The 71582-nt window shown below is 42.4% G+C and overlaps 4 protein-coding genes, 1 non-coding gene and 2 pseudogenes across 7 annotated transcripts; 5 read left to right on the plus strand and 2 right to left on the minus strand.

The window, feature by feature from the left end:
- Positions 1 to 14938: 14938 nt before the first annotated feature.
- LOC133893027 (glycerophosphodiester phosphodiesterase GDPD6-like) lies at positions 14939 to 22181 on the plus strand (annotated as a pseudogene).
- A 1588-nt stretch (positions 22182 to 23769) lies between these two features.
- LOC133892764 (LRR receptor-like serine/threonine-protein kinase RPK2) lies at positions 23770 to 27563 on the minus strand. Its single transcript, XM_062333712.1, has one exon. The coding sequence runs from the start codon at positions 27435 to 27437 to the stop codon at positions 24003 to 24005; it is 3435 nt and encodes a 1144-aa protein (XP_062189696.1). The 5' UTR covers positions 27438 to 27563; the 3' UTR covers positions 23770 to 24002.
- Positions 27564 to 31416: 3853 nt separating this feature from the next.
- LOC133892047 (glycine-rich cell wall structural protein 1.0-like) lies at positions 31417 to 34502 on the plus strand. Of its 3 annotated transcripts, none has more exons than XM_062332788.1 (5): positions 31417 to 31536; positions 32013 to 32160; positions 32270 to 32338; positions 32426 to 32532; positions 33434 to 34502. In XM_062332788.1, exons 2-5 carry the CDS (start codon positions 32049 to 32051, stop codon positions 34277 to 34279), a joined length of 1134 nt encoding a protein of 377 aa, XP_062188772.1. In that variant the 5' UTR covers positions 31417 to 31536; positions 32013 to 32048; the 3' UTR covers positions 34280 to 34502. The 3 variants fall into 3 exon arrangements, with proteins under 3 accessions (XP_062188772.1, XP_062188773.1, XP_062188770.1); XM_062332789.1 differs by having other exon boundaries at positions 31482 to 31628; XM_062332786.1 differs by lacking the exon at positions 31417 to 31536 and adding an exon at positions 31643 to 31801.
- A 525-nt stretch (positions 34503 to 35027) lies between these two features.
- Positions 35028 to 35101, plus strand: TRNAN-GUU (transfer RNA asparagine (anticodon GUU)). Its single transcript has one exon. It is a non-coding gene; the product is annotated as a tRNA-Asn (tRNA).
- A 243-nt stretch (positions 35102 to 35344) lies between these two features.
- Positions 35345 to 42774, minus strand: LOC133892046 (histone deacetylase 5-like). The gene is made up of 13 exons (XM_062332785.1): positions 42474 to 42774; positions 41657 to 41858; positions 41396 to 41542; positions 41126 to 41238; positions 39593 to 39804; positions 39170 to 39234; positions 38638 to 38808; positions 38456 to 38545; positions 37388 to 37750; positions 36962 to 37155; positions 36692 to 36848; positions 36019 to 36083; positions 35345 to 35872 (listed from the first exon to the last, which is right to left on the minus strand). Exons 1-13 carry the CDS (start codon positions 42641 to 42643, stop codon positions 35707 to 35709), a joined length of 2115 nt encoding a protein of 704 aa, XP_062188769.1. The 5' UTR covers positions 42644 to 42774; the 3' UTR covers positions 35345 to 35706.
- A 5458-nt stretch (positions 42775 to 48232) lies between these two features.
- Positions 48233 to 52496, plus strand: LOC133893470 (alpha/beta hydrolase domain-containing protein VTE7-like). The gene is made up of 11 exons (XM_062334497.1): positions 48233 to 48565; positions 48710 to 48807; positions 48971 to 49068; positions 49173 to 49222; positions 49635 to 49730; positions 49932 to 50021; positions 50349 to 50441; positions 50861 to 50956; positions 51652 to 51717; positions 51919 to 52091; positions 52181 to 52496. Exons 1-11 carry the CDS (start codon positions 48320 to 48322, stop codon positions 52188 to 52190), a joined length of 1116 nt encoding a protein of 371 aa, XP_062190481.1. The 5' UTR covers positions 48233 to 48319; the 3' UTR covers positions 52191 to 52496.
- A 323-nt stretch (positions 52497 to 52819) lies between these two features.
- On the plus strand, positions 52820 to 58420 carry LOC133893028 (NADPH HC-toxin reductase 1-like; annotated as a pseudogene).
- Positions 58421 to 71582: the final 13162 nt, after the last annotated feature.

A 71582-nucleotide genomic window follows, 5' to 3' on the forward strand; every position in this document is an offset into this window, starting at 1 on the left:
TGCATTTCAAACTTGTAGACATGCACACAGCTATATATGCATATCACATATGTACGCATGCGTGCTAGTACACCACTATACATGCATTTCACACTTGTACACATGCTCACCGCTATATATGCATATCACACTTATACGTATGCTCGCTAGAACACTGCTATCACATTTGGACACATGCACACCGCTATACATGCATATCACACTTCTACACATGCACCACTACCGTGCATTTAGACATTGTACAACTAAAAAAACTCATGTGCATGCATGTAAAATAAGTTGAGCCTAAATGATCCTAATCCAGTCAACCTCCATGAGAGTATGATGGAGGACATGATGTTAGTCTCCTCCAAGGTGGATGACCCTAATGGCCACAAGATCGACGGCTTCTTGTACGAGTACCACAATGGCAAGGAGGTGCGCACGCATCGTGTGCGTCTAACATGGCAACTTCATGATGGTGGCAGTTACGCTCCTAACCTGCTTAGTCACAACGTGTGTCATCGAGCTCACTTCGTCGGTGTTCTTGTAGTCATGGAGGCTGGAGTGTACCTAGGGGGAGTGATATATAGAGAAACTTAAACCTTTTTTTGTTTTCTATTGAGTTCATGATTAGCTATTATGTTAACTATTCCCTGCATGTCTAGTGTAGTGTTGGTTACTGTAAGAGAAAGGAGTGAACATATATGAGAGGATCATGAGGTTAACAATGGTCCAAAGTGGATGTAGGTTTGGTTAAAAGATGCAGTCAACTTCAAGTAAGTTTAACATTGGAAATGCGTAGTGTTTCTACTGGTCCCAAAAGGTTTCTTGCAATTGTAATATGTAGCGGATGCAATTTCATGCCCCAAATGGTGCTTAATCTCATCGTCGTAGTACAACAGAAGTGGTAGTGGTCATTGTTTGGAACATGAGAATTTTCTAGGCATCAAACCTAATTTGGACCTAGAATTTTCCACGTCAAAATAGTTGTAGGACTTGAACTTCGCAGGATTCCCTTGAAACTCTTGCATTTCAACAAATGTGGAGCTTTTCTTCGAAATAGAGGGTGTGACCCATTCCATTTAAGAAACAAAGTAGCATCCAGGTTCATTATATTGCAAAGCTCACAGTAGGCGCACTAATATTGCCCATCTTACCACTATCGAACTAACCAACGCAAGTCCAGATACTATAGCTCAAAATGAGAATTCTTACATACAATGTAGCAATACCACTAGCACAGAGCTTTTCTAGTCAGTAACCTCATTTAGAACATTAGAATTTTTTAACTCCTGCATGAATTAAACAATTCTCATGAAATTCCTTTGGAACTTATTTTTTTTAAGAGGAGTGTAACTTCACCGAGACTAACGCAAGCCATGGCCTCTTCTACAACTGCGCAATCAATCCTGCTAAGAACCTTGCAGTGCGTGGGATATTTCATTTTCATTATCAAGTTTCTAAATAGTCACGTCTAAAATGTCTAGTTTTTATGACCCATTAGGTGTAGTCTCAGTCCCATACATCTAAGGTGATAGCATCCAACCGTTTATTTCTTGAGCACACCATCATCATCTCAGCTCCAGTGGCGATATTTTCGGCCGAGCTGACATGAAGGTCGAACGCGTGTTTCATCCAGGCATGCTCCTTCTTTCATATGTGCATCCATGTTGGATTGCTGGCGCAGTGGTGTTGTGTGCTCTAACGGCATCGATGGAGTACAGGTGCATAGCTACCATGCTCATCGCCTAAGTAGATTACATGAATGAGTTATGAGGTGTTACATAGCAACTACAGTGTGCCGAGTACATGTCGAATATATTATGTATGAGTTTGGTTAAGTTAGTATTTGAAGTTGTATTAGCAGTAGGGTAGAGTTTGTGTCAAATACTTGTATTACCGCTTGCTCATAAATATGAGAGGGTCACTGTTGTAACCATTATGATGACATAACAATATTCTCATAGGGAGTGTCAGCGGTTTTGTCAGGACCCAGGCAGCCGATGTTGCAAATGTGGGTAGGATCGCCCGTAGTTATAACTCTGATGTTGTCTGTGATCTTGCATATTCGTCTCGGTAGATTTATGTCATTATGTGTGCTGACTTTTTAAAACACGGCCTCAATTTTTGTCATCCATTTGGGCTGTTAGTACTATTGATTTTACAAACGCACAAGCTAGCACACCGCTATACATATATTCACACTTGTATGCATGCATGCTGGCACACCTTTATACATGCATTTCACAATTGTACACATGCACACCGCTATATATATATATATACATATCAAACTTGTAAAAATGCAAGCTAGCACACCGCTATATATGCATTTCACACTTGTACACATGCACACTGCTACATTGCTCGCTTGCACAATGCGATACATGCATATCACACTTCTACACATGCACACCACCACCGTACATTTAGACATTGTACACCTAAAAATACTCATGTGCATGCATGTAAAATAAGTTGAGCCCAAATGACCCTAGTCCAGTCAACCTCCACAAGAGTATGATAGAGGATAAGCCGTTGGTCTCCTCGAAGGTGGACGGCCCCAACGGTCGAAAGATTGATGGCTTCCTATACAGGTACCACAATGGTGAGGAGGTGTGAATTGTGTGTGTCTGCCATGACAACTTCTTGCTGGTGGCAGCGACATCCCCAACCTACTCTATCACATCGTCGTCCATCCCGCTTCGCCAGTGTTGTTGTAATCATGGACGTTGGAGTGTACCTAGGGGGAGAGACAAAGAGAAGCTTAAACCTGTTTTGTTTTATCTTGATTTTATGATTAGCTATTATGTTAGATATGTCCACATGTTCACTACAGTGCAGGTTACTCTAAGTTAAGCGTTTGAACAAATATGTGGGGTTCGTGAGGTTAACAATGGTCAAAAGTGGATGTAAGTTCAGTTAAAAGATGTAGTCGACTTCAAGTTTAGCATTGGAAATGTGTAGTGTTTCTACCGGTCCCAAAAGATTTTTTGCGATTGTAATTTATAGCTGGTGCAATTTTTTGCCCCAAATGGTGCTCAATGTCATCATCATAGTACAACAGCAGTGACAGTGGCCTCGTTTGGAACTTGAGAATTTTCTAGGCATCAAACCAAGTTCGGAACTAGAATTTTCAACATCAAAACAATTGTAGGACTTGAACTTTGTAGGATTCCCTTGATACTCTTGCGTTTCAACAAGCATGGAGCTTTTCTTCAAAACAGAGGGTGTGATCCATTCCATTCTAGAAATGAAGTAGCATCCAGGTTCATTACAAAGCAAAGCTCACCGCAAGGCGCACTAACACTGCCCATCATACCATTACGAACTGACCAACGCGACTCCAGATACTATATACACATCACAGCTCAAAATATGTAAAAGAGTACGTCCCATGCTTCACTAGAATTCTTACATACAATGCAAGAATACCACTAGTGCGTAGCTTTTGTAGTCATCAACATCATTTGGAACATTAGAATCTTTCAACCCCTACATGAGTTAAACAATTTTCGTGAAATTCATTTGGAACTGAATTTTTTCAAGAGGAGTGTAACTTCACTGAGACTACCACAAGCAATGGCCTCTTCTACAACTATGCAATTGATCCTATTGAGAATCTTGCTGTGCTCAGGATATTTCATTTTTATTATCAAGTTTCAAAATAGTCACATCTAAAATGTCTAGTTTTTATGACTAATCAAGTGGATTCCTGGTCCTAGACAGCTGAGGTGATAGCATACAACCCTTGATTTCTTGAGCACACCATCATCATCTGAGCTCCAGTGACAATATTTTTGGCCAAGCTGACGCGAAGGTCGGACAAGTATTTTAGCAAGGCCTGCTCCGTCCTTCATATAGGCTGGACTACTGGTGTAGTGGTATTGTGTGCTCTGACGGCATTGGTGGAGGACAGGTGATAGCTGTCATGCTCATTGCCTAAGAAGATTACACGAATGAGTTAGGAGGTGTTATATACCAACCACAACGTACGGAGTAGTGTCGAATATTATGTACTAGTCCAGTTAAGTTAATATTTGAAGTTGTTTTAGCTGTAGTGTAGAGTTTGTGTTGGATTTTCGTAATCGGTCTTGCTCATAAATATAAGAGGATCGCTGTTGTAACCATTATGAGATCCCAGGTGACTGGTGTTGCAAATGTGGGAAGGAGCATCTATATTCATGCCTTTGATGTCATCTATGATCTTGTATGTTCATCTCGTTAGTTGTATGTTGCTGCACGTGCTGATTTTCTAAAACACCACCTCAATTTTTGTCTTCTATTTTTACTGTTAGTATTACTGATTACAAAGATGCATACGTTGGTACACATGCACACGATAATATATGCATATCACACTTGTACACATGCATGCTAGCACACCGCTATACATTCATTTCACACTTTTACACATGCACACCGCTATATATGAATATCACACGTGTATGCATGCTCACTAGAACATGGCTATTACACTTGGACACATACACACCGTGATACATGCATATCACACTTCAACACATGCACCACCACCGTGCATTTAGGCATTGTACAACCGAAAATAATCATGTGCATGCATGTAAAATAAGTTGAGCCTAAATGACTCTAGTGCAGTCGACCTCCACAAGAGTATGATGGAGGACATGCCGCTTGTCTCCTCCAAGGTGGACGGCCCCAATGGTCACAAGATCAATGGCTTCTTGTACAATGGCAAGGAGGTGCACATCGTTTGTGTGTGCTATAGCAACTTCACGACTGTGGCAATGACGTCCCTAAACCTCTCACTCGCAACATCATCCAGCCCACTTCACTGGTGTTCTTGTAATCATGGGGGTTGTAGTGTACGTAGGGGAGAGACAGAGAAACTTAAACTTTTTTGTTTTCTATTGAGTTCATGATTAGCTATTATGTTAGCTATTCCTTGCATGTCCAGTGTAGTGCTAGTTATTGTAGGTTAAGGGAGTGAACATATATGAGGGGTTTGTGAGGTTAATAATGGTCCAAAGTGGATGTAGATTCGGTTAAAAGATGTAGTCGACTTTGAGTAAGGTTAACATTGGAAATGTGTAGTGTTTCTACTGGTCCCAAAAGGCTTCTTGCAATTGTAATATGTGGCTGGTGCAATTTTGTGCCCCAAATGGTGCTCAATCTCATTATCGTAGTACAACAGCAGTGATAGTGGTCCCTGTTTGGAATTGAGAATATTCTAGGCGTCAAACCAAGTTCTGACCTACAATAATTTTCCACGTCAAAACACTTGTTGGACTTGAACTTTGTAGGATTCCCTTGAAATTCTTGCATTTCAACAAGCGTGGAGCTTTTCTTCAAAACAGAGGGTGTGACTCATTACTTTTAAGAAAAAAAGTAGCATCCAGGTTCATTACAACGCAAAGCTCACAGCAGGCGCACTAACGTACACTACCCATTATACCACTACCGAACTCACCAACGCAAGTTCAGATATTATATACACATCACAGCTCAAAATGCGCAAAAGAGTTTGTCCCAGGATTCACTAGAATTCTTACATACAATGTAGGAATACAACTAGTGCAGAGCTTTTCTAGTCAGCAACCTCGTTTGAAACTTTAGAATTTTCAACTCCTGCAGAAATTAAACAATTTTCGTGAAATTCCTTTGAAACTGAATTCTTACATAGCAACCACAGCGTGCGGAGTACTTGTCCAATATTACTTACAAGTCTAGTTAAGTTAGTATTTTAGTGTAGAGTTTTTATCAGAATCTTGTCATCCATTTTTACCATAAATATGAGGGGATCATTGTTGTAACCATTATGATAACACAACGACAAGCTCGTAGGGAGTGTTTGCGGGTCTACCAGGATCCTAGGCGACCGGTGTTGCAACTGTAGGAGGAGCATCCGTAGTCATGACTTCGGTGTTATTTGTGATCTTGCATGTTCATCTCGGTAGATCTATGTCGTTGCGCAAGTTGTTTTTATAAAACATTGTCTCAATTTTTGACTTCCACTTCTACTGTTAGTATTATTGATTATAAAGATGCACACGCCGACACACCGCTATACATGCATTTCACACTTGTATACATTCACACCACTATATATGCATATTAAACTTGTACGCATGAATGATAGCACACCACTACACATGCATTTCACACTGTACACATGCACATCATTGTATATGTATATCACACTTGTACGCATGCTCGCTAGGACACCGCTATCACACTTGGACACATGCATACTGCTATACATGCATATCACACTTCTACACATGCACCACCACCATGCATTTAGACACTATACAATTAAAAATACTCATGTGCATGCATGCAAAATAGTTGAATTTAAATGACCCTAGTTAAGTTGACCTCTACAAGAGTATGATGAAGGACATGCCATTGGTCTCATCCAAGGTGGACAGCCCCAATGGCCACAAGACTGATGGCTTCCTATACAAGTACCACAATGGCGAGGAGGTGTGCATCGTGTGTGTCTACCATGGAAACTTCACGAAGGTGGCATCGATGTCCCTAACCTGCTTAGTCACAATGTCGTCGAACCCACTTCGCTGGTGTTCTTGTAATCATGGAGGTCGGAGTGTACCTAGGGGGAGAGATTGAGAAACTTAAACCTTTTTTGTTTTCTATTAAGTTAATAATTAGCTACCATGTTAGCTATTCCTTGCATGTCCAGTGCAGTGTTGGTTACTATAAGATATAAGGGAGTGAGCACATATGAGGGGTTCGTGTGGTTAACAATGGTCCAAAGTGGAAGTAGGTTCGGTTGAAAGATGAAGTTGACTTCGAGTAAGTTTAACATTGGAAATGTGTAGTGTTTCTACCTGTCCCAAAAGGTTTCTTGCAATTGTAAAATGTATCTAGTGCAATTTCGTGCCCCAAAAGGTGCTCGATCTCATCATCGTAGTATAACAACAGTGACAGTGGTCCTCGTTTGAAACTTGAGAATTTTCTAGGTGTTGTAGCGAAAATGATCCTATTAGATCATGATTGTGATTTTGGTGATTAATGACAACATAGTCATTAGGACTAATATGTTTGTCAAGAATATATGTTAGTAGGTCTCATGGATGCAATACATGAAGAAGCCACCGAAGTCGGGACAAAGTCTGAGGAGAAATGACTGATGTGAAACTCTCTCCCATGTGCTCTAATATTTTTCCCTTTAAGTTCAACATGTGCATATAGTCCTTTTCGGGATATTGTTGATAAAAGGGGACAAGTTTGATGACCAAAGGAAGGAATGCAAGATGAACAATATGGGGAGATTGTAGCAAGTGCAAGATACATGAAGATTAACAAATGGGAAGAAGCTCTTGCTTAGGTAAGATCAAGAGAGATAGTGGCAATAGAAAAAGGGAGGCCACAATAAAGGGAAACTAAGTGATAAGAACATACATCCAAGCAATGTGGTAAGACTTTGAGCTCATTTATGATCTTTACATTTGGAATCATTTGTTATTTGCCACTTGCTTTGGTTGTGTTGTCATCCATCACCAAAAAGGAAGAGATTGTAGCGAAAATGGCCCTATTAGATCATGATTGTGATTTTGGTGATTAATGATAATATGGTCATTGGGACTAACATGGTTGTCAAGGATATATGTTAGTAGGTCTCATGGATGCAATACATGAAGAAGCCACCGAAACCGGAACAAAGTTTGATTGAATTGAAAAAAGTCCCAGGAAAAATGACTACACCGGATGGTTTGATGCTCTAATGTTTGCATACACACCGTAGTATTATGTCCAGTAGGGAAGAGAAAGCTGAAGACCTCACTGGATGGTCCGGTGATCGGCACTGAGTAACACCAGAGTTTTTATTTGGGACACGTGTCCAGAAAAAGTTGAAGTGTTACATCGGATAGTCCAGCGCTCGGAGTGTATACACCGGATGCTTACACCGGATCATTTCTTCCAGAGAGAGTTGAAGTTATTGAAGATTGTAGATCAACTCACCGAATATTCTGGTGTTGAAGGTGTACACACCGGATAGTTTCACCGGAGCATTTTACACAAAGAAGCCGAGACAAAGAGAGGAATGAATTGAACTTGTTCCATGAATTTTGATGTGATCAAATGGGATAGATTCTGTATAATCTTGTAGAGCTCTTCACAATCTTTTCATAGAGCTCAAGATCATCAAAATCGGAGATCGGAGCGAAAAGTTATGCCCAAAATACATAACGTTGTTCTGCTAAAATTTGCCTGACCGGATAATCTGGTGCTCACATCAAAATTAGTCCAGTGTTACACCGGATAATCCGGTGAGAACAATAAAAAACAGTCCGGTGTTCACAGAAAGTTTCAAGCGGAGTCTTTTGCCTCACCGGATGATCCAGAGAGCTCCAAAATGAGCATATGCACATAGGATAATCTGGTGCATTTGTCCGGTGCTCAGTGAGTCATCACAGGATACTTCGATGTTCACGGAGGCTTGAGTGGGGTTTTAATGGCTAGTTTATGAGAGTGTACTCACCGGATGATCCGGTGTTAGTACTACTGTTCTCACCGGATCATCCGGTGTTAACAGCTTTTTAGAGTCGTTGGGTTAATGGCTAGTGCACGAGTTTGAGGCTATAAATACCCCTCCACTGGGTCATTTGGGTGTGCTGGAGTCTAGAGAAGTTCATATACACCTGAGAAGACATCCAAGCCACCAAAATACTTCAAGTGATCATCCAAGACGATTAAGCACAAGATTAGTTAGTGATTAGTTATTATATGACTAGAGAGTGAGTTGCTAGGTGATTGTTGCCTAGAGAGTGGATCAAAGAGTGATCCAATAGTGTACCTCTTATTACGCCGGTATTTTGGAGTCTTGGTGACTCGCCGGCAAGCTTGTTGACCCTTCGACTTGATGTGGAGCGGCGGCAAAGTGATTGTGTGGGGACGCGAAGACCCTTGCCTTTGTGGCTCAAGCTCCGAAGTGATCACGGCAATGAGCAACCGAAAAAGAGGCTAGTGGTAAGACCTTGCTTTGGTAACTTGATGGCTCATCTGGGTAGAGGCCTTATCTTTGTGGCTCGGTGGCTCAAAGATCATGACCGGATGCCGACCGGGAGCATATCCTTTGTGGAGCTCTAACGTGGACGAAAAGTGGCATTCATGCCATCGATACCACGGAAAAAAAAATCATATACCAAGTTTGCTCTCTCTACTTTATTTACGTTTCCGTATTTACTTACTTACAATTTACTTTCTTAGATTTATTGCAAACGTTTTGATCAGTAGAATAGACACACTAGATAAATATATAGCATATTTAGATAGAAACTAATATAGATTTATCTTATGTTATTTTTAAAACCAAAATAATTTTAAGTATCCTAATTCATCTCTTTTAAAACATCATCGATCTCTACAACATCAAACCAAGTTAGGACGTACAATTTTCCACGTCAAAACAGCTATACGACTTGAACTTCGAGGATTTTCTTGAAATCCTTGCATTTCATGCGTGGAGCTTTTCTCTGAAACAGAGAGCGTGGCCCATTCCATTTAAGAAAACAAGTAGCATCTAGGTTCATTAAAATCCAAAACTAACAGTAGGCGCACTAACACTGCCCATCATACTACTACCAAACCAACGTAACTCAGATACTATATACACATCACAGCTCAAAATGCAAAAAAAAAAAGTTCATCCCAGGATTCACTAGAATTCTTACATACAATTCAGAATACCACTAGCGTGGAGCTTTTCTAGTCAACAACCTCGTTTGGAACATTAGCATTTTTAACTCCTGCATGAATTAAATAATTTTCATGAAATTCCTTTGGAACTGAATTTTTTCAAGAGAAATGTAACTTCACTAAGACTAAAGTAAGACATGGCCTCTTCTACAACTGTACAATAAATCCTGTTGAGAACCTCGTAGTGCTCGAGATATTTTATGTTTATTATCATGTTTCTAAACAGTCACGTCTAAAATGTCTAGTTTTTAGATACTTCAATACTTCAGTTTGGCTCTATTCTAGCATTTCAAACCGGCCTTTATTGCGTCCTCGATCATTTTTGGTGGAAACGTGTGCCTGACTCGTCATTTGCAGTCCCGCACCCAGACAGCTGAGGTGACAGCATCCAACCTTTGATTTCTTGAGCACACCATCGTCATCTCAGTTCCAGTGATAGATAATTTCGACCGAGTTGACACGAAAGTCAGATGCGTGTTTCAGCTAGGCATGCTCCATCCTTCATATAGGAGCCCGTCTTGGACTGCTGGTGTAGTGGTGTTGTGTGCTCTGATGGTATCGGCGGAGGATAGGTGCATAGCTATCACACTCATCGCCTAAGAAGATTAGGCGAATGAGTTACGAGGTGTTGCATAGCAATCACAGTGTGTCGAGTACATGTCGAATATTATGTATGAGTTCGGTTAAGATAGTATTTGAAGTTGTTTTAGCGGTAAGATAGGGTTTGTGTCGAATTCTTGTAATCTGATGTGCTTATAAATACGAGAGACTGCTATTGTAACCGTTATAACAACACAACAATAGGATCGTAGGAAGTGCCAGCGGTTCTAACAGGATCTATCCAAATGGCCGGTATTGAAAATATGAGAAGGAGTATTTGTAGTCATGACTCAGGTGTTATCTATAATCTTGTATGTTCGTCTCGGTAGTTCTATGTTGTTGCGCGGACTGATTTTTTAAAACACAGTCTCAATTTTTGTCTTTCATTTCTGCTGTTAGTATTACTTATTACAAAGATGCACACGCTGGCACACCGATATATATACGTATCACACTTGTGCACGTGCACGGTGGCAGGGGCGGACCCATAGGGTAGTCCAGATAGGCCCAGGACTACTCTGTTCAGCCCTGGTCCAGTCTAAATTTTAGCAAGTCCAGTTGTAAAAAAATCGAAAAAGCTCATATGATTTCGGTCTCCTCAGTCCTGACGCGTCACGCTGGCTCAGACTCCTCACGCCGTGTCGCCACGCAACTCAACTCCTCGGCTCCTCGCCTCCTCGGTCCCTGTTCCTCACGCCGCTTCCCTCCTGGGCTCCTGGCCTCCTTGATAATGTCGTGCAGCAGCCGTTCGCCCGTTTGAGGCGGTGGTGGCGGCTACGTGGCATATGAATCATCTTGTAGTTTGTACAGCACAAGGAGCTTTGCATGCACAGTGTGCACAGCCACTCAGACGACAGAATAATGAAATTTGTTGCATGCACTGCTAGTTCGTCCGACACCCAAGAGAATCCCTGTACCAAATTCAGATTGAAGCAGATTTTCAAATCTCAGAGCACAAGGCAACTAATGCCCAAGTCCCATCGCACAACAGAAAGGATAATCTAGACTAAACGCAATGCAACAACCGATTCAGAAGCCACATGCACAGATCGATGGCCCGAGGGATCTCAGTATTAATTCATCTGCGAAACAACTTCAAAACAAGAACGAAAGAAACCTGACAGTCAAAATTTGTATTTTCTTCTTTCTAAAAGCACCATCACCTTGTAGAATAGGTGATGAGTTGTTGAATGATTATTTAGTCACATATATCAAGCGGGATATCTTCATCAAGGTAAGTAAGGATGATATAATCAAATATTTCATGGCTATGAAAAAACGCAAAGTGAAGAATCTAGAATAGTATCGTAATGATGTAATCTTCCACTTATGTAAGACTTTATGTCATATTTAGACTATTTATATTGTGGTTTTATAAATTTAAGATTTATTGTTGAATTTACGATATTATACCGAATTACCGAATTTGTATTATCTTTTGTCAAGTTTTATACTATTTTACCGAATTTATAGTCTTAAAAATTTAGATGCCTACCCCAACAAAATTCTGGTCCGCCACTGCACGGTGGTGCACCGCTATACATGCGTATAAAAATTGTGCACGTGAACGCCGGCGCACCGCTATACGTGCATATGACACCTGTACGCATGTCGCATGCATGCATCACCACCGTGCATTTATACATTGTACCATTAAAAACGTCATGCATGTAAAATAAGTTGAGCCCAAACGAAATGAACTGGACCTACTCCAGTCGCCAAAGCCCACAGCTCTACGTGCGACGGCTCCAGGCCCAACCCATCGATGTGACTTACATCAGCACGCAAGCCCAAACATGTTTCTACCTTCTCCTGCTGATTGCAATTCTGATGACATGCATCAGATAAGGTCACTAGCTTTTCGTGTTGCCTTCCCCTGTTTGAAAGAAGCCCTTTTATTGTTGGCGTTCGTGTAAGAAACATGTCAGAATTTCTCTCATTTTCAGCTAATGCATGTCATCTCACATCCTCAGTCAACAACACTGGTAAGAACAGTTTTCTTCCACACTAATCACCTCATTCAATAATAAAACTAGCATGTTTATTTGAGCTTCTATTTAACTTCTACTCTCTCTGGTTGCAAATGTAGATTGTTTTAGTCTCCTCAACTATTCTTTAAATATAAGTCATTCTCGAACTTTTATACATTTTTTTCTATTTTGTTCCAACCTTACCTTTGTTTAATAAATATTACTAATCTCATAAATAAATAAGTTATCTTTTCTAATACAGAATAAATGAAGGATAATAAGATCATTTAATCTACTTTCTTAATCCTCGACGTATATTTATAACCGGAAGGAGTATTTAACCTCTAATGCAATGGGAGCCAACGAGCCTCCAATCGCATTAAAAACCGAGACTGCACAAACCCCAAGTAGCCCAAACAAAGAGGGCATCACCACCATATTTGATTTTTGCTATTAGTATTTCAATGTACACGCGCTAGCATACCGTTATGCATGCATGTCACACTTGTACACATGCCTGGCATCACCACCATATTTCATTAATTCACGTAGTGTATTACGCGTTATACCGCTGAAAATATACTCGTGTGCGTGCTAAATTAGTTGAGCCCAAACCAAATTAAATTGGCCGTATTCCAGTCGCCCCAGCCCACAACTGTATGGGCGGCTCCTCCTGGCCCAACCCATATGTGTGGCATACACCGGCAGTCCGGCACACAAGCCCAACATATCTCTCTACTTTCTTCCGCTGATTTTGTGTGTTAGTTTGCAGTCAAATCTCGCGTGTTAATCTCTTCGAAGACACTGTAATCTCCAACAAACACCACACCGGATTAACCAGAATCTATTATATTATTATTTAAGTATTAAAAAAAATCACCATGTTCACTTTTAAAGTTACAAAATTACCGTGTTAATTGATAAAAAAAAGTTCTAAATCACTCATTATTATAAATATCTAATGATCTAGATTAAATAAAAGAGTTCATATTAAATACGATTAATAAGTAGCTAAATTCGGAATGAAAAATTATAGATATTTAGTAATTCGACCTTTATACAGTTTAGGAAGAAAATATCTAAATAAAGAATCCAAATAAAATAAAATTAATAATAATTAAAATTGAAATTAGAATAGAAAAAAGAAGGATCCGTATTAAATATAGTCTTAAAAAAATCAAATTATTATAATCAAATACCTAAATAAAGGGTTCGTGCAAAATACAATTAATCAATAGATAAAATTCATAATGAAAAATTTCAAAATTCTTACTAATATAATATAGATTAAGAAACACCATATAGCTCAAGATTGTCGCATCAAGCAGGTAAGGCAGATGTATTCTAATTTTGGTTAGGATAACTACACCTGATACACAATTTTGACAGTTCATCAAAACATATACAAATCAAACTAATACATTTATACAATTCGAGGACAAGTTTAAAGCATAAATATTTTTTTCTTCCGCTAACATATTTTCTATCTCTTCTTCTAATTTTATGCGTTTTATAAATAAATAACATTAACCTCATAAAAAAAGCTAAAGAGACTAATTTTTAATCAAACTTTATCGTGATAAAATATTACAGCGATGCTAGCAACGCTATTAACGTGAGCCATCTTGCTAAGTTAACCTATATTCCTTTGGAATAATGCAATGCCTCCATATATAAATCAAACTCTCCGTCACCGTCGTCCAGTCCACCAGTGACGGGCCTAGCATTTTTAACTTAGGTGTATATACACGTCGCGCTCGTGCCCACCCGCGCAGCCGTGTGCGCCCCACCTCACTCATGCTCATGCCGCCGCCACACCCCGCCTAGCTCGAGCCCACGCCACCGCAACCCCAGCCTCGCTTTCGCCCGTGCCGCCGCTGCCCTTTATTTCAGGAACACGGTAGTTACGTAGTCACACACACAATCTTGGTCTCTCAGGATTCGACGCACTCATGCACGCATTCGTCATTCGTGCCTCGAGGGCATCTGGGCCGCTATGCGTGGCCGTGTGGGTAGTGGGCCGTGAGCTGTGGCCGCATCAACACTAGTCAGGTCGTGGCGATATGGGCTCGAGCCATTGTGGACCACAGTCGCTAGGCAGATATACAGAACATGACACTAACTAAGTGTTTGTGCTTTGCAACGAAAATATAAACATTGGACACGGTAATATTAAACATAAATTTAAGGTATGGAGATGTAGATGCATCATGAGAGCGCCAATGAATGAATATGTCGTGAGCAAAGCTGTAGTGGATTTTAGATGTGATCAAAAAAGGAATAAGAGATTATCTGCTATTTTTTTTTAATTTCTTCAGATATTTTTATTAGTAAAATGGATCATATATCCGTACTCAATAACGAGATAGAAAAGCTAGAGTACAAGAGTAGATAGTAAAAATGGATAAATTGTTTAAATTTTAGAGGTTTTTATTAGAATAGGAGAAAAGTAGAGGAAAGAGATGATACGACAATCAACTCGTGTATTATATGTCAACAGAAATTTTTTGCACAAAATTACACCCTTGTCCCGTAGGCTTGCCAATGCAGTCCACTACCTCCCCCGAAGCCAGCAGTCGCAGCGGCCACCACACTGGCGGAAATGGCCTCCATTTGTACGTGCACGTGCACTCCGACGACATATCTTGATGTGGCATGCCTTTGACTGCGTCGCTGGATGATATCGTTGCATTCTTGCTTGCGCGCAGGGACGATCGCGGGGAGCGCACGCGGCGGCGCGGCGTGACCGCTGGTCGGGGGAAGCGGGTCATGGGAGAGGAGAACAGGGAGACGCTGCAGATGTCGCGCCCATTCAACATCGCGCACCGGGGCTCCAACGACGAGCTGCCCGAGGAGGCAGCGGCGGCGTACGCGCGCGCCATCGACGAGGGCGCCGACTTCATCGACGCGACCAAGGACGGCCATCTTGTCTGCTTCCATGACACCACGCTCGACGACGCCGTCGCTGACCACCCAGCATCCGGAGTTCGCCGACCGGCGCCGCACGCTCGAGGTGCAGTAGGTGTCAGGAGTTCTTCTCATTTTAATTACTGTTAAACTCTTGTAAGGATGATTAAAATGACAGAGTCATTGGAATGGGGGGAGGGAGAGAATCATTTCCAGCTTAGCTTCCAGATAGTTCTAGTCCTTAGGGTTCTTCTTGCTCGTATGTGCCGTCAATGACAGAATTTATCTGATTTTTTTGCATTTTTTTCCGATCCTTCGATCTGGTTGATCATTGTCAGATTCCTGTACCGTGGAATCTTGACAATAGGTATTAGAGCTGTGCACATCCTTGGATAGTAGAGAGGGTTCGTTTCTGGCACAGATTTGAGTGGCCGCTCACAGTTCGCTCTATGAAATCCCGATGTTAGAGGCGAGAAATCCAGACTGGTGGCGACGAAGGGAAGTCGGATTCAGACTTAGGTTGCATGGCAAGTTCATGCGTAAAATCCCTCGATCGATCTCCGATTTCAAACAGCGGAAGCGTTCCTGAGGCTATATGCAAGGATCCCTATCCGAGCTGTCCTCAAGAATTATGAATGGTAAACACTCATGCTCGAAAGGAATAGATCAGAATAGGTTTGAGTGAAGAAGAGCTTATGAAGCAGGAGATTCTGCAGATTAAGGGAGATGTCGTGGAGCTTAAGACTCTGAAGGGAGAGATGCAGTCAATGAAAGAGGAGCTATCTGAAATCAAGAGGATTCTTCTATCATTGGGATCTGGATCTGCAACCAGTATCCATCCTTATCGAGGAGGAGTTAGTTAGGCTAATCTGACTGCTAATCAGAAAGCTATAGCAGCAGAAACAAGTAACTAGATGCCTATTATTCTTGTTGTTTCATCAACTACAGTACCTAATACTTTTGGTCATAGTATACCTGTTGGAGATATGTGCATGGGTATGACTCAAGTTGATGTGAGAGATAGGCCTGTCATGGTGACCAGTGATTTTAATCCTAGTTATGCACACCCTGTTAACCCTACTATTCTAAACATTTTTGGTATGATAAATAGGTATGAAGGTCAGGAAAGAGATGGTAGTTTGCCAAACTTTGATCCTTATGGATTAATTAATGGAGGTCTATTAGCGAATACTAACACTCACCAAGGAACTGAATTGGGTACAAATATTGTTCAGGCAATACCACACACTATGGATCAGAATCTCCATTTACATGCTGATAGGAACCCCCAACCTTATGCTGAGGCTATAATTAGAGGGCCAAAGCTAGAGTTGCAATTGTTCAGTGGAGAGCAACCAATAAGTTGGCTGAGAAACTGTGAGAAATTTTATGAGATTTCTGGCACTCCTTATACCCAGTGGGTGAATCTTGCTACTGCACATTTCATAGGAAGAGCTGAGGTGTGGTTCTGTGGGCTTGGAGTTCCCTGGCATCAGATTAATTGGACACAATTTTATAGAATGGTCATGGATAGGTTTGCTGAAATGGGGTCATGAAGCAGTGTCCAAGTTTCAAAACTTACAACAAGTTGGATATGTGAACAACTATATTGACAGGTTTGAAGAGTGCATGGCATACTTAAAAAGGGACCATCCTTATTTGCAAGAGGCATTCTTTTTAAGCTATTACATTGGAGGGCTAAAAACATATATCAAACATCAAGTGACCTGTTATCAACCTAGAAGTTTATTGGAGGCTTATTGGTATTCTATGCATCTTGAGCAGTCTATGTTAGCTAGAAAATTTGCTCTATCAAATTAGCCTGGTAATTTGGAGAAAGGAGGTAACAAAACTATTATATCCAAAGAAAGGGGTAATAGTTCAGTACCAAGGGCTAAGAAAAATTGCTGGTTTTACCAAGAATCATGGACGCCACAACACAACTGTAAGGTGAGAAAAAAAATGATGCCAATAGCTTTGGATGAGGGAGATGATAACTCTGTAAGAGAGAAATTACTGACCATTGCATTGGAGAGTGAAGGGGATATTGAAAGAGGAAAGGGAGAGATTGGCGAAGTAATACCCAAAGGAGAATTTACTAATGCTCCTGGTAGTCCTCTGAAGCAGGAAACAATTGAAAATGCTGAACAGATTATGCTGATATCCCTAAATGCAGTGAATGGAACAGTGGATTATATGACCTTCTCATTGGTTGTGAAAATTGGAGATAAGAAGGTTGTGGCATTAGTTGATAGTGGCGGTACGAATTCATTTATGGATTATTAATTTGCCTTGAGAAATGATTTAAGTTGGACTATGTATCTGCCAAGAAGGTCACAGTAGCAGGTGGAGGTGAACTAGTGACAGATGCAATGGTTCAAGACTTAGAATATTCTATTAATGAAGAAAATTTCTGCAACTCGTTCAGATTACTCAAGCTCAAGAGTTATGATATGATACTTGGAGGGGACTAGATATATGAATATAGTCCAATTGGGCTAGATTTGCAAAGGAAATTACTAACAATCATCAAAAATGAAAAACAGCTGGTTCTTCCTGATCATACTAACCCTGGGAGCAACTATCTTATCAGTGCAAAAAGGCTTCATAACATGTGCAAAAAGGGAGTGCTGGGCTGCATATTTCAGATCAAAATGGTCTTGGACACTAAAGAAGAAGAAAGATCAAAACCTCCCAGGGAAATAGAAGAGATATTGAAGCAATTTGCTGATATTTTTAAAGAACCAAAAGGGCTACCACCTAGAAGGAATTGTGATCATGCCATCCACTTGAAACCAGGAGCTATACCACTTAACTTGATGCCTTATAAGGTACCCATCAGCAGAGGCAAATTATGGAGGAGATTATTAAGCAATTGCTCTCAAATGATGAGATCAGACCAAGCATAAGTTCCTATTCATCACCAGCTATTATGGCAAGAAAAAAAAAGATGGTTCCTATAGGATGTGTGTAGATTATAAGCAACTCAACTCAATTACCATTAAAAACAAATTTTCTATGCCAATAATTGATGACATTCTCAATGAGCTTCATGGTGCAATTATATTTTTCAAGATTGATTTGAGGTCAGGTTTTCATCAAATCAGAATAGTGGATGAAGACATTCAAAAGACTGCTTTCAGAACATATTTGGGGCACTATGAGTATCATGTTATGCCATTTGGTCTTACTAATGCGCCTGCCACTTTTCAATCATTAATGAACCAAGTTTTTATTGAATACATTAGCGAGTTTGTTTTAGTGTTTTTCGATGACATCTTGGTATACAACAAAAATTTGGAAGAACACCTTTCTCATTTGAAGGTTGTCTTGGAGATATTGAGAAAAGAAAGGTTATTTGCTAAGGTCAGTAAGTGTACCTTTGCTCAACCTCAAGTTGAATATCTTGGCCATATCATTAATAAGGAAGGGGTATCAACGGATCCTAAGAAAATCTGTGATATTCTTAATTGGCCAAAACCTGAAAGTATAACTCAGCTTAAAGGCTTTCTTTGACTAACTGGGTATTATAGAAGATTTGTGAAAGATTATGAGAAGATTTGCAGGCACTTATTTGACCTCCTTAAGAGATATGCATTCAAATGGCAAGAACTACATACTGAGACATTTGAACAACTGAAGAAGGTCATGACAACATGTCCTATCCTTGCTCTACCTGATTTCTCTCAGCCTTTTATACTTGAAACCGATGCTAGTGGGTCAGGATTGGGTGCTATGCTGATGCAAACAAGCAGGCCAATTGCTTATTTTAGCAAAATTCTAAGCAATAGAGCCATGGCTCAATCTGTTTATGAAAAGGAGGCAATGGCTGTTATAGAAGCACTCAAAAGGTGGAGGCACTATCTGCTAAGCAACCCTATTATAATCAAGACAGATCAAGAAAGCCTGAAGTACATTTCTACTTAGAAGTTAACTAAAAGTATACAACACAAATTGCTATTTAAATTTTGAATACAGAAGGGGCAAAGAGAATTTGGCAGCAGATGCATTGTCTAAGGTATGAAGGAGTCAATGATAAAAATGCTTAGTCATTACCTCAGTGCTGCCAGAATGGGTACAATCCATGAAGGAGAGTTACATAGGAGATGCCCACTATCAGTTCATAGTAGAGAAGCTGAATGACCAACCTCATCCCTTGGGAAATTATTCCATGGTGACTAGATTATTGAGGTATAAAAGAAGACTATATGTTGGTCAAAGGGAGGGAAATGAGGCGGAATATTCTGGACTCTTTTCATTCTTCAGCCATAGGAGGACATTCAGGAAAAAGAGCAACTTATCAAAGAATTAAGAAGCTATTCTATTGGCCACGTTTAAAGGCAAAAGTTGACAAATTGGTTAAGAAATACCCAGTTTGTCAAGTGACAAAGTTTACATATTCCTAGACTTCTTAATTCACTAGAGATACCTGAGATGGCATGGACACATATAAGCATGGATTTCATTGAAGGATTGCCTAAAGGGAAAGGGAAATATGTGATTTTGATAGTTGTGGATAGACTGACCAAATATGCACATTTCTTAGCATTATCACATCCATATAGTGTCCAGCAAGTTGTTCAAGTCTTCATTGATCAGATTTTCAGATTACATGGATTTCCATTGGTGATTGTAACTGACAGGGACAGAATATTCACAAGCCAACTCTTTCAAGAAATCTTCAAGGCAGTAGGAGTTAAGCTCAGATTTAGTACCGCATATCATACTCAAACCGATGGACAAACTGAGAGAGTAAATCAATGTCTAGAGCACTACTTGCGGTGTATGGTGTTTATGGAACCAACACATTGGCTTAAGTGGTTAACCATGGCTGAATAATGGTGGTATAACACCATATATCACACCTCGCTTAAGATAACTCCATTTCAAGCTCTCTACGGGTACCCACCTCCACAGATTGGTGAAATGTCTATACCATGTAACATTTCTTAGGAAGCAAGAGTCACAATAGAAGAGAAGGAAAAGATGCTAAAAGAATTGAAAGTAAATCTCTCTCAAACCCAAGAAAGGATCAAACATTTTGCAGACAAGAAAAGGACTGAGAGAAATTTTGAGGAAGGAGATATGGTATATATAAAGATGCAACCATATAGAATGAATGACTTTGGCCTGAGAGGTTCAATTAAACTAAGATCCAAGTATTATGGGCCATTTAGAACCTTGCAGAAGATAGGGAAGATGGCATATAAGCTACTGCTACTAGAAGGGATTAACATACAGCCAGTGTTCCATGTCAGCCAGCTCAAGGGACATTTGAGGCCAAATGTGGTACCATTGCCTAATTTGCCACTGATTACAGCAGATGGAAAAATTAAGACTGAGCCTCTGAAGGTATTGGAGAGAAGGATTATACCGAGGAACAATGTGGTGATTGCACAATGGCTTATTCACTGGGAAAATCCGACATCTGAAGAAGCAACGTGGGAAGATGCCAGGTTCATCCAGAGCACATTTCCCAATTTTAATCCTTGGAGACAAGGATAGTTCCAGGATGGGGAAATTGTCAGGAGTTCTTTCTTCAGTTTCATTAGATAGCTGAGCTCTTCAGTTCTGAACGAATCGGTATGTGTTGAAAGACAGGAGAGGGGATCTGTGTTCGTTCCATATCAGACGGCTGACTCTTAGGTGGGAAGCACAGGCGGTGGAAAAAATTACTGTCACCGTCATTTTTGTTTTCGTTTACCGTTTACTTCTCGTTTTAACTACTGTTAAACTCTTGTAAGGATGATTAAAAGGATAGAGTCATTGGAATTTTTTTGGGGGGGAGGGGGAGATTCATTTCCAGCTTAGCTTCTAGATAGTTCTAGTTCTTAGGGTTCTTCAATGCCGAAATTTATCTGATTTTCTGCATTTTTCTTTCCATTCCTTCGATCTGGTTGATTATTGTCAGATTCCTGTATCGTGGAATCTTGACAGTAGACCAACGTCACCGGATTCCTCATTAGTACGTGCACCCGACTCCCGTGCATGCATGCATTCGCGCACACGATCGATCGAGTGGTTGATGATCTGGAGCTTCTTTTTCTTGGTTTGCTAATCTCTCACGCACAGCTGATTTCACGTTGGCGGAGCTGAAGACGCTGAGGGCGAAGCAGCGATGGGACTTCCGTGACAAGTCACACAACGGTGCGTTCCGCTTGGTGATCCAGTCACCACTTTGATGAACCGGTTGCTCTGAAATCTACGAACAATGCTTACAGATCATCTGGTTGAAATCTTTTTTTTTACGCAGGCGTTTCGCCGATCATCACGTTCAACGAGTTCATGGACATCGCACTGAACGCCAAGAGAGTGGTCGGCATCTACCCGGAGATGAAGAACCCCGTGTTCATGAACAAGCACGTAGGCCACTTTAATTTATTCGTAAAAATATGTTAGTTAATCGTTAATTACCTTGTGCTAATTTTTACTGTTAATTACCGGCTTGCATTCGGCATGCAGGTGAAGTGGGCGGACAGGAAGAAGTACGAGGACAAGTTCATCGCGACGCTGAAGAAGTACGGGTACGGCGGCAAGTACATGTCCCCGGCGTGGCACGCCAGGCCGGTCTTCATCCCCAGTCCTTCTCGGCGACGTCGCTGATCCGCTCCGCGGACCTCACCGACTCGCCGCTCGTCTTCCTGGTCGACGACGTGACCGTCCGGACCGAGGACACCAACCAATCGTACGACGAGATCGCCTCCGGTGAGTACCTGGACTACATGAAGAAGTACGTGGTCGGGATCGGGCCCTGGAAGAACACGGTGGTGCCGCCGACCAAGGACAACCGGCTGGCGACGCCGACGGACCTGGTCGCCATGGCGCACGTACGCGCGCGGGCTGCAGGTGCACCCCTACACGTACCGCAACGAGAACAAGTTCCTGCACTTCAACTTCCGGCAGGGCCCCTACGCCGAGTACGACTACTGGCTCAACAACGTCGGCGTTGACGGGCTCTTCACCGACTTCCCGGCCAGCCTCCGCCGGTTCCAGGAGTGGACCGCCAAGAAGAGGGACTGATCATGATCGATGATCGATGATCGATGTGGTAGGATAGATTAGTTGTCAGCATAGTTCAGTTACAGTTCGGTAACTGGGTTCTTTGGTTGAGTTAGATTATATCTGTATTTCTGGGTTATTCATGATTGGTAGGCACCAGAATGTAGTTCTGGAATTGTTTTCATGGGAGACACAATCAGACAAATCCTTAGATTTTGCATTGGCTATATATGGTTTCATTGAATTAGTTCCTCTGATTCGTTTTGTGCTGTTAGGATCCTGATAACAACCAGTAAGTGAACCAGATAAAATGTTAGTGCTGCAAGTCTGCAACTGATAGGGGTTACAAGTACAACAAGGCTCTAAATTTCCAGAGTAACAAATTGCTGTTATGTGATGACCTGTAATCTTGGGATAGAATTCATCTTGTTTGACATGATTGACATGAAGAATCCTCTGACCTTCAGCCTATTGTGCTAAGCCATAAGAACTGTATAGGAGTGGTCAATACTTACAGGCATTCATACAACCTGACAAACTAAAACGAGTGTACTCCCTCCTATCATAAATACATGTTGCTTTAGATAAGACAATCTTCAATATATAGCTTTGACAACTATTTTATATTATATTTACAAATTTCATTAAATTTGTGATATTATGAAAGATTTTTAAAGACAAATCTACATATATGATTTTAAAGCTTCCAAACTAAATATTTTGAAAATTATTGTTAGTCAAAGTTTCAAAAGTTTGACTAAACCTTTTTTTAAAACTAACATGTATTTATGACAAGAGAGTACATGGTACTCCATTAAAGCGCTAAACAACACTCCTCTGTAAGTAGGCACTGAACAGTCCTATGTACTTCGACATTTTCAAGAGTTAGTACAAACTGAAAGCCAGAATCAACATAGGTATGCGTCAGGGGTCAGGTCACTAGATGGTGAAAGCCTGAGTGCATCGTTAGCACAGACCGAAACAAGGGCAGTGCATACCAAATTACCAACGCTGAAATTCATAAGTGGATGAAGATAACCCTTCGTCTTCCTTGCTTGCACTTACTGTGAGTTAATTATGCAGGTCATGAATTCGAATTCCTTTACTTTTGAGAGATGCCATGTTGTATTTCTTTTAATACTTCAGCAGATTCAGGATGATAACTATTACTACTTTGCCAGATGGCATATAAACCAGTAGCAGTAAGGCTCGGCAATTCCAAAAACCAAAAACAATGAGGTGGTGTCATCATTTACCCAAAATGCAGAAATTTTGAGAAAGAGCACATGCATCCACAAGGATGTTGTTGACGGTCTTAAAAAATGATTGGATCACATCCTATTCAATGTTTGATTTCCTGTTTGGCTATATGCATCCAGTCTATTTGCTACATTAATTGGCCAAAAGAAAACTATGGTCTTCATATACAAATTCAAAACAGACCTATTGAGGAGTATTATAGAAATATGATAGCATGTAAAAGGACAGCAACTTTTTTAAGGCAAATTCAAATATGCTACTCCCGTGCTGGTACTTGATACTACTTACATATGGGTCGTATACACACTAATACACTGGATACACTCTAAAGAAAATAATAGAACACATATCAGAAAATCTTAAATGGAATAATTGGCATTAAGATTGTTAATTTACATCTGCTCGTCTTGTCTGCAGATACATTAGTGAGAGATTCAGTGGAAAACTATATCATACAAAGCTTACATCTACAAGATAAAATCTAGTCAAACAGATGATTAGAAGAAAAAAAAATCATCAAGGGCACAGGTCACGCCTATCTTTACCTTCTTCTACATGTTGAATATGTAAATTATGCTTCTTTTATCGGTGTTCACGAATTGGAGGCTGTAGTTGCTTCAACCGCTGAACGACCTGCTTCATAGTTGGTCGTATAGAGAGCGAATCAACAGTGCACATCACTGCTAAATGCAATGTCTCTACCAAGTCATCGTGTGGGCCAATATCCCACAGACCATCAATAAAGAATTCACGAGCCCTGCCTTGACGAATCAGCATGCAAGCCCAAGCAACTATGTTGAACCCATTACCATAAGGAGAAAATGATGGATCCAAGGCTTTCTTGTCTGAGATTAACTCCATCAGGACAACACCATAGCTATACGCATCAGCCTTATCTGAAACACGGCAAGTCATAGCATATTCTGGAGCAACATATCCAAAAGTTCCAGCTACACCAGTGGTTGCATGGGTTTCTGAATTTCCCAAGAGCCTTGCCAGTCCAAAGTCTGAGAGATAAGCATTATAGTTTGTGTCCAACAAAATATTGCTCGGCTTCACATCCCTGTGAAGGATCCGAGGAACACAAGTATCATGCAGATAAGCAAGTGCTTTTGCAATGTCCAATGCAATCTTGTGCAGCATTTTCCAGTCTACTGGTCTCTTCGATCTCTCCTGTATAAACCTCTCAAGGTTTCCTCCAGGCAAGTAGTTATATATGAGAAACATTTCAGACTCACCAAGATGGTAGCCAACCAAGGTAACAAGATTGGGATGCCTTAATCTCCCAAGGGTTTTTATCTCAGCATCAAACTGTTGGGCTCCCTGAAATCTCCCAACCGAGAGCCTCTTAATAGCTACCAACACTCCAGGTGAAATTTCAGCCTTGTAAGTCGCTCCAAAGCCTCCACTTCCAATGCAATTGCTCGCGTTGAAACTTCCAGTTGCTCGAACGACAGTCTCGTAAGTGATCGGCACACCGATATCCTGGAAGATTATAACTTCTCTTCTTCGAGAAGACCGAGCTGACATTCGGGAAGCGCACTTCCTTGTGTATATGAAGAGCACGATCAGTGCAAGGAGCACAGAAACGATGGCTGTTGCAGAAGTTATGGAAGCAATTTCAATTGCATTGAATGGATTGTTCCCTCCTTCATTTTGTTGATCTGAAGGTGTTGTACCATTGTAGTCATTCGAATTCAAACCACGACCCTGCTGAGCATCTGAGGGCACTGCCAGAGTGTACACGTGACAAGATTGAAGTAAAGGATTCCCAATAACGCTGTCACATCTAACCGAGTTGCCATTTGTTGGCACTGGACCAGACAAATTGTTGAATGACACATTAAACATGGTAAGAGATGCTGAGTTAGCAAATCCTGTAGGAATCTTCCCAGTAAATTTATTATTATCAAGGAGGAGTGCAGTGAGATTTGTCAAGTCAGCAAGCACACCAGGGATCACCCCTGTGAGGAGATTTGATGACAGGTCCAAAACTTTCAGAGCGTGCAACTGATTAATATCTGCTGGAATGGTGCCATTCAAAAGATTATGGGCCAAAGAGAGGTGCTCTAAATGTGGCAAATTCTTCATAGAAGTAGGAATTTCGCCACCAAGGCGGTTTCTGCTCAAATCCAAGCTGATAAGATAAGTCAACTGTCCGATACTTGTTGGCATCATACCTGAAAGCTGATTACCAGAAATACCAAGAACAACAAGAGAACTGCACAATGAGCCAATCTCTGCAGGAATTTCTCCAGTTATCAAGTTGTTGCTGACTTCCACGACGAATCCCCTTGAGCTGTTGCACTTGTCGAAGAGGCCATGCTGCAGCTGACCGCCAAGATAATTCCCATCAGCCAGGAAAGCATAGGCCCCCTGCATCCCCAACTTCTCGGCAGCAAGCGGCAAGGATGTAATTGTGCCAGTAAAATTGTTCCGGGCAAAACTATGGTAGCTGGTCAAATCAGTACCCAACGTTAATGAGGATGACATGAAGCCAGCAAGTGCTTGAAATGTGAAGAAGGAAGAATACTCCGACACTAAGTCATCAAATGGAGGCTGTAACGAAAGACAGTTCTTTGAGATAAATACTGGAATTGAGCCAGACAACTGGTTTCCACTGACATCAAACACGTCCATACAAGGCACTGGCAGAGATGGATCAACTGAACCTGTAAACTTGTTCGAGCTCAAATTCAAGAACTTCAAATTCCCACATTCCACCAGCCCCTTAGGAATCCCACCAGAGAACAAATTCTCCCCCAAATTCATCATCTCCAAGCTCTGGCAAGAACTCCAATTACCCGGTAACTCTCCCTCCAATGTAGCTCTTGGAGCCCACAGCACCCTAAGCTTCGGCAACGCAGCGACAGCGCCTGGAATCCCTCCTTGGAAGTAATTGAAGTCATCGACTTCCCCGTAATCGGACAAATTCGAACCACTAGGCGTCACATAAGGATTGGACAGCACAAGCACTGACAGCTGAACACAACCACCAAGCTCCGCTGGCACAGGCCCACTCAAACTGTTCCTCGACACATCCAAAGCCCGCAATTTCCTAAGCCGACCAATCTCCGGCGGGATGACGTCATCCAACAGGTTGGAGGACAGCAATAGCGCCTCCAGCTCGCTGCAGTTTCCTAGGCTCCGGGGGATGCCACCGACGAGCAGGTTCCTGGAGAGGTCGAGGAACTGCAGGCTGCGGCACCCGGCGCCGCCCAGTTCGTCAGGGATAGCTCCGCCGAGGCGGTTGGAGGCAAGCGACAGGCGCCGCAGCCCCGGGAGAGCGCCAAGCGCGGTGGACACGGAGCCGTTGAGCTGGTTGTAGGCGAGGTCCAGCGTCTGGAGCGCGAAGCAGGCGAGCGCCGCGGGAATCTCCCCCTGGAGGCGGTTGCCGGAGAGGTCGAGCACGAGGAGGCGGCGCAGCGACCAGATCGCGGGCGGGAGCGGGCCTGAGAGGGAGTGGGAGGGGAGCGCGAGCACGCGGAGGCCCCGCAGCGCCGCGACGGCCGGGGACAGCGCGCCCGCGAGCGCGCGCCCGGGCGTGGAGGAGATATTCAGCGCCACCACCTCGTCGCCCGCGCCGCACGACACGCCCGGCCAGCAGCAGTGGTCCGCGGAGTCCGGGGTCCAGTCACGCAGCAGCCCGCCCGGGTCGGCAGTGACCGCCGCCTTGAACCTCAGCAGGGCATCGCGCTCGCCGCCGCCGCCGCCGGAAACCGAGGTAACGTCTCCGAGCAGCAGCAGCAGCGGCAGCAGCTTCAGTAGGGTTTGAGCCGCGGGGGTGGCCATGGGCGGCGGCGGCGGGGGCCGCCGTCGCATTGAGGCGGGGCAGTGGGGGAGGCCCGCCTGAGTCCTAGGCCTTCCGCCCGCGGTGGAGTGCAGTAGGCGGCGGCGGCCGGAGGCGAGAAGGGCACGCGTGGATCTTTTGCGGCGGGGACCTCGGGGCGGGCGGAGTTTTGCGTTTTGCGCCCTCGGGTGGAGGTGGGGGTGGCGTGGTTTGGAAGCTTGGAGCATGTGAGCGAGCTGCTGGGTTGCACTGCCCACAGTGTGGTGTGGTTCGCGGGGAAGGACTCCGGCTACTCGCAAATTGCATTACAGAGCGATGCTGTAATAGTTTTGGGATGCTCTTCATCCATCTGTTGCTGCTACTATAATTGCATTACGGAGAAAGTCTTATTAGAAAAGTGAATGGCATCCGAAACAAATCACCGATTATAGCATCCCAATTCATCACATCAAAGAGAAAACATGTCAATTCTTAGTCTTATCGGAAGTAAAATATTTTTTTAATGGTACAAAGAACACATACTATGCATACACACCACACACTCTTCATATGCTCCATATGTGTACCATATCCTAGCTTAACTCGAGCATGAATGAGCACATACGTCAAATGGAGCTCAAATGTTGGCGGGCATCATCGCACACCAGCCGACTTGCCAAACAAGCTAAGACTCGCTCTCTCGGAAGTGAAAGATTGAAAGCAATTGCGTTTAAATGATAGAATCTAGACATTTATGAAGTTAACTTGAAAACTTATTATGCGCAGTGATGACATTATCAGCTAAATAGCTAAAGACTTGGCATATGACAACATATGCTCTAGTTTTTTCATTGTCTCTATGCATGACAATAGATACCGGAATGCAAGGTGGACCTTATAAACGAAATAAGAATCGTAATATGGTGTCTTGTTGATCGTATGTGACATGGTGTTTAACTTTTAGTTCACTTCGTTATCAACAGGTAGCACATTTAGGATGGGAATGTAGGCGTCGACCAAGGAGGGAAAGGGTGCAATGTGATGAAGAGATGTGACATTGAAGTGCGGAAGGAGGTTGGGTGGGAGGGTGATGCTGGTTTTAGAGGTGTAAAAGAGGGAATATAATTGTGCGAGTAATTGAATATGATCGCACGAAAAAGTAGAGACATGATATTTTAGAGTCAACAATGAAGACACGAATCCAAAATGAGTGATAGGTATGAGAACTAAGCCACTTGTAATGAAAAACATAAAGTCTTTAGAAATAGTTTTTTTTACATGGATTGACATCTTTTGACACACCATAAAGCCAATGCATTCTATTCATTTTAAGAAAAATAAGAAGATTATATTAGTTACCAATCAACTCGAGACGATATTTGGTTTGAGCTATTAAGTAGAAGATAAAAAAGATGCCCCTGTTTGATATTGTGATTATGGCAACATTCGCATGTTAAACTCACGAACATTCAGATGGATACAATATGGCCCGATCAACCATATTTTTGATCTTGTGATGGTCACCACATTCCAAAAAAAGTGAGAAAACATTCAAATGGATGCTACAGGGCTCAATCGCTCAGGTAGTTGTAACTTTCAAACCAGCATACCCCTCTGATTGCAAATATAGATCGTTTTAGCTTCATCAACTATTCTCTAAATATAAATCATTCTCGAATTTCTATGTATTTTTTTCTTATTTATTCCCTTCTTACCATTGTTTAATAAATGCTACACTCTCACAAATAAATACGTTATCTTTTCCAATACAGAATAAATAAAGGGCAACAAGATCATTTGATCTACTTTTTTAATCTCTGTGCACAAGTCTAAAACGATCTACATTTATAATCGGATGGAGTATTTTGCTTCTATGTAACACAAGCCATTCTACACCTAGGGACACTTTTTATTCAAAATCAGGAGAGCGAAATGGAGCTATTCCTTCCTTTTTGCAACACGAGCGTCCTTTTCAAGGCTTCTTCTGAAAATACAAGCAACGCAACGTACCCAGCCGGAAAACGCACCGGAGCAGGAGCGCGCGTGGCCGAGTGCAATTTGGCGAAAAGGCGGCCTCTTTCTTCTTTCCGCCGTGGCGCCTTTCGCACCGGCCCAAACGCACCCGACTGGTCCTACCCCGCGCTCTCCATCCTCCCCGCTCCACTCCCATCGGACAGTGGATCCTCGCGCGCTCGGAGGCGGGTACGTCTCTCGGTGCGCCCCCTCCCACCCGTCGCTTTCCGCGGTGGGGGTTCGGAATTCCGAAAGCGACGCTACCCATCCCGCCCGCGCTGCGGCCCCGGGACCAGCGTCAGTGACCGGTACTGGTGCTCGTCCCCGCTCGGGGCGATTTGCTCGAAAGAAAGCTGGAACAATATCAAATTTTAATTAAAAACAACTGTTTAGTTTGTGATCAAATTAACATTTTGTAACACGGCTAAAATGCGAGCGGGCAAATCAGCCGTCCAAAATTTGTCATCGTTGTTAGTTGATTGTAGACGGGTACGGTCAAAAAAATTTAGACGTAACTAAATTTTAACTTCAAACCAAACGCTAACAAAATTAGATAAACATGACCAAAATTTAATCTAGCTTCCCAGTGTCGCAAACCAAACAGGCCGTTTTGGCTCGCCGTCGAATGTGGATGGACGGAGTCGGCTGAAGAAAAAGGAGGGGGCTTCGCTCCCTCCGCACCACCATCTCTCCACTTCGCGTCGCGTGTTAGGTCGTCGTGCGTTGCTGAGGAAATGGCGCGTCCCCGTTCCACGTGCGCGAAAACAACTGGAGATTAGCGTCCTGTATTTCTGCACAGGACTGCTCGTGCACGCTTGTTCGTTTCTTGAATGGAACGGGGGCACACCCCTCCACTCCGAAAAGCAGGACTTCTCTTGCAGCCGCAACTGAAAAGAAGCCCAGTTCTCGTCGCGTTTGAAAACGTGCCAATTCGAATCGCATGTTGCGATCTCGTGTGTGCCGTAGCTTTTGCGGACCAAATCCGGAAGCCGATGGAACGGCTCCGCGCACGCGCCACGCATCGACTAGGATGGACTGCATCTGCCAAGTTAGAATCCTGCGCCCCCGATGGAAAATTCGTAGTAAGATGATCTTCAATTGATTTTTGTTAGGATCTAGAATTTTTTTCTAGAGGAATTTTGTTTTTTTTAGCGTTTTAACGGGTTTTTTTACGATTTCCGTTACGAAAGAATTATTAAAGCCATTTCTTTTAGTACATGATTCTCTCATTTACTTTCACGAATCCTTTTGAAGTAAAATTATTGGAGATAAAAGACAATAAAAAATAAGAACGGAGAAAAAAATTGAAAAGTTAACAAAACGAAGGAAATATATTTAGAAGGTCTTATGAGATCAGTGGATGGGTTTGGAGTTAGGTAGCTCGTTTTGTCGCTGGTGACAGGCAGATAAGATCGCCCCGATTGCTCGTGACATACGAGCATTTGGGAAAATCTTAGCCGAATTGCCTATCCTCTTTTTGAAATAAACAAGATCGAAGTGGTGGTGAGCAGCCACGAACGGAGGGAGGCGAAAAGGCGCCTTTCCGGAAGCATATCCAATTGAGCAGTACAGTTTTATTTCTCGCCTAATATTTCTTTTGATGCACGTAATTACATCTGCCTAATCGCTATTAACGTGATTATAAAAAAAATGTTCTTAACCTGATCTCGAAAAGGGCCAAAAGAAGAGAAATAAAGCGTTGTTTACTCGATGACTCGTTCTGCGCCGTTGGTTCCGGATCAGAGGGCCGGGATTGAACAAAGGAGAAGGAGGAAGTTGGGCCGTTCGTTAAATGTTATCTGGGCCGGGCCTGCGTGTAGGAGCCTAAATTTGAGATAATTCTATGTGTGCTATTAAATATTAACGAAAATTTTTATTTGCTGCTGAGAAAAAACACGATCTCTTAGATGCTACTAATATTTTTTTATATATCCTGAGCGCATTGCTGTCATAACAGAGGTGATAATAGCGAGACACAAACGATGAAAATAAAGGTTTTTCATCCCGATGTGCCATCGTTGTCACCTCCATTATAACAGCGATAGCATACATAGAAAGAAAAAAATGATGATATAAAATGAATCATAATTTTCTAATATAGCAAATAAAAAAATTTGTTAACATTGTGACACACGGGGAATTATCTCCCTAAATTTTCCTCATCCATTCACATATGGGCCGGGCCGTCCGGCCCACCTGGTCGCTATTCCGTTACCCGGCCCAATTTGAGGTCATCCTGGCGCCCACCGGTAGGGTTTGAGGAGGGGACTAGGAAGCCGCCGCTCCGCAAGCCTGAGGCGGGGACGGGCGGTCGGCGAGGCATCTGCTCCGGAGGTAACGAAATGAAACCCTTGCTCCAGTCTTCAGAATCGTAGCCGCGACAATCTCTGCCGTTCGTATCTTCCGCGGAGTTGTCTTGGTTCGAGGCTGGCGCTTCGGGTTCGGCCTTGCTGTTTTCTTGAATTCTTGGTGCATGGTTGAGGGCTGTTGGAGTCTGGATTATTAGTTTGCGATGTTTTCATGTCCGTTTAGCGCGTTGGCTGTATGAGTGCGGAGATCTTGTCGGCTTCAGATTCTTCAGTTCTCCCGATTGTTCGTGGTAGGACGAGTATCTAATCTGGATCTTTGTAAAATTTGGGACTGGGGGTGGGGACTAAATGGAGCATGACTCCGATCGGCTACAGATGGATAAACACAAGCATCTACGAAATTTACCTTCTTTTTTCTTTTCTTTTATCGCTCGGGTTGTTCAATTTGCATGAGCAGTTGTGTTTTGTCTCTGACAAGTGACCACCTTGTATTTATTTCAGGGCCCGTGGTTTGTAGCAATCCCCCGTATTTGACCAATGGCTTTCGCTAGTAGAATTGGAAACGTGCTTAAGAGAACTTCAGTGTCCTCGAATTCGCCGTTGTTTCAGGCAGTAAGATGCATGTCTTCTTCAAAGCTTTTTGTTGGAGGTATGTTCAGATGGACTATTCTCCTCTGCTACCTTCTATGGAACTTGTAATTTAGTGCTTTTGATGCTGTCTAAATATCTAACACAATTTCTAATCAACCTGTTTGTAGGACTCTCATATGCCACAGATGACACCACTCTGAAGGATGCCTTTTCGCAGTATGGGGATGTCCTTGAAGGTTGTTTGTCCAATATGTATGTGACTTGTATTGTTTTTGGCATGTTGTCCGTTGTTAACCCTTTCTTTATTTTGGGATTGCATTCAGCTCGAATCATCATTGACCGGGACTCTGGGAGGTCAAGGGGATTTGGATTTATAACTTATTCATCCAGCGAAGAAGCCGCAGCTGCAATTACTGCCATGGATGGCAAGGTATGACATTCATGTTTATTGTTTTGTTCTATATCCTTTGCATTGCCTCACTCGCAAAATAATCCCCAAGCCTTAGGTTCCATGGTTTCATTTGAGGAATAGCACCGCAAATTTTCAGTTATTGAATTTGTTTCGTTAGGTCAGATCAGGCAATGCAATTAAGGTATTTTTTGTCAGCCAAGATCGAGTTTTTGTCACTGATCTGAAATAGTGGTCTGACAATCGGCACCGATCCACCCTTGGAATTCCAATTTCTACCTCTCTGGTTACATTGAATTGTTAAATTTAGCTGCGCATCATGCTGACTAAATGAAATAAGTACCTGTTAACCATTAATTTTCAGATGACCACAATGTTGGACTAATTTCTTCCCGTTACTTTACAACATTGTTTAATATTCTACCAGATATACAAGTAATGGTCTTGACAGAAATATCATGTGTGCTTCTTGTTGCATTTCATCTCTAGCTTAACCCTACTTGCTTGCGACTAAAGGCTTTTTTGTTGTTGGTGGTGGTGGTCTTGAATGACATATCCTATTCTAGACACCTTTTGGTGAGTTGTGGCTTACGATTGGAAATATTTTCTTGTAAGGAATCTTTAAGTGGTTGGTTTTTAGTTTCCTGATCCAACAATCCAGTTGTTATGGTCATCAGCACTAAAAGAGTTACAGATCAGAGCAGCTTATGAGATAAATCGTTCCTATTAATAATTTTACTACTGTTTCTACTACGTTAGTTTGTGCCTAGGATATTTTGCTTACCTGTAAAAGTGAATACTCTTGATTCTTTTTCTGAAAAAAAATTATTTACCCTGTCAAACCATTACAAGTTATTTGAAAAGTTGTTTTAGTTACACACTATAGATACTTGTCACTAATGAACTATTTCATCTGATACAGGACCTTCAAGGACGAACTTTAAAGGTGAACCATGCCAATGACCGTGCTGGCGGAATACGCGGAGGTGGTGTGTTCGGCTCTGGTTATGGTGGTGGAGGTGGATATGCTACTGGTGGGTATGGCAGTGGCGGTGGATATGGTGCTGGCGGGCACGGCGGTGGCAGTGGATATGGTGTTGGCGGGCATGGCGGTGGCAGTGGATATGGTGCTGGCGGTGGCGGTGGCGGTGGCAGTGGATATGGTGCTGGCACGTATGGCAGTAGCAGTGGTGGATATGCCGGCAATGGCAGTGGATATGGTGGCACGTATGGCAGTAGCAGTGGTGGATATGCCGGCAATGGCAGTTACAGTGATAGAGCTACTGGTGGTGGTTATGCTAGCAACTACAACAATGCTTCTAGTGGCGAATATACCGGCAATGGTGGTTACGGTGATGGAGCTACTGGTAGTGGTTATGTTAGCAACTACAAGAATACTTCTGGTGGCGGATATGCTGGCAATGGAAGCTATGGTACCTCCGGCAATTCTGATGGAAACTCTGGTGGGTATAATGCTCCCAACACCTATGGTGCAGGGAAGTGCAACACTGGAGCTGCCGGTGGTGGAACCTTTGGTGAAATCGGTGGCGGCTTCAGCGGTGGAGGTTTCAGTGCTGCTGGTCGCAACAACGACAACAACTTTGCTGGAAATGCGACCGGCGGAAGCTACAATGGCAGTGGCGGTGCTGGTGAATTTTCTGGTGGCCAGGCCATGGGCTATGGGGCTAACAAGGTTCAGTATAATGGCCAAGACGACCTGTTGGGGGAAGACTTCTTTGACGATAAGAAAGCAGCAGAACATAGATAAGATGAGAGTGTTGCGTACTTGCATCCCTTAAGTCTCCGCTGCCAATCTTTTTGCGCCAAGATGGTGCTATTTGGATCAAATAAAAACTTTTTTAGGTCTTAGGGTTATACATCATGTATTGCTTTAGTTTTTCCGTGATGTTTCAAGACAAGTAATGTGATGCTTTTCACAATGGTTGCAGTTATATTCTCTGTTGAGGAATCAAGGTCAGTTAACCTGTTAAGGTGATGTCCTGAGATTGTTCATCGCACCATGAATTTGACATTATAACATGATAAGGTAGCAATGCCTGTAAATTGACCGGCTGATGAGGGTATAGTTGAGCTGCGGCATGCCGGCATGGGTTCTGCCTCTCAATCTCGTGGAGCTGCGGCGTTGGCAGCCAGGCCATTCACTGCCGCCCGACTCGCCTCAACAACGCCGGCTGATGATACCGCTACAACCAGTGGAGTGTTCAAGTTCAACAACGGCTTGGCTGGTTTAAGCCTTAGCAACAGGAGCTTGCCGTGATCTCTGTTTGAGGTTTGCATGCATGCAATTTTTCGTTTTTTCATGCGAAGCATGAACCACCTAAAATTATATAGTGGACTATCTCGACTCTAGACGATGAGCAATATGCGGGGCGGGTTGTAATGAAAAATCAGATGGATACGATTTTGTATTTCGTGCCCTGCTTTTGAAGACCTTTGCTCAATTACTATTTACTCAACTATTGAATATTTTTTACTATGCCAAATAGTGACAAGAAGCTGGAATAGCTCAGTTGGTTAGAGCGTATGGCTGTTAACCATAAGGTCGGAGGTTCGAGCCCTCCTTCTAGCGATTTTTCTTTTTGGGTGCTCTTCACATATAGCGACGGCACACGCATCCGTCTCGCGGAGCTACTCAGCGGCCGACGCGCAGCTCAGCGTTGGCAGTAGACTTGGGTTGATGCCGCGGGTGCGCACGACACGCGCGGTGCGCCGATGCCGACGCACTCGCGCACGCCCCTTGCCTTCTGCACCCAGCAAAACCAAGACAGCGCTCTGCGGCTCTGCGCCTTATGTTTCAGTGCAGCAGCATCAGTTCACCACCAAAACAATAGTAACAATAGGCCTCCCTTTCATCAGGAAGCTATGGGCAACACCAGCAGAAACAATTTCACGGGCATACCGTGCCAAATACGTTAGACAAAGCACCAGCGTTGCATCTGCTGCAACTTCGCCACTCGTGTTTCTCAACCCCTCAACTAAACAATGCAGGGAGAGCACCAATGATCAAGCTAAGGGCAGGCTCCAACGATCCTGCCCAGTTCAAATCGGATCCAGATTCTCCATTTGCGGATAATGAACCCTAGACAGCAACCCTAGTTCCCAATCAAGCTGGTATCTTTACACACCTAGCAATCCCTCCCTATTGTCTGTACAGAACACATGGTGAAGCGGCCTTCACAAGCCTCTTGCAGCTGCAACATTGATGTAACTGGCGGCTTCGGCTTCATCTAGCTGGTTCCCTTCCACAAGCCCCTTTATCAGAGTGGCAGCGTAGGTCTTCGAGGGAGGTGATAATGGTAGCTCACCAGATTTGTACCGCTCGATATCTGACGAGGGGCATCTGCAGAAATAAGAGGGAAATTAATTCAACATCACATTCAGGCAAGGCGTATTATGACCGCTCACCACCCTTCGAATATTCGCATTGAATCGCCATTTGCAAGTGACCATTGTCAGGAAAGACTTAATGAAGAAAGGGAGACTCACGTCATACTAAGAATTGGAAGGTCATCCTCCTTTCCAAGATAAAGTACATTCGAGTACCAGCTATCCTGCAGGAAATTCATCTCAGACATTAGCTATATTCCAGAATCCGTGACATTGTGTGTCACATAGAGGACGGAACGGAAATTAAATATAGTGTCAGAATTACGTTCACGGAGGCTGGGTTGGAAATTTGTCCATTGATGACATGAAACTGTTATTTTACCTTTTCAGTTTCTAGCATACTAAAATTAGAATTCTTTTTAATGTTGTTCAAGATGTCAAAAGAGTTTCAAACAAATAGGATCACAACATTCATCCCAGTAAGCCTTTTGGCGCCCTGGCCACACAAGCATTTCTAAGCCAAGATGAACTTGAAAACCCAAATAGGCTGGTATTGGCATTTCCTTGCTAAGCAGATCAAGGTTAATAGTTTGTAGTTTGTACAGACATCAACCTTGAGATTTTAAAGGGAATCATCAAGGTAAAAGTGGCCTATGCTGCCATGGAAAAAAGTGTTGTCATTTATCAATAAGCTGCTGGAACAACAGTCACATATGTTTTAAGAGTGATGTTCTCAACAGCACAATGTTATTTAATCTCATTTAGAAACATATAGAAAACTGTATGCGAAGGGGAAGGGTACAATTGTTGAAGTGGGACAAGCAGATCAAACCTTAATAGGTTCAAGATGAAGAGCTTTGTTTGTAGACATAAACTCCATTTCAGATGAACCGATCAAAGGAGAGTCAGGATACTCAATGTTTCCATCTTTGCTGCTCTCCAGCACTAAACGGTTCTCTTGAAACAAGACATCATTGAACTGCTCAAGCCTGTTGAACAGGGACAGATTAGATGAGATCCGGAGCACTAACAGAATGATAACATGCCACCCTGCCCGAATTCAAGGATCAAGAACATGTAAATGTAGTTACAACATACATACGTTATTTTATACATGAAGACATAAGACTTCTCATTGTAATTTATCTCAGGGTTGAGAAAAGCAACACCACCAGTGCCCCAACAGGGGGTAGAGGATCTACCGAAAAGCAACCTGTGAGGAACAGTCTTCCACATGGTTCCTCTTGGTGAGCTTGTGTCACGTGATCCACAACATGGTATACTCATACCCTCAACCTGTTCCAGTTCAAAACAAATAGCAAATTTATCTCTAAAAGCATACTGCTTACTATAAAAGAGCATCGAGGACCATATGAAAGAAAACAGTGGAAACTAATGTATTCCTAAAGTATTGGAATATATCCCCAAAAAATCATGGAGGCCACGAATGCAATGACATCTAACAAGCAGAACACAATGACTAAAGGAACTAATGGTCCGTGCAAAAACATTGAGTATTGAACTTTACCTTTCCCCCTTGAATATAGCACATAAACCTTGGCTTCCACATGTTTGAACCAAAGCTGGAATACCAAACATAAGTTCTTGATAAAACTGATCGCCAAGTGACAGATAGATCGGATATTCTTTTGGATACCACCACAGATGCATCATTATGTGCTCCAACTGAATCAGTTGGATGTTGCTGTTGCTCTGCTGTTGAGCAACTTGAGGTAGCCTTCATTGCATGGTTGTCTTCATCAAGTTTCATTTTTGAGAGTCGCTCACTTACAGCATCATCAGCAACTTGAATAATATTGACGGATGAAACAGCACCAGAGAGCTCATTAACATCTTCGCCATCGGACTCACAACCAGAGGAAGCGTAGAGCTGTTCATTCCCAAAAGGAAACACGAAAGGAAAAAATTATTCAAGTCCGACCACTGGATTAATGTTTCTCTATAATTTTTTTTCTCAACTGTCAGTGATTCTCCATGCAGTGCGGCACATAAATGATAAATCAAATGTGAGATAATTAACACAAGATAGTTTAAGATGATAAATCAAATGCTATATAACTCGCACATGTGTTTTCTAACAATGAGGCGTCTCAGGAGTTAGGACATAGCAATACGCGTGATGCATTTATCAGCATTTTTTAATGAATGTCTCAACGATATGACATGTGGGCTTGGACCCAAATTGTCAGCCTTGCACAGAGGGATTTGAGGATTTCATATTCATTTAATGGCATATAAGGAAATCTATTTTCTTAATAGCTCATCAGTTGGGCTACGAAACGATAATATGTAAATAGCCCGTCAACTGAGCTGCTTAACACAGTTGACACAGTATTAAACCCTGAACCAAAAGTTCCGATCTAACAATGGGCCGCAAGCTGAGACTATTGTTACGACATATCTCCAGAAAAAAACAGGTTGGGAGGATAGGGTCAAGTTTCCAGAAAATATAGCTCAATTTGAGCTAAATGATGCACATCTCATACACCAAAGCAAAATTCATTAATCTTAGCCTAGGCCAAACAGGGCCCAAGTCCAAGTCTCCAGGTATGAAAATCAGAAAGGGGAAATGTACATCATTCGGTGAAGGCCCAATCCTCAATGTTACATTCTTTGGCAGCTTACTACTCAAAACAGGCCAGCATGTCTTCAATTCATTGCGTACCTGGTCAATGTGGGATTCAAAAGGCAAAGCATAACTATAGACATCCACAGAAAGTAAGGAACTATATAGCAATAGTGCATGCAGATCATTACCGCTTGTATAACTCTCCATGTAGATTCGAATGGCGGCATCTCTGGAGAATTAAATGTGAATTTGTCTCCCAACAAAACTTTTGCACAAGCAAAAACTGAATATGCTATGGACCTAAGGTTATAACCTCCTTCAAGGGCCATCACTATCCTTCCTTGAGCAAATCCTAACAGCTGCAGGATTTGTCATACATATAAGCAGAGCAAGCAATGGACAAGCGCAAGTGTTGATCAGCACAGTGGAAAGTCCAAGATGTATAGAGAAAATATTAGATAAATGGAAGAGATCAAATGAAAATATTCTAACAGGTAACAGAAGAGCATTAAGAACAAAATAAGAAATTACTGAAGCAGAAGAAATCGAACTACTGCCTTTTGAAAGTTCAAGATGCATAGACAATCCATTTAACCTATTACATCTCATACGAACTCTTTTTGAAAGTTCAAGCAAGATTAATGTCTTATTTAAGGACAGGGGAGTGCACGATGTGGTGAAAATCCAATTAAAAGCCATTTTTTTTGTGCAACTGCATACCTTTGTTAGTAGCAGTGCATATCCATTTGGAGTGATGCAGCAGCCACCAAGAGGATCACCCAGTGCTAACCATGGAAGTCAAATATTAGAGTAGAATCTCAAAACCAATGAACGATAAGAACAGACATGATCTATCACATAGATACACCAAAAGTACAGACTCCAATATAATGTACCTGCAGTTCAATACCAAAATAACTTCCGACATTTTAAAAATTCTTCAGTGAAAATCTCACTTATTATGCAACAACAAATCATCAGGTAGTTAATGTACTAGTTCGAGCGGTGCTCAGCTAGCCCATAGAATATTGAGAAAATACAGCTTGTTAGCATAATGTTGCCTTAATTTACGTAAATGTTTAAAGCAGTGAGTAGGTAGGTTAATGGAATAAAAGAGTTCTAAAGAATCTTCCATCTCTATACCTGCATCAAACCCAGCAGACACCAGTATTATATCAGGATCATAAGCTTCAACAACAGGAAGCAGTACATGGTCCCATGCAGCAATATAATCTGCATCACCACACCTCCCATGCTCCCAGGGTACATTAATATTATACCCATTGCCAGCTTCTTCCCCAATAAAACAATGAGAAGCATCCCCTTGAGCAGGATAGAAGCTTCCATAATCAAACCTACAGAACAAACATAAGAACAACAGATATTTGATTTCAGCATCATTAAGTTGGCAACAGCCATGCACCAAAATTAATAGCTTCTCATCCAAGAGTCAATTGATTATGTTGATTGTGTTAGGAATAGCAACTTGTATTCAATAGTAGTCCATGGGGGTAATATATAGAGTACATGAGGGAGTACAAGATAAAGACTCTAGTAACCTATACGTAACGGATAAGGACTTTATATTCCTAACACCCCCCTCAAATGCAAGGTGTATACAATAGCGTTGCATTTGGAAGAGGTGATACTAAGTAATAAACTTAGACTAATACATCCAAAAACTTAGACTAATACACCAGTGAAAGTGCTCCATATTGCCAAAGAACAAAAAAAGGGGTCTGTATCTTTACAATTTATTAAAACTTCAACAAGCCAAAAATAAAACTTATCTTCTATAATCATGCAAATAGCAATGGCATCCTAAATCTGTAACTTTAATTGTCATACCAACGGGACTGGTTGGATAGTTCAAGGAGAGGCCTTACCCACACATCTCAGGTTACAATATGTGGATCCATCCTAATCTATCATGTAAAATTCAGCCACCTTAGGTATTAAAGGCAAATGCAACGAAATGATTGTTCAGATCTAGAATAATCATGGATTAGGGGGGGGGGGGGTTGAAAATAGACAGCCAAATTCAAGCTGAAAGGGACCCAATCCTAGTCGGGTGTACACACACCTCCCACAGACTGAGTTAGGCTCAGTTCCTATCACAATATGAATACCGTATTCTTCCAAGTTCCAAATGCAAAAATAATTGATGGGTTTCTTCGCACATTACGCTGTACTAACCGATTAGGCTAAAGAATTTAGATTTTGTTGTACTGCTCAAGAGATTATGCGAGCAGCATGTCGATCAGACAACTCTTGGAGTGATACAAAATTTTGATTTGATTGATTTTCATATTGTGAAGGGCTAGTAATGAATGATCAAGTTGAATTGGTGGAATGCAGGCATTAATCCATCTGGACTACAATATAATATCCAACAGCATTAAAATAAGGCCAGCTTGCTCTATCTTAAACAAGTTTGTTAATACCATGCAGATAATCATTGTAGGTTTCAAATTTCTCTATTAACAGCAAGTACCCAGTGTTTGCATGTAAAGGAAAGCATGATCTGGATACTATGGCTATTCCAAGATCAATCAGTCTCCAAAAAGAAGGGAAAACAACTGCTGTAACTTTATCACAATCGTACTGTAAAGGTAATGAAGCTAGTCTGAAGTCTAAACAAAACTAGCAAAGCAATGTTAAGGTGTTTTGTCAAACCTGTGAACTGAAAAGAACAATACACGAGGATCATTATAAAACATTTTCTGTGTGCCATTTCCATGGTGAACATCCCAATCGACAATCAATATCTTCTTGATACCTAAATCGGGCTGCAATAGAAAGAATAAAGTTTGAAAGTGAACACACCTTGTATTAGATTGCATGCAAACAAAATGTGGCACTTGTTCCTATGTAGGAAGTGATGGCCATTGGTAGAACCTTTTGATATAAACAAAAAAAATCAACATGGAAGTTTCAAATATGTACCCTCTCGTTTAAGAGATAATTAGCTGCAACTGCCACATTGTTGAAGAGGCAAAATCCCATTGCCTTGTCATGTTCTGCATGGTGGCCTGGAGGTCTGACTAGAGCAATAGCAGAACTTAACTCACCAGCAGCGACCTTCTCAGCTACCTATTTGCCAAATAAGCCACTTTTCAGTTATTTTCCCCCAATAAGATGGAACATGATAGCTACAGAAAAGTAGGAAATGTGCTAATGCATTGCAGGAAATAGATGTAAAATTACCTCTATGACAGAACCAGCTGCAAGTAAAGCAGACTCTGAGGAGCCCTTGTTGAAGTAAATCGAATTGAATTTCCTAGCAATCTTGTTTCTGCTGGAATCATACTTTTTCGAGCTGATTTCCCTCATCAGCTTTATATGGTTCTTGCTATGAACAGAAGCTATGTACTTGTCCTCGGCTTCCTTTGCCTTAAGGGCCACACACCTGGAAGATAATTACGTTACAGTAGCGTTGAAGAACCCAACTGTCATCGTCAGTAAGAGTAAGCACTAAGCTAAACAAAACAGCGGACCAAATAGGCAGCACATAAGTTCTAATGCCAACGTTTAAGCTTAAGTTTACTGGCATTGAAGTTGCTGCACAGAAGCAAGAGATCCATCATCAGAGATCACACAATTACCGTGAATCATAATTTACTTCCTAAGTGTATAACCGATGCATTATTTTTTACTAGGAGTTGATGCATTGTTTCAACCAATGTATAACCATCCGTCCACTGTTCCAGCAGTTTTTGTATTTTGGACATTTCAGATTTAAGACCTAAGTCTGCAGGTAAATGATGAATCCCAATTCCCAACACTTTCCAAACTAATTTGTGCGCAAACGAGGCCAACGAGATCCAAATGGACACGGCTACAGCAGCAGCACGAGCAAAGCAACTACAGTGAAGGGGCACGCAGACGCAGCGGCTCCCCTCCCAGGCCATTGGACGGAGCGGTGAACACCAAAGCCAGCACACGCCTCTCCGATCCCGGCCAAAACCACTCTGCTCTTTAAACTCGGGGAGCGGGGCGCGACAAGCAGCCACCAGCACCGTACCTGGACGCGATGCCCTCGGCGTTGAGCTTGCGCCAGATGGCGCGCAGCCGCTCGGGGTTCTCCGGGTGCTCCTCCCCGTCCGGGGTCGCGTGCGCGCACATCCGCTCGTCGTACAGCAGCCCCACCCGCGCCGCCGCCACCGGGGGAACCCGAGCCGCTGCCGCCGCCATCGTGCGCCGCAGACGACCGCCTCGCGCGATGCGGAGACGAGTCGGAAACGGAGGGTTCAGGCGTGTCCGACTCGCCGACCACTGGACTGGCTGCTTGCTCCTCTCGTTTGATTGGTCTTTGTGTTGTGTGCGCGGGGGTGGGTGTGTCAGACGTGGCTCCGACCTGGTAGTGGGGACCGGGGAGTGCCGGACTTTTTCGAGTTCGGTTGGCTCGAACCGGGCCAGTAACGATCGGAAGGGCCCATGGACCATGGCGAGTGGATTGGTAAAGCAACTCGGGTTGGGCCCACGGTTATTTGTTTAGTTCATTTTTGGCACCTTTCTATCTTTGTGTACATGTGACTCTGTATATCTATATCTATACTTATAAAATAGATGAGTTGTCAGATTCAATCGATCTCTACCGTATATCTTACATGATTAAATGACTCACCATCAAAGTTGGTTCCCGTCTCCTCTCCTCTCAATTGATTGAAAACTTTCAATCAATTTGAAAACCTGCAATTAATAGACATATCAGCATTAAAAAGTATTAATACACCATTATTTACTTCCATATATAGAGATGCATCCTCAGTTTTTTTGTTTTTTAATTATTTTTCCTCTAAAATTTGTTTGCCCCTGTCATAATATTATTGATTGAACTGTCTAGCTATTTGTTGACAAATTTTGTAAGCCAAAATCTATCAAATTTTCAGCCAATAGAAAGCTATCATATGTGAAAAGAAAAATCGGATAGATATTAAACAAAAAGTATATCATATTTCTTAAATAAGTTGACTATTAACGTAACGGGTTAAAAAGCCCAAAATCCAATAGCAATGAAATTAGAAACTCCATCATCACAAGTGTAGCAGACATGCTCAAACAATAAGCTAACAGACATGGCTAACAATCCACCCACTCCACCTTTAATTTCTCACAGCAATTGTACAACCAGTTCCACCATTATAGCCAAAATATAACAAACACATAGTCCCACCAAAAAGAAGATCCGAACATAGTAATCACAAAATTACGATTGCTTGGTGAGCAACATCAAACAATCACATTGAAGGAAAAGTAAATATACAAACAAATAGAGAACGTATATGGAGACTCATATTTAACGGTGTAATTGGTAGATCCAAACATAATAATTATAAAAGGAAGATCACCAACATCAAACAAAAAAGATTGATGCCAACTGTGAAGCATATCAGATAAAAAAAAGAAACAAAAGTATGATTTTTGCAAGCACTATGGTGGAACAAATCATAACATATCAACATGTGAATTAAAAATAGTAATTCTTAGTTGCACTTATGTTTGCAATGTTGTTATTGAACAACAAATCATTGACAATTTAAACTCGAATGTTCTTAATGTCATCTTGAGATAACTCATCTACCAACTCCGCACCGATATTCCACAGTTCAATGTAGTTGATTAAAAAACACCGTAATCAACACTATATAAACAAAATCATGAGAATAAAGAGATGATAGAAACATAGTAATAACCACAACTCAAGAAACTTACGCATTGTTTTCTTTCATATGGATAACCAATCTTGAATGTGTGAAAAATCAACATAAATAAGGTCATCCCATACATACCTGAAACGTAGCACATATATTCATAGTTTATAAAATTTATGAGACAAATAAACCGATATAGCTATAAAAGTGAGATAAAAAGATAGAGAAACATAAATAAAGAGAAAGAGAGATAAATTAGAGAATAAGAGGAGTAGAGAGATTAATATAGAAAGAGAGAGGGATAGAAATATATAGAGACAAGACAATAATATATAGAGATAGAGAGAGATACATAGATACAGAAAGAGAAATAAATAGAGAGAGGGGGTAGAAAGAAAGAGTGAATGAGAGAGAGAGAGAGTGAAAAAAAAAGAGATAGAGAATAAGAGAGAAATAGATAAATAGAGAGCGAGAAATGTAGAGGAAGAGAGAGGTAGAGAAGCAGAAATAGAGATAGAGTAATAGAGACTTGATCTATTGTATCTATTTCGTGTTCTATGTACTAGAATAAAATAATATCCGACGACTGTTAGATCGAATTCCCACTTTCTTCGATACACACAAAGAAAGAGAGAAAGATATAGAGAGAGACATATACAGAGAGAGAGAGATGTATGTAAAGAGCTACACATAAATAGAGAGTTAGAGACATATGTGGAGAGAGGTAGACAGAAAGAGAGAGATACATGTAGAAAATGAGAGAAACATACAGAGAGAGAAATAAATAGAGAGTTACACATAAACAGAGATTTAGATATAGAGATATAGATAGAGGTAGAGATAAAAATGTAACCTAACAAGAATACAAATGTACTATAAAAAATATAACCTAATAAAAATATAGACAAACACGTACTGCTATTCATAATACAGACATGTGAATTTTGTCAGTAGACAACAAAATCAAGTGTACTTGAGCATATTCAGATAATGCTTAAGCATGCTTATGTGTTCTATTCAACAATATACCTTATTATCGAACAATTAATATAAGTTACATACAAATCAAGTGTATTTGAAGCTAAACTGGATACGGTGATTCACATTTAACAAATTCAGAGAATACCCTTTATTTAGTTTTTTTAAGAGGGAATTCCTAATAAACATAACATAACTAAGGTATAAACAGAATAAAACATGTGAGAGCTAAGGTATAACAGAATAAAACATGGTAGTAGCACATACATGCCATATACAATTCAAGCTCGTCAATGTCAAAAATTATAGAATGCATACATGTGAACGTAGAGTATTTATAGATGTTTCAAATAACCGAGACCATATATTGCTTATTAGAGGGGAAAGGATAAAAATACTAGCTGGACTAGACCCTAGCTAGACACAACCTCGACAGAAAGCACATACATGCATCCATTTCGAATCTTCTTTTACAAACCTTGTGTTGAAAATAAGAAAAGTTCTAGAATGTCCATTGAAATCATTTAAGGGGAATTGCCACAAATTTTGATCAAGCAGTCAATAGAATGCATAAAATCAATCAATGGTTTTGGATGAAAAATATCTTCACATTGTAACCGTTTATCTCTATGTTTAAACATCTTAAGAATAAAAAAGATCAATGACCTAATTTAAAAGTTGAACACACACAAACTGACGTTCCTCAACTCAAAAACATGCCCCGTGGGTGAATCAATAAAAATATTTTTAGATAATATGCAGCATGAAAGATTACCTTTAAAATATCACTCCACTCTCATTAAGCTGAAAGCAAGAATTTATTCAACCTGCACTAAACGCTCCAAAATGCGCTTTCTTTCTGCTAGCTCAGGAAGAAGTACAGTGAAACAATAAAAAAGCAGCAACAAGCATGTTTATAAAGGGGATTAGAACACTCTAACCAGCAACCCCATCCCCATCCCTCCACGGCAATCAAAAACATATATATGTAGTGAAGAGCTTAAACAACATGGAAAGAACATATCAGTACTCACCGGGAAATGCACTCTCCAATGCAATTGATCTGCAAAAAACGGCTCATCGTACTACCGAAATACCTATACAAAAAATAGGAATAGTAACAAAAAAGACAAAAAAGGAGGATTTGGCACAAACCTTCATGAATAGAGAAACACTACTCACTCGAATAGGATTTGAGCTACTCAATTCCTCCACCGAGATCCTTTCTCTAACATGACCCAACCCTAAAAACACAAAAATGACATGTAGTCAAACCCTAAACCCCACGGGAACAATGGGAAAAATGAACAAATCACCCATCAAATTGAATAGATCGGGGGATAAAAGGCACAAATTTATCAAATCGAACCTTCAAATCGCCAATTTACAAAAGGGGCACAACGCACGACGAGGGGGAAGGGGATCAAGAAGTGCATCACCTGAAGAGGTGGAGATGAGGAAACACTCGAGGGGGAGAGAGAGCTGCTGAGTGAGAGAGAGATGCACTGGTTAGTGGTTACAGAGAGGAGAAGAGAGAGAGGGGCACTAGTTTGTTGTCCCCACTAATAAGTCTCCATACTTCCCAACGGGTTGTGGGTGTAATCCAAAATTTAATAACGCAAAAATTCCATTAGACTTTACTCAATCTTACGCAAATTTCAAAGCACATCAAAGAGTCACAAATTAGACAGATTTAGAAGCAAAAAATTAGACAGATTGCATGGGCAAGCAGGCGACGTGCGTGGGAGCTGGGCCGGCATCGCGGTAGCAGTGCAGGCGCGGGAGAAAGGAAAGACGGCCTGAGAAGAGAATGAGATTAGGCCCGAGGTAAAATAGAGAAAAGGAAAAGAAAAAATATTTTTGGGATAATTTCAAATGAGGGATTTGAATTTGGATTTGGGAGTAAAGCTCTGAGATTTGGAAGATGATTTGAATCAAAATGATTTGAATTCAAATTGGAGTTGACCTGAACGAAAACTAAGAGTAGATTCGAATTTGAGACATTCAAATTCTAATCTCCACACCAAGAACCACAACAACAATAAACCAAATACATATGAATAAACTCAATGGAGGGGTTTATTTAGAAATTAAGGTGGTGCATTTCGGAGTACTTAACCAACCTAATATATATATATATATATATATATATATATATATATATATATATATATATATTCATATACACTTTTACTTGATATTTATTTGGTTTAATTAATTACAATTTTTTAATTTGAAGTAAGTTTTGCAATTAACTAATATGCTAAAACTCAGGACGTTACACCCTGCAAGGGCAGCTTCATGTGGTTGCCCCACGCTCACTGTGCATGCCTGCACAACACGCCATGTTGCCACGACACGCTCGGCGTCCACAGCATGAACTCGTCGTACACCATGGTGCACATGGGTTGGCCACGTGCCAACTCGGCGCTGAGGAGTTCATTCAACGTTGAGCATGCGCGACCCGGCCAACTCATCGCGGAGGAGCCCTTCGAGCATGTGCGACCCGCCGACTTGAACCTCGCTAGATGTGAGTGCAAAGAGAGAAGGCTAGCGAGCTCGATTTGGGGGTGGAGAGACGTAGGTGAGAGCATATAGAGGACCAGTGTGCTTGATTTGAAGGTGGAGAAAAGGAGAGCAGAGAAAATGGACATCGAGGCTAGTAGAAGCCTAGAACTTGGAAGAGATAAGGTATTGTGGGGCCCATGACGATGGGGAGTGCATGTGAATCTGGTGAGAACAAGTTAGGTATCGAAACTTCCACGAATATGTTCCCGTCACCGGATAGGTAGTGAATGAAGGATGGAGCATGTGTGCCGAGTGACAAATGGACGTATGGTCAAAAACAAGTCTTTACCTTTTCCTATATGATGGAGATCACATGTGTGTTTGGTTTACATTCAAGCTTGGTAAGATTCTCTTCTCTTTTGCTAACGCTAGTTCTTTTGTTTGCCAACATTTAGCCATACCATAGATGGCCAAATGCGGTGACTAAAACTTGGCAATGCTAAACTATGGAAAGGGTTGGTGAGGATTTTTTTTGTCTGTCGATTGGGGAAATTTTGGTGACAAACGAAACCGCCACCGGATCTCCCACATGCCCGCCACGTGATACCGTCGTGGCACAAGTTGCCACGCGGCCTCTACCGTCCTCGCGCCCTACAGCATCCGCTCAAGTGCTCAACGCAGAGGCACACGCTCCAACGAGCCGAGCGGGCGAGCGGCTAACCCAAACCACATGCCGCTGCTCCTCGCCTCCCCGGCGCCGCTGCCGCCGCGGTCGCCCGTGTGGGCGTCCAGGTCCCGCGTTAGAGTTGCGGCTTCTGCCGACGCCGGCGCCACCACCGCCGCCGCCGCCTCTGCCGGAGAGAGCGGCGGTGGCGGCGGCTCCAGCTTCCCGTCATTCCTTCCCCGGGCGGTGGAGCGCATCCGCGACGGCGCCGCCATCCGCCTGGCCAAACGAATCGAGCGGGTGCCCGTACAGGCGAGCAAATTTATCTCATATTTGCCCAAATTTTGCTGCTTCCTAAAAAAATTGTCACGTTAATGAAGTTTGTACTAGCTGCCGGTCTGAATGTGCCCGGTGAACAATGGTGATATTTATCTGAAGAAATAATCCTTTCTTCAGACTGGCTTCTCAAAGAGCCCGATACTGAGCAGCTGCGTAAGGCCGCTCGAGCAGCAACAGGGGAGTGATCCGGTCGTGCTACTCCACGGCTTCGACAGGTGTGCTGCAAGCCTGCAATGCAACCACAAATTCCATGGTTCAACGTGCAATATCTGATTGTAGTGTTGGTCACTGTCTCTAGAGTCTAGAGTGCTGCTAGAGTCATGTTGCAATTCTGTTATGCAATTAGCATTGTGGACCTTTTAAAAGCATTAGCTACAGTTCTTGTTTAGAGTGGAGATACACCTACCCGTTGCTTGAGGAGGCTGGACTGGAGGCTTGGGCAGTGGACATCCTTGGATGGGGTTTCTCTGATTTAGGTACGCCCCATCCTGCATGTCATTGATTTGGTTCTGTTACTGTACTTGGTACAGTTTTAAGTTTGTAGGTCCCTTCTAATATTTCTGGATTGGCTGGCTCATAGCAACACGGCCACCATGTGACGTCGCGTCGAAGCGCGAGCATCTTTACCAGGTATATGTTAACATCACTGCTGCTGTACATGGATAATTTTCATGTGATGAGTTCACTTCCTGGTCGGTGGACTTATTTGTAATTCTAATATGGCAAATCGGTACCTCAATTTGAACAACTTATATTAGCTTGACAGTTTACTTGTTACATGAATCCTTTTTTTTCCTGATAAGTAACTGAATAACCGGCCATGTCAGGCATGGCATAAAAAACAGAACTTTCTCCTGAATACAGTGGCACTTTGTTATTTTGCTTTTGTTTGAGAAAGTATTCACTTTTGTATTGTCTTGAGATGTTTAAGACCACTTCATGTGACTTACGTAAATACAAGAAATTTTTGGAGTCAGACTGACTCTGCTATCTAATGGTTACAGTGATATGATCCTTACATCTTAACAACCGTTTTGTGTAGTTCTGGAAATCCTACATCAAAAGGCCTATGGTGTTAGTTGGACCCAGCCTTGGTGCTGCTGTTGCCGTTGATTTTTCGGTCAACTATCCGGAAGCGGTATATGCATGTTAATACTTACTGATTTATTGTGCTCTCTACATTATTTACCACATAGTAGTGGCAAAAACTTCACCGAGATGTCTGTAAAGCTTTCTTTGATTTGGAATTTGTCTATTTCTCAGTGACTAATCTTCTTACAAGAACTCTAAAAGTTGTGGGTTTTATGTTTCAATAAGCTAATTAACTTGGTTATCACAGGTGTCAAAATTGATTTTCATTGGTGCAAGCGTATATTCTGAGGGCCCAAAAGATATGACTAGATTGCCTAAATTTGTTTCATACGCCGGGGTAAGTCATTTGCTGACTTCCAAACTATGCATTACTCAATATAGCTTGCTTCAGCTTTGTAGCATTCTCTTTTTGTTCATGTACCTTGCCATTATATGTTTTATTTGTCATCATGGCAATATTTAGTAAGTGTAAGTAATGTTCTTTTTAGTTAATGATGGTTTTTAATGTTCTTTTTAGTTAATGATGATTTTGCTAGTCTCAAGAATCTTTCATGTTGAATTATTGTCGCTAACTGGACTCAAAGAAATCCAGCAGTATGTACACTTGTATTGGCTGGAGCCGCTGGACCGCTGGAGTACACTGAATTTTGTTTTGTTCCCACAGGTTTTTATACTGAAGAGCCTTCCACTACGATTATTTGCTACACGCTTGGCATTTAACAGTATTCCAGATGAATTATTCTTTGATTGGGTGCAAGTAAGACTCCATTGATCCCCTTGAAAGGAACAAATACATCAATTATGTTCTAGTTGTTGCTCTAGTAGTTTTCTCAACATTTTGGAGTTATACCCGTACCTTCCTATAAAGGTCCCTCCATCTCTGCAAGAAATTGGCAATATTACTGAATGTGTGCGAGTACTTGTACAGTAGTCTTGCTGCTGACTGCTGTTGATGCGGCAAACATGATTATCCAAACTTTTCAATCCATGCCTTAACATTTCATTCCGTATTGAAACCAAATATTTTTGTATCAAAAGTACAGAAACACTGTCATGACTAATTCAATAGGCTTTGCAAATAGGTTATCCAAGTTATTGCAGTTGCCTGTTTCTCTGTAGTCTGTACCTTTGGTATCTGAAGTAACGTATTTTGACTTCTCCACTGTAACATTTCAGATTGGCCGTCTACATTGCTTACTTCCCTGGTGGGAAGATGCCACTGTTGATTTTATGATTAAAGGGGGCTATAATGTCCTAAACCAAATAGAACAGGTTCTTTTCTTTAAACATCTTAACTATGAAATATTCACAATTCAAAGATGTTAAGTTTTGGATCTTCCTTGTCCATTCATTCATTGTCCTAGCATCCATGATGTTGTGGCAGCTATCAGTCACCAGTCTCTACTGTTATTTTTTTAGATGCTGCTACAAAATGCTCTATTGGACAGCTAAATACTAGCAGCATTTTCCCCTGTATGTTAACACGAAGCTAACAGCCTAACAGTAACACCGAGGCCAACACCATAGCAGTGCGAAGGATAATTCCCATAGTTTTAATCATGCTAGTTATGCTTTTTCAGTGTTTCCTTCAACTCCATGGTTGTTCCCTTTTCTCCCTGATACATTTTGGGGTTTTCCCCTGTTTTTTTAGTGTAGGGACTTTAATTGCTTCCTGCAATATTTACCAAACCCACTGGGTGACAAAGTGCATTACCTTGAATATTTTAACTTTATAATACACCAATAGGTTGTTGCACTATTGTTTAACATATTATATCATAATATTTTTGCCGTAATTATGGACCATATCCAAGGGATGCTGTATAACGGACAGCAGACCATTACTGTCATTGGAATAACGGTAAGGTGGATGCTCTGATTTTTCTGAATGAAATCCGGACATGCAAAGAATGGAATGGGTTGTGTAAAACTGAAGATTACTAATGATATTTCGATTTTCTGTACAGGTTAAGCAAAAATGCCTGATCATATGGGGAGAGGAGGATGGAATAATAAGCAGTAAACTAGCATATGTAAGTCTAAATGTTACATATGATACACTTTTCAAGATACATGCATCCAGGATACTAATGCACACTCGCACACCATTTTAACGTGCTGTTGCAATTCCAAGAAACTGCATGGAAAGCTAATACTGTGTCGAACTGTCAATTTCAAGAAGCACCGTGTCAAACTGTCAATTATGTTCATGCTCTTGTTGTGTCACTCTGCAGAGATTGCATCAAGAACTCCCAGATGCTATTTTAAGGCAGGTACAGCGGTGTGGCCATATTCCTCATGTTGAAAAGCCAAGGGAAGCGGCGAAACATGTTCTTGAGTTCCTTGAGAGAGATAAAGCAGGAAAGTCGAACCGGGATAGGCCTTCTTCCGTACCATCAGTACCTGCGTACGTTTCCCTTGCCATCTTGCTGGATGCATCGCTCTGCGTATTTGTGTTTGCATTGACGTATTGCTCATTGCCCAAAAATGACACAGGAGCCGCTGAGCAGATCCTCCAGGCAAGCGTTTACGAAGCACTGGTGTAATGTAAAGTAAATACGCTCATGGAGTCATGGATATGCTTGCGATTCTCCGTATACTCTGCCTTGTGCGCGCCGGGGATGGGAACAACCGAGTGGATGATCTGGTGCCGAGGCTTTTCCGTGTGAGATCGGAGACGCGATCGAGCGACGCACACAGACGCTACTGTCTGCTGCACTTTTTTTATCCTGTTGGTCAGCTAGCAGTGCCAGATGTGTTAGTGTTGACACATTCACGCGGTAATAATATCGTGCAAGCTATTATTCCGTTCCGTTCCGTTCTGTTCTGTTCTGCCCCCTGTTCATGAATCGCTATGCATTCTTCGCCTCGGAGGGGACACGGTTCGCCTTCAATCTGGTAAATCTGAAAATATTTTGTGTGCGGGGCTACACACCTTTCCCTGCCTACGTCGCGTCCTACAGTATCCTGCGGTGGTCTTCATCGTCCTTGGACCTGTGCATCGATCGCGGCGTGCTAGCTGCATCGGCCACTCGGACCGAGACACGTTTACAAGCAGAGCAAACGAGTGCAAGCTGCAAGTAGCAGCGTATACCACGACACAGTGCACAGGAAAGCGGAGATAGATCGTGCGAGATGAGCAGGGTGTGCGTCACCGGAGCCGCTGGATTCATCGGCTCCTGGCTCGTCAAGAAGCTCCTCGACAGAGGCTGCATCATCCATGCAACCTCGCGAAATCTCGGTACGTTCGAGGCTGCAGAATCTGGCAGTGATTTTCATTACACTTGGTTGCGTACGTTGTTCGTCTGCAATTGGCTGTTCATGGAGTTGTTGGACACTTGACGTCGTCGTCGGCAGGGGACGAGAAGAAGACCGGGCTGCTGCGGGCGCTCCCCGGCGTGGCAGAGCGGCTGCTGCTGTTCCAGGCGGACATCCACGACGCCGCCACCTTCGAGCCAGCCATCGCGGGATGCGACTTCGTCTTCCTCGTCGCCGCGCCGATGGTGCGGCACTGTTCCGGCGGCAGCTCCAAGGTACCCATCCAAGATGATCGATGTAATCAGAGTATTTGGCAACACGCACTGTGCATGGATCATGGATCGATGCCAGTATGCCAGACCGGGCGGCATCCAGGCATTGGAGCTATCTCACTCTAGTATAATTGGCATTCTCTCCGACCAGTGGACCACCACGCGTCCACGCGCACCGAACATGTGGCGAACGGCGGTGACGGCGAGAGCGTGGATCTGGAAACGTCGGTGGGCAAAACGATGGCGGTGGCGCGTTGCTGGCCTGGCAATACTCGGTTGATATCTAAAAATCATCCACTCTTTGACAGTCCATAATCATAAATACTGTAGCATTTTGTCAGACATGCATGCATGCACCATATCCATCGGTACCTGCATGCACTGACTGAGCCTTTACGACTGCTTTATATCACAGCGTTTAGCTTAATATATGGTCATATTAAGGGCGTCTACGTGATCTAATATCTCCGCATATTATCGTTGTAGACTTTGTGCTTTGATCTTGCTAACTTCTGAGTTCTCGCAAGGACGCTGCCGAAGCCGTCGTGGACGCGACGCGCACCGTCCTGCAGCAGTGCGAGCGGTCCAAGACGGTGAGGCGCGTCATCCACACCGGCTCCGGGGTGGCGGCGTCGCCGCTCAAGGAGGACGGCGACGGGTTTAAGGACCTCGTGGATGAGTCCTGCTGGACCCCGTTCGACCTGTCCTATGGCTACAGCAACGAGGGCTTGGACGTGAGTGTACCATGCCTTTCACTAGGCCTGGCAACAGGTCGGATCGGGTCGGGGCCCTATGAGTTTTAGACCCGGCGGGGTGGGGGCGGGTGCGAAATTGTACCCGTGGGGGTCGCGGGTCGGGTCCCCGAAATGGGTCCGGGCCGGGTTCGGAGATACATTATCACCCGTGGGGCTTCCACGGGGGCCCGCACCCCGCAGCCGCCAGCCAGCCAGCATTCCAGCAACGAGCCCACGACTCGTAACCCTAGCTGCATTCCGCAATTCCCCATCCGCCAATCCGCCAAGGGGCCAATCCGGCCTTCCGCTACATCCGCCGCTGACCGCCCGACCGCCAATCCGCCGCCGCCCGTCGTAGCCCGCAGGCGCCCGTGCCTCCATGCCGTCCTACACCTGCCCCTGCCCGTAGCCCATCCCGCCGAGCCGTCCGCGCTAGCTGCCAGGGTCCCACCGGAGCGTTCTGCTCATGCGCTAGGCGCCAGCCGCCAGGGTCCCGCCGGAGCTTGACCTGCAGTGGTGGTGGCGTGCTGCCTGCCTCGGGCTGCTTCGGGTCCAGTAGCTGGGAGACGGCAGCCGCCCGCAGCGTCCTCTCCCTCCCGCATCCCGCCTCTTCCTCCGTTCCTCGCCTCCTCTGCCCTCACCGCCCGACCGCGTCCTCAGCTTGCCCACCTGCCTCTGCAAGTCGCCCGACTGAGGTTCGATCTTCTCTCTTCCCCTTTCTTTTTCCTCTCCCTACACTTTGTATTTGGGTGCATTTTGTGCAGAGAAACCGACGGTCCGATCTGAGAAAGATTTTATTTTGTATATGGTTACATGTTGTGTAGCACTGTAGCATGAAGCAATGTAGATTACTAGATGTTAATTTTGTGCAGAGATTGATTTCCCTCTATCTATTGTGGACCATGTTGGCTTTAGAAAGTTTTGTGGTGCATTGCAACCTGCATTCAAAGTGGTGTCTAGAAACACAATTAGGAAGGACATACTTGATATGTATGAAGTGCAAAAGCATTATATGGTCAAGTACTTTCATCAATGTCAATCTCGTGTTGCCATCACCACGGATATGTGGACAACAAATCATCAAAGAAAAGGCTACATGGTAGTGACAGCACATCACCTTGATGAGGAGTGGAGGTTGAAAAGTTTCATTGTGAGGTAATATTGATTTTGTTCTTTCTTTTCTATATTGGTTCAATTTTATGTTACAGTCCCTCAATCACTACTAAAGTTTCCTATGTTGTAATGTGTAGGTTCATTTATGTTCCAGCCCCTCATACTGCCGAAGTGATAACTGATGTTCTTCATAAAGTTCTTCTGGATTGGCACATTGAGAGGAAACTGTCCACTATAACCCTTGATAATTGCAGCACCAACGATAATCTCATAGAGAGAATGACAAATAAGTTGCCACTTTCCACTTGTATGTTGCAGGATAAATTGTTACATATGCGTTGTGCTGCACACATATTAAATCTGATTGTGAAAGATGGAATGTCTGTCTTGGAGAAGGGGATTGAAAGGGTTCGAGATAGTGTTGGATTTTGGGCAGCCACACCTAAAAGGCATGAGAGGTTTCAAAAAATGCTTCCCAAATGAACATTACATATGAAAAAAGAATTTCTCTTGATTGTAAAACTAGATGGAATTCAACTTATCTAATGCTTAGCACTGCAATAGGGTACCAAGAGGTCTTTGAACGTCTTGCTCAACATGATAAATTGTTTACTCCTTGTTGTCCAACTAAGGATGATTGGAAATTTGCTAAAGAACTTTGTGATAGATTAAAGATGTTCTATGATGTTACTGAGTTATTGTCAGGCACCAGATATGTAACAGCAAATCTTTTCTTTCCCAAAATATGCAATATTTATTTGGCTATTAGGAAATGGCAAGCTAGCAGCAACTCTAAGGTAGAAGAAATGGCAAAGTTGATGAAAGAGAAATTTAATAAATATTGGTCAGATGTTCATGGTTTGATGGCTGTTGCTGCTGTCCTAGATCCTAGGTACAAACTGCAATTGTTAAATGCTCTTTTTCTCAAAATTAATGGGACATAAAGTGCAGCTAAGGAACCCGTTGAAAAGGTTATAGACTTGTTGTACAGCTTGGTATTGCAATACCAAGATACCATGGAGGGTATTGCAACAACAGATGGTTCCGATACTAGAGCTAGTATTGTTGCTCAGACCAAAGATGATGATGACTGGATTGACACATTCGATGAATACATAGCAAAGCAACCAGCTGTGACGTCTTCTTATATGCGCACAGAGCTGGATTTGTACTTGGAGGAGCCACTGCTACCTAGAACACAAGATTTGGATATCATACACTGGTGGCAATATGCAGGGCTCAAATATCCTACTTTGCGAAAGATTGCTCGAGATGTTATGGCAATTCCCGTGACAACAGTAGCATCCAATCAATATTTAGTACCGGTGGGAGGATAATTAGTCCATCTCGAAGTAGTCTTGCTCCACAAATGGTAGAAGCACTTATGTGTATACAAGCTTGGTCTCGAGCTGATATGTTAGGTAAAAATACTTATGCATTTCTATATTTCAATACTTATGTGTAACTAACATGTGTATGTACTAACTTGTGAACACTGTGTTATTAGGGTATCAATCCACTTTTTCAAGCGCATTGAGGACTTGTCTTGAGGATGAAGAGGAAGAAATGTTAATATCATTCTATCGTTTTTTTAAATTGTTATCATTATCTATCACTTAACATATGAGTGTGCTAATGATGCTCTCTATATTTAGGAGGAACCTGATTCAGCTATTATTGATTGAACGAAGAATTAGAGGAAGAATTGAAGCTCTACAATTTGTTGTGGCTCCATACTTATCTTCAACTATTATTGTTAACTGTTATTTGGTCATTAGGCAAGACGTGTTGTAATAACTAGTAATGTACTACTCATTTTGTTGTTAGCTTGTGTAGCTTGTTGCTTTGGCTACTTGCTTACTGTCAAGTGTCAAGTGTGAAAGTGTTATTTATGAATTGTCTTTCATGTGTAAAACTTTGAATCAGGATTCAGGTTTCAGGACATGTGAGGATAAAACTATGAGATGGTTTTTTATTATGTAAGGATGCTGATAAAACCATGTTTTGTACTTCTGTATGTTTGTTGTTTAGTTGTTTCTAGGTTCTGTACTTTTGTACATATGTGAATGCATGGTTCATGGTTGATTTCATTATTTGGTGCATCTGCTACTTTATATACATCATTTTTATGGTTGGGTAACCAGTTCATGCTTCTGTACTTTAAAATGTACATGTTCTGTGACTACTGCATGTTCAGGTCCCCGCGGGTGCCCACGGGTCCCCGTCGGGTTTCGGGTCCCCACGGGGTTCGGGGTCGGGTTCAATTTTGCACCTGCAATGTGATTCGGATTCGAGTCGAGTTTTTAAATTCGGGTTTCAGGTTGGATTCGTTCTGGTTGAACCCGACCTTGACCCGACCCGTTGCCAAGCCTACCTTTCACCTTCGATTCATTTGCTTCAAGTTGATGGTGAAGCTGAAACATGATCGATGCTACGAAATTTGCATGCCGTGCTAATAATCAACTCATCTTGCAGGGTTACGTATCCACCAGGACCCTGTCCGAGAAGGAGCTCCTCAAGTACAACGACGCCGAAAGCAGGGCGTTCGAGGTGGTGACCCTGCTGTGCGGCCTCGTCGGAGGGCACTCCTTGCTGCCGCACGTGCTCCCCGACAGCGTGCAGGGCATATGCTGTCGCCCCTCACCGGCTCCGAGCCCTGGCACAAGTCCTTCAAGTTCATTCAGGCCCTCGTCGGCGCCGTGCCGCTGGTGCACGTCGACGACGCCTGCGAGGCGCACGTCTTCGGCATGGAGCAGCCGGCGCCCCTCGCGGGGCGGTTCATCTGCGCCGCCGGGCACCCGAACATGCAGGACGTCGTGGATCGTTACGCGCGCAAGCACCCGGAGCTGGAGCTACCGATCAAAGAGTACGGAAAATCAGTTCTGTTTCTTTATTCTTTCGCGCCTTCTAGATCTCAGGCGACTGAAAATCCCTAGCTTCACGGTCGATGGCGTCCATGAGAAATTAGCGGCGGGAGGGTTCGAGATCGGGGTTCAGGAGGACTTAGAGGGAGTTCGTTGGGAGCCAGACGGCCCAACAGAGGAACACCGGATGTGAAAGGTTAGGGCGAGGGCGACGCCAAGGCCCGGTTAGTGCAGAGGCTGCCGCCGCCAGTGGATCTGGAAGCATTGCTGGAGACGGGAGGAGAAGGCGGGGCTGGGGAGCTTGCCGCTGCTCTGTTGGATTAGAGAGGAAAGAACAACAAAGGAAGGAACTAAGGAAATTGTTGGATAAAGAAGCAATAGTAACCGCCCAATTGACATATAGGGCTGAAGATGGGAAAAGCAAGACTGCAACGGGATATACACACCTACTATCTTAGAATGTTTTGAGATTCCATCTGATATAAAAAATAAATAAATATCGGGAAAATAACTTTGTACTGGACTATAATTCAGTAGAGGAATATACCAAGATAACGTTATCAATATATATACAAGATAATGTTATCATTAATATACATACATCAGTTACCTCTAAATTCTAAATCATAGGTATTTTATAAAATTCTATTATCATATATTATCTAAAATATTTCTAGCCCACGCAGACGTACAGTCGCACAGATCGATGACTAGTGTTGCAAAACTAGTAGCCTGCGACGCATTAGTCCATCAATTTCGATTATTCAAGTTACGGGTTTAGACTTCGGACCATACAAGAGCAGCACGAGCATGGACACGCGTGGTTAATAGACAGAACGCACGCACGTTCTTATTCGAGTGACCGGCTCCAGGATGGAGCACAATAGTCCGCAGATAAGTCCTTCGGGCATTAGCAAATTACAATGAACTTCAAAATTCAGTGCAACGTATGGCTAGCAAGGGTATATACAAATTTTTTTTAACAATTATGGGGTAGCAAGGGTACTATAAGCAAAGTCTTTAAAAACTTTGAGGGCACCTGTGCATCCCAGCACCCTGGCTGCATCAGAAGTAAATTTTATAAAACATTGTTAAGAAAGTCTCTCGTGAGATACTATTTATGTCAACTATCTCGTGATTTAATGACTAGATTGAAGAGAAAAGAGATAGAGTGAACACGTGCCATCACAGAGGAGATGATCTACCGGGTCCTATAAAATTTGCTTCCAATTGCATCTGGCGCCACTTGTAACACGTTTATAACCGAGCAAACAAGTGCAAGATAATAGAGCCGTACCACACCGATAAGGAGTGGATAAAGAAGGGAGATATATCGGAGCGCAATGAGCAGGCCAGGTGCGCCATCAGAGGCGCCGGGTACATCGGCTCCTGGCTCGTGAAGAAGCTCCTCGCAAAAGGCTGCATCGTCCATGCAACCTTGTGAAACCTAGGTACGTGCCTTGAGGACAGTGAATGCAATAAGTGGCAGATTGGTACCTGATTTGTGGTATAGTAAACTCAGCATCAAGGAGTTAACGGTAAAAATTCAAAATTAGACAACATATATGAACGTATTTATCGAAATAGATAATATGTAGTCATATTTATTAATTTAGCATATGTATTCAGCGCACCGTGTATCGAAAATGAATTTTTAGCACACCGTGTGCTAAAAATGGACTGTATTAGCCGAATACGGGCAACAGTGCCGTATTTGGCACATCGTGTGCCGAAAAACACTTTTTCGATACACGATCATATTGGTACTCAAAAAGTATTTTTCTGCACACGGTGTGTCGAATCTGCACACCGTGTGCCAAATACTGCACACAGTTTGTCGAATATGGGTAACAATGCCATATTCTGCATATCGTGTGCCGAAAATAGCTTTTTCGGTACACGGTGAATTTTCGGTACACTTTGCACCGAATACGGATGCTAAATTAATAAATACGATTATATGTTGTCTATTTTGGTAAATACGTTCATATATGTTGTCTAATTTTGAATTTTTGCCAAAGTTAACCATCTCACCTCGGACAGTACATGCATTAAGTGGCAGACGTCCTTCGGTCAGATGACTAGTACGTGGACCACGGTGCACAGAAAAATTGTGGCTGCGGCGGTGACAGCAAGACCGTGGAACGTCAAACATCGGTGTCCACAACACAAAGCGATGGCGTCGGCGCGTTGTTGGCTTGGTTTTATATCTTTCCTATTTTTGCTAGGGGAATATCTTTTGTAGCTATCTCCCCGTTTGTTTTGTTGCTAAAAATCATCCAATAACCTCTCTGACTGTCCATAACCTAGGGGTGGCAACATGTCTATCCTCATTACCCGCATCCAACTCGAAACCCGAAACCTCAAATCCAATCCGGCCCTAAAATGATTAGCGGATGTAACATAAACCTACCCCGACCTCGTCTGGGACCTGAGACCTGAGACCCGAGATCTAGGTCTAGATCTACCCTGAGCCCCCGACGGTGGTGACGACTCATCTTATGGTGGGTGGCGATGGCACAACGACGGCGGGCGGCGACGGCGCAACGTAGCGACGGCGTAGCATGACGCAACGACATGGCGTGACGGCATGGCGCGACGCAGTGACGATGCAACACATGTTTCCAGTGACGGTGCAGAGGGAGGGTGGGCCCAAAGCGGCCGAACGCAACTCAGGGCGGCGGGGATGAGGCCGACTCGGGGCAGCAGAGCGGGCGAGTGTAGTTGGGGAGGCGGGGAGAAGGCCGGCTCGAGGCAGTGGAGCAGACGAGCGCGGCTCGGGGCGGCAGCCAGTGGGGAAGAGGCTGACTTGAGAAGGTGGTCTGTGGATATGGATCTAGATCCGACGATTCCAGCCGTGGCGTACTGGCGTGTGGGAGTCATAGACTGGAGACGGAGTCATGGAGACAGGCGAACGGTGGTCAGCAGACAGATTAACGGCGAGCGTCTCAGGTTTTCGAGGCCCATGGTGGCCTCACAGGTGGAAAACCAAACTTGGACCCGAACCCAGTTTAGGTCAGGACCTCGACCTGATGGCCCCATGTGACCATTTTTCCACCGAACCCGATGTCAGGTCTGAAAACCGTGAGGACCTGCTCGACAGGGCCAACTGCCACCCTTACCATAACTGTACCTAGCCTTTTCCTCATATATGCACCATATTCTTGCATGCACTGACTTAATAACTAGCTTATACAACTGTTTCACACTTAATGTGCACAACAAACCTTCTATTATCTTAATATTTAAGAAGAAAAACATGCCACTACGTTCACTCTTAAGATTACGAAATTACCACGTTAATCTAGAAAAAAGAAATGATGTAGATCACTCAGTGTTATGAATATCTAACGGTCTAGATTAAACCAAAGAGTCTATATCAAATATAATTAATAAATATGTTAATTCGGAATTAAAAGATATGGAAAACTAACGATTCGATTTCCATACGGTTTGCAAAGCAAAACATCTAAATAAAGAATTCAAATAAAATAAAATAAATAATAATTAAAATTAGGGTTAGAATAGAAAAAAGAAGGATCCATATCAAATATAGTCTTAGAAAAAATTCAAATACCTAAATAAAAGTATATGTAAAATACAATTAATCAATAGTTAAAATTCACAATAAAAAATAAAAATAAAATCTAAAATTATTACTAAGATAATAGATTAAGAAGCACCGTGTAGCTTAAGGTTGTTGCATTAGGCAGGCAGCAGACAAGACACAACACAGAGGCAAGAAAAACATATTCTGATTTTTGTTGGGATATGCCTATACTTGACGCACAATTATGGCAATTGATCAAAATGTATACGAATTGAACCAATACATGTATACGATTTGGGTATAGGTTTGGAGTATAAATAACTTTCTCTTTCACTCACATAATTTTTATCTCTTCTTCTAATTTTATGCGTTTTGTAATTAAATGACACAAACCTGCCTAATTTTTAATGAAAGGTTCACTACCCCAAACCAGTTTGTTCATGACGGATAGGATCATTCCCTATGGCTCTGCACAATCCGATGGGAATAATATGGTATTCCTGACGGTTATAGGTGCCAACGGTAATGTTGGAGCACTCCTGACGGGAATGTCCAAAACCGACAGGAAACATACATTGTGTCCCTGCGGAGCAACAAAACCTTCAAGAATCGTGGAACCATCCCGCCGGGGAAACACACCCATCAGGAGAGCCCTCAGTGCGGGCAACAGAAATGTTATGCATGCGTGTTGGAGGGAAAAATTTCGCTGTGGCGCCAACGGAAGAAAGCTGAGCATGGGAGCGAATAGTATGTTGTGACCACTGTCCCGTGAGATCAAGGGAATGGATATGGTAGGCAGACCAAAGAAAAAAAGGAAAAAATATGCACACATTTTCCCTAACTCCATCCTTCCCAGCCCATCCATTCTTTCCCCATCCCTTCTCCCCCACTGTGTTCCCTTGCCTGCATTTGCCATTTCCATGGATGTGTCCCGATGAGCAGCATCAATCCCTATCTTGGGTAGAGATTACATATGTGCTGAGGTGGCTGCCAGAATTCTTGTCCACCTGTCAGGCACCCAACTGGATGGTGGGGGCTGGCGCCAGGCTGGCTACTGGGCCATCGGTACAAAGGCAGCGATCACAGCGGAGGCTTGGCATCGAACAAGAAAATACCGAACTGTCTTCCTTCTTTTAGCTTCCTAGCTTCTTCTCTACTGTATCCTCATCCCATACTGTTCATCTTCCTCCTCTAGACCTCCTTCCTCATCTCTACTCTCTCATACATGTAGCTCTGCTGTGAATTAAGGAGTGGGTTGCTAACAATTGGCAATCAAAGCTATTTGAATCCCTGGAGTTTTTGGCATGGAGATTGAGAGGAAGCTGGATGCCCACCACATGTTGGACGCAAAGGCCACAAGCAATTAGAGACCACCAAGCTGTGTTCTCGAGATCACCATTCACAAGGTTTGTTACCCCATGACCGAGCATGTGATTCGTCGAGTTTTTGAGCCATTCGGACCGGTGGAGCATGTGGAGGTGTTGGTGGAACCAAATCGATTGTGTGCCCGGGTAGTGTTTCAAGCAAGGCACGATGCAACCGAAGCTTATGGGAATTTACATGGCCGGTGTGTGTATGATGGTTGCTGTCAGCTCGACATCCATTATGGGACTCTCCAGGAGCACCAGATCATGGTCTCGAACTACGCAGACCAGAAGACGCAGCAGGATGCCGTGAACCAGGTCAAGGTGGATGCCGAGACCGAGGTGTACACGGTGAAGAAGCAGGACGCATCCACGCTCTGCCGCAACGCAATCCCCCTGGAGGTAGAGGTAAGCACAGATGGCCGAGGTAGAGACCGCAAAGGCGGTGGCGATCCGGGAGGCCGAGCTACAGGTGGAGGTGTCCATCCCTGCATCGACAACCACCACAACGCCCGTGCCCACTACCCTCAAGCCGGCGTCCATCACCGCCAACCGCCTTCACGTCACCCCTTCCACGCCCCAGCCTGATGCATTCCCTGAATCAGAGGAGGAACACGAGGCCGCGGCTTCACCTGTCGACGAAATGACCTCGTCTTCACCACCCGATGATGAGGCGGCCACCGGAGCCGTGGAGCAGCTGCCACGCTACACGCCTACACTGGCGGGCACCACCCCCGGCCTGAGCGCGTGAGAGTTACACCTGGTGGATGCTGTGGACTTCGATGGCAATTCCGACCACTACGTCAACGGCTTCGTGTTGCTCTTCGCGAGCAAGGAGTTCATCATCGAGTTGGATGCACCGCGCCACGACCCCGACAACACCCATGCGGACCTTCCTGTGCGTCGGACAACCATGCCCACAAGGTGTTCGACGATAAGTCTCAACGATGACTACATTGGATTGCTTGTCTTTGTCAATGATCGCTCCACCCCCTTCGACCTCGGAACCTGCTCCAGCATCTCGGGCAACTCCCTGGAGTTTGCGCTAGGGTTCCTCGCGTGCTTATGCCTCGGCGGGATCACGATGACCCCTGTCGACGCTAGAGTACAGATGACGCGGACGCCGCACCACGCCGTAGCTGAGACTCACGCAGCAGGGTTTATCAAGCTGCTCCTCTTGAAGAATGCGCGCATTGATCTCTTAGTGGTTGGGCTGTTTCTGGTGGTTGAAGAGAAGATATTGGCACTAGCGAGTGTGGTAAGGAAGAATTTTTGATCTGAGCTACTGAATCTAGTCATGGTCTCTGGTTCTGTCAGCAACCCAGAGCTGTCCGACGGTTCACTCTTGCGGTACATTGCCCAAAATCAAGAGAAGGGGGTGTTTCTGCTGCATTCCTGGTTTGAGGCTAATGAATTCCATCCACTCATTTCAAATTGGACAACACAAAAGCAGATCGAGGTTGCTGGTATGAAGAAAGAAGAAAGGAACACTCTTCTCAAATTGGGCAAGAATGATAGAGCTTCCAGGCGTTATGAGCAGGTTGCAAGGTATCTGGGGTATGGCAGTTCATTCAGAGAACACCTGGTGCAGAGGAAATGGAGTGTGCCGAGCACTATGGGAATATTCATTCTTAGCAAGGGAAAGAAAATTGATCAGGTGATTTATTCTCAAAGATGTGATCCCTTTAGCCTCTAGTTTGTCTCAATGCAAAGATCAAAGGAATTCACTATTGCTTCAGTTGATGGCGATATGCTCCTCTTGCTTGAGTCTGGTGGTAGTGTTAGAAATGGGTCTATGATCTTGAAATATAGGCTCTCTCTCTTTTTATTGGGTCATGAGTTGTATACTTGCAATAGATGTCCCACTTTATTAGGCAACCACCTTGACCATCAATTCACATCACTGGCTATCGTTGCTTCTATTATGAGGCGATCTTGAGGTCCTGGACATCGACAAATACAAAGGATATTGGTAGCAGCTTATTAGTTGTTCTAAACTTGTATAGTTTTTTTACTTATCATTCTATTTGGCTATCATTTGAAATTGCCAAATACCAGTTCCTTCGGGCTGTATATTTTAGCCATAGTTTGCTATTATCTCATATTAAGGTTGTACTGGATGTGCTGAATTGATTTGGCATTCTATAGTACATTTCGGGTTGCTTTGACGTGTGAACTGATGGTTATTATTTGAACTGAAAGGAAATATGTTAAATCCATTATTGCTTTGTTATGAAACTTTTTAGTGTAGTCATGATGTGACATACAATGTCTTTATGTTTCTGATTATATCTTTGGTCTGAAACAGTAGGTCTAAACTCCATTATTTGTACAATAATACATATAAGAATAGTTGATGGCAAACCGTAAGTGGATGTATAGTGGTTGAAAACGTGGCAGGCCATCAAATGAATGGGTTTAGAAAACAAACGAGTTCTTGAACTGTGCCTTTTCAATATCTAATTTAGTTGAGGCTGGTACAATAATGTGTCTTTGTTCCATGAGCCGGAATTATTTGAAGCACAAAAGGTCAAAGATAGAGTTACATTTGTGTCAAAATGGGTATAGGAAAAATTACAAGACTTGCACAATGCATGCTGAAAGGCATGTAAACCAGAATCATGACATTGGACCCGAGGTAGAGCATGAGGGATAGGGAAAGTTACATTCGTATGGATGATATGCTAGCTGACATAGCTGGTGACAACCCACCATCAATTGATGAAACACCAACGGTTGCTGCCCAAGCTTTCTATAGAAAGGTTGCTAGTGTAGATCAGTTAGTACATGAGAAAACCTTGCACTCTAGTCTGTCCAATGTTGCTCGTCTACTAGCCATTAAGTGACAATACAATCTATCATTGGCATATTATGATGATTTTGTGGATCTCATGCATGAACTCCTCCCCCCTAATTCTAGGTTTCCTAAGGATTTCTACTATTCCAAAAAAATGTTGGAGGGCCTTGACATGCCATATCATAAAATTAATGTGTTATAATAAGTGCATGTTGTACTACAAAGATAACATTAACAAGGATAAATATGACTTTTGTGGTACCTCCCGTTATGAAGATGGTTCAAACAACACTCCTCGTAAAGTATTGCGCTACTTACCCATAACAGATAGGTTTCAACAGTTGTATGCACATGAGGAGATAACAAAACTGATGCGTTCATACAAAGAAACTTGCCACTATAGCTCTGGTAAGATGTTGCACCCATGTCATGGAGAGGCCTGTAAGTAATTTGGTGTTGATTTTCTTGACTTCGCACATGAGGCTAGGAATGTAAGACTTGATTTTGCAACTGATAGTTTTACACCATATAGCTTGGGTGCAGCCCTTTACTCTTGTTGGCATGATTTTTGGGTTCCATACAATCTTCCACCTAGTTATTGTATGAGGCCAGAGTACATATTTCTTGCCATGGTTATCCCAGAACCTGAACATCCAGGAAAGAAACTCAGTGTCTTGATGCAACCTATATTAGATGAATTGCTCAAGCTGTGGGATGCGGTGGAAACATGGGATGCTTCCCTAAAGCAAAACTTTAGGTTGAGAGCATCATACATATGGTCTATACATGATTTTTCTACATATGGCATGTTCGCTGGATGGAGCACCCATGGATCTTTGGCATGTCCAATATGCTTGTGTGATTTTAGTGTATTCCATTTAAGTAAAAGTGGCAAGACTTGCTGGTTCTATTGCCATAGGCGATTTCTTCCTAGATGTCATGCTTTTCGAACCCAAGCAAATGCCTTTTGAAAGAACAAGGTGGTGCTTGATGAGCTACCTAGGTGTTTAACCAGAGATGAGATTCAGGCCCAAATGCATGGATTTGTAGATGATACTGAAAACTATGGCAAAGAACACAATTGGACACATATAAGTTACTTTTGGCAACTTCTGTACTTTAGTAAGTTATTGCTTCAACACAACATTGATGCAATGCATAATGAGAAAAATGTGGCTGAAGCTGTATGGAACACATGTTTTGATATTGGAAGCAAGACTAAGGATAATGTAAAAGCTAGGCAAGACTTACAGCTGATTTGCATCCGGCCCTTTTCATTTGGTCTTAAAGGGAAATGACAAGTGGCATAAGCCCAGGGCACCATTCTGTATTGATAAGAATGACAAGATCACAATTCTAAATTGGTTTCAAAAACTTAATTTTCCTAACAGGTATGCTACCAACATTAGGTGTGGGGTTAATCTGCTTAAAAAAGAATATTTTTAGTCTAAAAAGTCATGACTTTCACATCTTCATGGAGTGTGTACTTCCTGTTGCATTTGGAGGGATTTCTTCCTGAAAATATTTGGGTTTGTTTAGCAGAGCTCGGTCATTTTTATAGACAGTTGTGTGCTAAACAAATCAGCAAGGAATCCATATTATCATTGGAAGAGAATATCATGGTCCTTATTTGCAAACTAGAGAAGATATTTCCACCGGGCTTCTTTAATCCTATGCAACATCTAGCGACTTATCTTGCTCATGAGGCACTATTAGGAGGCCCTATCCAATATCGTTGGATGTACCCATTTAAAAGGTAAAACTGAAACTCTAGAATGTATCTATTTAGCACAGCAGTGCTAAATTTAATTACATGAAATTTCGCATGTAGGTATATTCAAACTCTCCTGAGAAAGTATCAAAAATCTATTGCACATAATATTGCTTTGACTCGACGTGTGGATCAAACCGATCGCCTTCTTAGGGTTGTTATTCTGTTTTGTTTTTTTTTATTCTCCCTTTGTTAGTGTGGGTATTGAAGGTTCAAAATTATGCATCATGTTTATGCCTTTTTGCATGCAGATGATTTGTGGCAAGATAGGAAGAACAAAATGATATGCCTCAGGAAAAAGACACTGATATGGTAAGATCTTCCCTTCCCATAGTGGAGCATGTGTTCCAGCATATCTTACTTTTATGCATGGATTTTCTACTGCTTTGGTACAATATATAAGAAGTATGCATGTTGGTTGAGTGTGGTGCATCATAGTTGACAAGTAACAATTGTCTTGTTTGCATTACCCATATAACCTGGTTGTGGCCTGTGTGAAAATTGTTAGTCATAATAGCAAGCACTTGGTGAAATTGGCACTCATCACTATGCCGTTACGTTAGTCATCTCTCTTTGGTCCTCATGCATCCTTGCATATGTGCAATGAAGCTTACTATAGTGAGAGAAAAATGAGAAAGATGATGCCTCCACCTAAAAAAGGGATCTTGTGATAGTTGAAGCAATGTAGTTAGATATACATGGTGTTGCTTTTGCAAAGGAGTTGAACTTCCTTTCTGGATCGATATTGCTGAAATCTGCTGATCTCTCATGTTTCTTTTAATTATTTTGTTGCATGTAGAGGGGGGTGGCAGATGGATCCTCTCATGCTTCAAGTAACATGGGCAACAACAGCGGCGGCCACTGAGTGTGCTTAGACTATTGCTTCATATATGGAGATTAGCATGATGGCTGCAAGTCTTTTGTAGAGTGGAAACATTTTGGAACTAGATAGATGAACGTGCTTTCTTTTGGGCCGTGAATTAACTAGCTGAGTTAGTTGCACGTAATGGCATTATAATTTATCATGTGTTGGTTGTCTCTACTCCTGATGTACCCATATAGTAATGGGAGACTTTGTTTAGCAAGGCCCCACTGAATGCAGATTTGCATAATCAACAGACCTGATGTATAAACTTGAGTCTCAATTAGATAGCAACTTCTATCGATGTAGATTGAGTCAGATGTATGGCTTCAATGGTTTGTGTGAGTTGTGTTCAGAATGTCAATTGTATGAGATTTCTATTGAATGGTGATTATAAATGCAGCTAAATTTACAATTATTAGTATTGACATACTATTCCATAATATTCCTGATGGTTACATTCTGTTTTCATGACGGAACAATCACATTTCAGCTGACACATAGCTGGTGATAACCATTAGTAAACATGTTTTTCTCCTGACGAATACCTAACAGGAACCATAACATTTCCTGACGCTAGTCAAACCCGACAGGAATAGAAGTTCCTGACAGCCGTCAACACCGATGGGAAAGTGTTTTCCTGATGGTTATTCACGGCAACCTGACGAAGGGGGACCGCTGATGGCAACCGTCGAGAACTACCATCAGGAAAACATTAATGACGGAATTTCGGCATTGATACGTGACATTTCCTGATAGTGTATCTGTGATCGGAACCGATGGGAAACGTATTTCCTGACTGAATTGCACCAGTTCCTGATGTCAAATTCCGTCATGAAAATGTTGTTCTAGGGTTGTGGTTATCGTGAAAAAATATTACAGCGATGCTAGCCACATTATTAACATGAGTCACCTTGCTAGTTACACTTATTCTATGATCATGATTTGAAATAGGACCCGTGCATTTAGTTATCTTGTTCTGTTTTTGCATCTAGTATGGGAAAAAATTTGTGTTATCAATGACTAAATTGAAGAGTGAAGAAGTGTATAGGTGAAGGATTGTAGCCAGTTAGATAAGAAAACCAGCCGAGAACAAATTTACATCATATGTTCTGAATTTATTGTTCCATAAAAATATGTCGTAGGCTCTAAAATGTATGTCTTGATGTATGCTTTCCTTTTGGTTCATTTGTGTTCATTGGAATGGTATATTGACAGCATGGAGCCAATGTGATGTTGTGGTGCTTTCGTGTGCCTCAGTTTACAAAAGAATCACTTTTATTGTTGCGGGGGAGGAGGGCAGCTGAAAATGCCCGCAGGTCCCGTCAACCGACAATTCACATGATCATTTGGCTGAAACATGCTAGGTTACTTAAAAAGTGAGATTTCAGTTATTGTAAGAAGCATACCTCAGGTGAAGTGGAAAGAGATGAAGTTGTTCACATGATTTTTTTAGAAACACCAGTATAACTCGTAGACACACAAACTCACACAACCAAATGTACAAACTCACACGATGCCTACTGAAGACTGAAGATACGATACTTGAAGATTGATGAAGTCACCACATATATCTCGCTATCTACGTGTATGTCGCCTACCACTAAAAAAAATTATGCCTTGGTGATACCCCTAGGAGCAAACCTAGGGTTTGATCCCTAGTGAGTAAGGGTACAACCACCTTCAATAACCATCCAAGCCACAATTTAACTGGTGGTTATTCACACGATACTTGTGCCACAAAATGTTTAATTACTTCTGATAATATTTCATAGGCATAATTTAACTAGTGACAATGATCATTGTCCCACAATTTAATTAGGGTGGTTGTTCACACGATACTTGTGCCACAAAAAATTTAATTACGTGTGACAATATTTCATCAGCATAATTTAAGTAGTAGCAATGATCCTTGTTCCATAATTTAATTAGTGAGAATGATTGTTTTTCACAAATAAATATGTACTTGTGATGAGAAAGATGCCACTTTTGCTTGCACAATACATGTGTGGTGATCCGATTGTCACAGTCCTCTAATAGTCATCCAAGCCACAATTTAACATGTGGTTGTTCACACGATACTTATTTCACAAAAAGTTTGGTTACTTGTCATAATATTTCATCAGTGCAATTTAACTAGTGACAATGATCCTTGTCCCACAATTTAATTAGGGTGATTGTTCACATGATACTTAATGCGTAACAAAAAAGTTTGATTACTTGTGACAATATATCGTCAGCACAATTTAACTAGTGACAATGATCTTTGACCTACAATTTAATTAGTGAGAATGATTATTGTCACAAAAATTCTGTACTTGTGATGAGAAAGATGCTACTTTTCCTTGCACAATACATGTTTGGCGATCCGATTGTCACAATCATAGTTAAAACAGTGAAAATGATTATTGACACAGAAAGTCTATAAAGTGATAAACTTTAGTCACTAATATTAATCTTATAGTGACCATATATGTCACAAATACCAAATACAAAGGCGATTAAGTTATCATAAATATTTTTTTAGCTGTGTGAACTTTCGTCGTCACTGTGAATAATATAAGTGATCATAATTTTTTCACTAATTTATAACTTTTTGTGACCATGAAATCGTCACAAATACATTGACCAATAATGATAATTGTGTTCGTCACTAATGAGCATAGTTATTTGTGAGAAACATAAAATCATCACTATATTATTTGTGACTTAAGTATTTATGTGACTAATATTGACCAAAATTTTCACCACAAGCGCTAATTTGTGATGAAAAATTGCCTTTTTGTGACTTTCCCCCAAAGAAACTATTTTCCCTTGTAGTCACAGGCGTATGTATCCTCTGAGACCCTCTCAGACAGCTTCTGAAGCACAATGACGACCACTCCGAGCCTGGGAGTGGGGCGTTCGAGGTGGTGACCCTATTGTGTGGCCTCGTCAGCGGGGACACTGAAAAATTATTGAAAATCGCTCCGTATTTGTAAATATCGGTCAATTCGATTCGTATCACATTTAAAAATCTACTGATTTTCGAATTTAAATAAAAATTAAAAAATTAAAAACACTAGAGACAATTCTAAGACCTTTTGTGAAAAAAAATTCAAAAATAATATCATTTGCGTCATATTTCATGGACAGAAAGTTTGAAAAAAATGTTGAAATGGGTCGTATGAACCTAATGGTTTGTCCCCATCACGTTAAGGAAAAGCTTAACATGCAAACATATTTTTTTTATGTAGGATATATCTTAAGAGGATATTTAAAATTGGTTTAACTTCATTTAGAGTTTTATTAATTTTTTCATAATTTTTACAAA

The sequence above is a fragment of the Phragmites australis genome, chromosome 15 (assembly GCF_958298935.1).
Source record: "Phragmites australis chromosome 15, lpPhrAust1.1, whole genome shotgun sequence".
Taxonomy (NCBI): domain Eukaryota; kingdom Viridiplantae; phylum Streptophyta; class Magnoliopsida; order Poales; family Poaceae; genus Phragmites; species Phragmites australis.

Bases quoted from the DNA above. Each gene is read 5' to 3' on its own strand.
- LOC133893470 (XM_062334497.1), top strand. From the start codon at position 48,320: ATGCCGCTGCTCCTCGCCTCCCCGGCGCCGCTGCCGCCGCGGTCGCCC. The intron at 50,022-50,348 runs GTAAGTCATTTG...TTGTTCCCACAG, and splicing joins AATTTGTTTCATACGCCGGG to GTTTTTATACTGAAGAGCCT. The intron at 50,957-51,651 runs GTTCTTTTCTTT...TTTTCTGTACAG, and splicing joins TCCTAAACCAAATAGAACAG to GTTAAGCAAAAATGCCTGAT.
- LOC133892046 (XM_062332785.1), bottom strand. From the start codon at position 42,643: ATGGCGGCGGCAGCGGCTCGGGTTCCCCCGGTGGCGGCGGCGCGGGTG. The intron at 39,235-39,592 runs GTATAGAGATGG...TTCCATGGTTAG, and splicing joins GTCTGCTGGGTTTGATGCAG to CACTGGGTGATCCTCTTGGT. The intron at 37,751-38,455 runs GTACATTTCCCC...GGGAATGAACAG, and splicing joins TTGGGCCTTCACCGAATGAT to CTCTACGCTTCCTCTGGTTG.
- LOC133892047 (XM_062332788.1), top strand. From the start codon at position 32,049: ATGGCTTTCGCTAGTAGAATTGGAAACGTGCTTAAGAGAACTTCAGTG. The intron at 32,161-32,269 runs GTATGTTCAGAT...ACCTGTTTGTAG, and splicing joins TTCAAAGCTTTTTGTTGGAG to GACTCTCATATGCCACAGAT. The intron at 32,533-33,433 runs GTATGACATTCA...CATCTGATACAG, and splicing joins TTACTGCCATGGATGGCAAG to GACCTTCAAGGACGAACTTT.
- LOC133892764 (XM_062333712.1), bottom strand. From the start codon at position 27,437: ATGCTCCAAGCTTCCAAACCACGCCACCCCCACCTCCACCCGAGGGCG.